Source organism: Schistocerca piceifrons, unplaced genomic scaffold (assembly GCF_021461385.2).
Source record: "Schistocerca piceifrons isolate TAMUIC-IGC-003096 unplaced genomic scaffold, iqSchPice1.1 HiC_scaffold_2521, whole genome shotgun sequence".
Taxonomy (NCBI): domain Eukaryota; kingdom Metazoa; phylum Arthropoda; class Insecta; order Orthoptera; family Acrididae; genus Schistocerca; species Schistocerca piceifrons.
In genome coordinates this window covers 1170239-1242327 of record NW_025728467.1, presented here as the reverse complement: position 1 = coordinate 1242327, position 72089 = coordinate 1170239, and positions in this window count along the sequence as shown.

Below are 72089 nucleotides of genomic sequence, written 5' to 3'. Positions count from 1 at the left end.
CATTTTATATTTAATTCCGAAGCAATTTTTGTGTTTCGTCGTCAAAGTGAAGGTCCAAGGGATACAGTAAACCTGAAGGGAAGCATCGGAATCTAAAATTGGTCCCACAGGGAAGGCTAAAACCATAGACAACAAGAAGACACGGTCTTCTAGAACTGAAATCGGGAATGTGCCTTTTGTTTTTAATTCCGATGCAATTACTGTGTTACATCGTCAAAGAGAAGGTCCAAGGGATACAGCAAACCAGAAGTGAAGCATCGGAATCTAAAACTGGTTCACAGGGAGGCTGCAATCATGGACAATTAGAAGACACAGTCTTCTAGAACTGAAGTCGGCATTGTGCCTTTTGAATTCAATTCCGATGCAATTTATGTGTTTCATCGTCAATGTGATGGACCAAGGGATACAGTAAACCTGAAGTGAAGCATCGGAATCTAAAACTGGTCTCACAGGAAAGGCTCAAGATATAGACATTAAGAAAACTTAGTCTTTTTGTACTTAAGTCGGTAAGTGGCTTTTGTATTTAACTCCGATGCAATTGTTGTGTTTCATTGTCTACGTGAAGGTCCAAGGGATACAGTAAACCTGAAGTGAAGCATCGGAATCTAAAACTGGTTTCACAGGAAAGACTCAAATCATAGACAGTAAGAAGACACAGTGTTCTGGTACTTGAGTCGGGATTGTGCATTTTGTATTTAATTCCGATGCAATTTCTGTGTTACATCGTCAATGTGAAGGCCCAAGGGATACAGTAAACCTGAAGTGAAGAATTCGAATCTAAAACTGGTCTCACAGGAAAGGCTCAAATCATAGACACTAAGAAAAGTCCGTCTTCTTGTACTTAGATCAGCATGGTGCCTTTTGTATATATTTCCGATGCAATTTCTGTGTTTAATCGTGAATGTGAAGTTCCAAGGTATACAGTAAACTTGCAGTTGTGCATCGGAATCTAAAACTGGTGACACAGGAAAGGCTCGAAACATAGACCCTAAGAAAAGTCAGTCTTCTTGTACTTAAGTCGGCATTGTGGCTTTTGTATTTGATTCCGATGCAATTTCTGTGTTTCATCGTCAATATGAAGGTATGAGGGATACAATAACCTGAAGTGAAGCATCGGAATCTACAACTGGTCTCACAGGAAAGGCTCAAATCATAGACGTTAAGAAGACTGAGTCATCTTGTACTTATGTCGGCATTGTTCCTTTTGTATTTAATTCCGATGCAATTTCTGTGTTTCATCATTAATGTGGAGATCCAATGGATTCAGTAAACCTGAAGTGAAGCATCGTAATCTGGAACTGGTGACACAAGGAAGGCTCAAAGCCTAGACAGTAAGAGGACTAAGTCTTCTTGTACTTAAGGCGGCATTGTGCCTTTTGTATTTAGTTCCAATGCAATTTCTGTGTTTCATCGTCAATGTGAAAGTCCAAGTGATACAGTAAACCTAAAGTGAAGCATCGGAATTGAAAACTGGTCTCACAGGAATGGGTCAAAACATGACACTAAGAAACATCAGTCGTCTCTTACTTAAGTCGACATTGTGACTTTTGTATTTAATTCCTATGCAAATTTTGTGTTTCATCGTCAAATGTAAGGTCCAAGGGATACAGTAAACCTGAAGTGAAGCATCGGAATCTAAAACTCGTCTCACAGGAAAGGCTCAATACATTGACACTAGGAGAAGTCAGTCTTCTTGTACTTAAGCTAGCATTGTGCCTTTTGTATTTAATTCCGATGCAATTGTTGTGTTTCATCGTCAAAGTTAAGGTCTAAGGGATACAGTAAATGTGAGGTGAAGCATCGGAATCTAAAACTGGTCTCACAGGAAAGGATCAAAGCATAGACAGGAATAAGACTCAGTATTCTAGCACTTAATTCGACACTGTGCCTTTTGTATTTAATTTCGATGCAATTTCTGTGTTTCATCGTCAATGTGAATGTATAAGGGATACAATAACCTAAAGTGAAGCATCGGAATCTACAACTGGTCTCACAGGAAAGGCTCAAATCATAGACACTAAGAAAAGTCAGTTTTCTTGTACGTAAATCGGCATTGTGCCATTTATTTTTTTTTCATTCCGATGCAATTACTGTTTTTCGTCGGCAATGCGAAAGTCCAAGGGATACAGTAAACCAGCAGTTGTGCATCGGAATATAAATTTAATTGACACAGGAAAGGCTCAAAAAACGGACACTAAGAAAAGTCAGTCTTCTTGCACTTAAGTCGGCATTGTGCCTTTTGCATTTAATTCCGATGCAATTACTGTGTTGCATCAAAAATTTGAAGGTCCAAGGGATACAGGTAACCTGAAGTGAATCATCGGAATCTAAAACTGGTGGCACAGGACAGGATCGAAACATAGAAACGAGGAAAAATCAGTCTTCTTGTACTTGAGTCGGCCATGAGCTATTTATATTTAATTCCTATTGAACTTTTGTTTTTCATCGTCAAAGTGAAGGTAGAAGAGATACAGTAAACCTGAAGTGTAGGATCGGAATCTGAAACCGGTCTCACAGGAAGGGCTCAAAACATAGCCGGTAAGAAGACACAGTCTTCTAGAACATTAGTCGGAACTGTGCCTTTTGTATTTAATTACGGTGCAATTTCTGTGTTTCATTGTCCATGTGAAGCTCCATGGGATACAGTAAACCAGAAGTCAAGCATCGGAATCTAAAACTGGTCTCACAGGAAAGGCTCAAAACATAGACACTAAGAAAAGTTAGTCGTCTTGTACTGAAGTCGGCATTGTGCCTTTTGTATTTAATTCTGATGCAATTACTGTGTTTCATCGTCAATCTGAAGATCCAAGGGATACGGTAAAAATGAAGTGAAGCATCTTAATCTAAAACTAGTCTCACAGTGTAGGCTCAAAACATAGACAGTAAAAAGACTCAGTCCTCTTGTCCTCAAGTCGGTGTTGTGCCTTTTGTATTTAATTCCGTTGCAGTTTCTGTGTTTAATCGAGAATGTGAAGTTCCAAGGGAAACTGTAAACCTGCAGTTGTGCATCGGAATGTAAAACTGGTGACACAGGACAGGCTCGAAGCATAGACTCTAAGAAAAGTCAGTCTTCTTGTACTTAAGTCGGCATTGTGGATTAAGAATTTAATTCCGATGCAATTACTGTGTTTCATCGTCGATGATAAGGTCCAGGGGAAACAATAAACCAGCAGTTGTGCATCGGAATCTAAAACTGGTGACACAGGAATGGCTCGAAAGATAGACACTAAGAAAAGTCAGTCTCCTTGTACTTGAGTCGGCCATGAGCTATTTATATTTAATTCCGATTCAATTTTTGTTTTTCATCGTCAAAGTGAAGGTTGAAGGGACACAGTAAACTTGAAGTGAAGCATCGGAATCTAAAACTGGTTTCACAGGAAAGACTCACATCATAGACAGTAAGAAGACACAGTCTTCTAGAACTTAAGTCGACATAGTGTCTTTTGTATTTATTTCCGATGCAATTTTTGTACTTCATCGTCAAAAAGAAGGTCCAAGGGATACAGGAAACCTGAATTGAAGCATCGGAATCTAAAACTGGTGTCACAGTGTAGGCTCAAAACATAGACAGGAAGAAGACTCAGTCCATTTGTACTCAAGTCGGCCTTGTGCCTTTTGTATTTAATTCCAATGCAATTACCGTGTTTCATCGTGTATGTGAAGGTCCAAGGGATACAGTAAACCTGAAGGAAGCATCGGAATCTACAACTGGTGACACAGGACAGGTTCGAAACATAGACACTAGGAAAAGTCAGTCTTCTTGTACTTAAGATTTCATTGTGCTTTTTGTATTTAATTCCGATGCAATTACAGTGTTGCAACGTCAATGTGATGGTCCATGGGATACAGTAAACCGGAAGTGAAGCATCGGAATCAAATCCGGTGACACAGGACCGGATCGAAACGTAGACACTAAGAAAAGTCACTCTTCTTGTACTTACGACGGCATTGTGCCTTTTGTATATTTTCCGATGCAATTTCTGTGTTTCATCGTCAATGTGAAGTACCGAAGGAATACAGTAAACCTGAAGTGAGGCTTCGGAATGTAAAACTGGTCTCATAGGAAAGGCTCAAAACATAGACACTAAGAAAATTCAGTCGTGTCGTACTTAAGTCGGCATTGTGCTCTATGTATTTAATTCCGATGCAATTACTGAGTTTCATCGTCAATGTCAAGGTCCAAGGGATACAGTAAACCTGAAGTGAAGCATCGGAAACTAAAACTGGTGTCACAGGATAGGCTCAAAGCATAGACACTAAGAAAAGTCAGTCTTCTTGTACTTAAGTCGGCATTGTGCCTTTCGTATTTAATTCTGATGCATTTGATGTGTTTCATTGTCAAAGTGAAGGTCCAAGGGATACAGTAAGCCTGAAGTGAAGCACCGGACCTAAAACTGGTTCCACAGGAAAGGCTCAGAGCATAGACAGTAAGAAGACTCATTCTTCTAGTACTTCAGTCGGCATTGAGACTTTTGTATTTAAGTCTGATGCAATATCTTTGTTTCAACGTCAAAGTGATGGTCCGAGAAATACATTAAAGCTGAAGAGAAGCATTGTAATCTAAAACGGGTCTCACAGGAATGGCTCAAAGCATAGATGGTAAGAAGACTCAGTCATCTTGTTCATAGGTCGGCATTGTGCCCTTTGCATTTAAATCCTATGCAATTACTGCGTTTCATCGACAAAGTGAAGGTCCAAGGGATACAGTAATCCCGCTGTCGTGCATCGAAACCTAAAACTGGTGACACAGGAAAGGCTTAAACATAGACACAAAGAAAAGTTAGTCTTCTTGTACTTATGTCTGCATTGTGCATTTTCTATTTAATTAAGATGCAATTACAGTGTTGCATCGTCATTGGGAAGGTCCAAGGGATACAGTAAACCTGAACAGAATCATCGGGGAAGGCTCAAGTCATCGACAGTAAGAAGACACAGTCTTCTAGTACTTATGTCGGCATTGTGACCTTTGTAATTAGTTACGATGCAATATCTTTGTTTCATCGTCAATGGAATGTCCAAGGGATGCAGTAAACCTGAACTGAAGCTTCGGAATCTAAAACTGGTCTCACAGGAAAGGCTCAAACAAAGATGGGAAGAAGACTCAGTCATCTGATACGTAATTTGGAATTGTGCCTTTTGTATTTAATTCCGATGCAATTTATGTGTTTCATCGTCAATGTGAATGTATAAGGGATACAATAACCTAAAGTGAAGCATCGGAATCTACAACTGGTCTCACAGGAAAGACTCAAATCATAGACACTAAGAAAAGTCAGTTTTCTTGTACGTAAATCGGCATTGTGCCATTTATTTTTTTTTCATTCCGACGCAATTACTGTTTTTCGTCGGCAATGCGAAGGTCCAAGGGATACAGTAAACCAGCAGTTGTGCATCGGAATATAAATTTAAGTGACACAGGAAAGGCTCAAAAAACGGACACTAAGAAAAGTCAGTCTTCTTGCACTTAAGTCGGCATTGTGCCTTTTGCATTTAATTCCGATGCAATTACTGTGTTGCATCAAAAATTTGAAGGTCCAAGGGATACAGGTAACCTGAAGTGAATCATCGGAATCTAAAACTGGTGGCACAGGACAGGATCGAAACATAGAAACGAGGAAAAATCAGTCTTCTTGTATTTGAGTCGGCCATGAGCTATTTATATTTAATTCCGATTGAACTTTTGTTTTTCATCGTCAAAGTGAAGGTAGAAGAGATACAGTAAACCTGAAGTGTAGGATCGGAATCTGAAACCGGTCTCACAGGAAGGGCTCAAAACATAGCCGGTAAGAAGACACAGTCTTCTAGAACATTAGTCGGAACTGTGCCTTTTGTATTTAATTACGGTGCAATTTCTGTTTTTCATTGTCCATGTGAAGCTCCATGGGATACAGTAAACCAGAAGTCAAGCATCGGAATCTAAAACGGGTCTCACAGGAAAGGCTCAAAACATAGACACTAAGAAAAGTTAGTCGTCTTGTACTGAAGTCGGCATTGTGCCTTATGTATTTAATTCTGATGCAATTACTGTGTTTCATCGTCAATCTGAAGGTCCAAGGGATACGGTAAAAATGAAGTGAAGCATCTTAATCTAAAACTAGTCTCACAGTGTAGGCTCAAAACATAGACAGTAAAAAGACTCAGTCCTCTTGTCCTCAAGTCGGTGTTGTGCCTTTTGTATTTAATTCCGTTGCAGTTTCTGTGTTTAATCGAGAATGTGAAATTCCAAGGGATACTGTAAACCTGCAGTTGTGCATCGGAATGTAAAACTGGTGACACAGGACAGGCTCGAAGCATAGACTCTAAGAAAAGTCAGTCTTCTTGTACTTAAGTCGGCATTGTGGATTAAGAATTTAATTCCGATGCAATTACTGTGTTTCATCGTCGATGATAAGGTCCAGGGGAAACAATAAACCAGCAGTTGTGCATCGGAATCTAAAACTGGTGACACAGGAATGGCTCGAAAGATAGACACTAAGAAAAGTCAGTCTCCTTGTACTTGAGTCGGCCATGAGCTATTTATATTTAATTCCGATTCAATTTTTGTTTTTCATCGTCAAAGTGAAGGTTGAAGGGATACAGTAAACTTGAAGTGAAGCATCGGAATCTAAAACTGGTTTCACAGGAAAGACTCAAATCATAGACAGTAAGAAGACACAGTCTTCTAGAACTTAAGCCTTTTGTATTTATTTCCGATGCAATTTTTGTACTTCATCGTCAAAAAGAAGGTCCAAGGGATACAGGAAACCTGAATTGAAGCATCGGAATCTAAAACTGGTCTCACAGTGTAGGCTCAAAACATAGACAGGAAGAAGACTCAGTCCATTTGTACTCAAGTCGTCCTTGTGCCATTTGTATTTAATTCCGATGCAATTACCGTGTTTCATCGTGTATGTGAAGGTCCAAGGGATACAGTAAACCTGAAGTGAAGCATCGGAATCTACAACTGGTGACACAGGACAGGTTCGAAACATAGACACTAGGAAAAGTCAGTCTTCTTGTACTTAAGATTTCATTGTGCTTTTTGTATTTAATTCCGATGCAATTACAGCGTTGCAACGTCAATGTGATGGTCCATGGGATACAGTAAACCGGAAGTGAAGCATCGGAATCAAATCCGGTGACACAGGACCGGATCGAAACATAGACACTAAGAAAAGTCACTCTTCTTGTACTTACGACGGCATTGTGCCTTTTGTATATTTTCCGATGCAATTTCTGTGTTTCATCATCAATGTGAAGTACCAAAGGAATACAGTAAACCTGAAGTGAGGCTTCGGAATGTAAAACTGGTGTCATAGGAAAGGCTCAAAACATAGACACTAAGAAAATTCAGTCGTATCGTACTTAAGTCGGCATTGTGCTCTTTGTATTTAATTCCGATGCAATTACTGAGTTTCATCGTCAATGTCAAGGTCCAAGGGATACAGTAAACCTGAAGTGAAGCTTCGGAAACTACAACTGGTGTCACAGGATAGGCTCAAAGCATAGACACTAAGAAAAGTCAGTCTTCTTGTACTTAAGTCGGCATTGTGCCTTTCGTATTTAGTTCTGATGCATTTGATGTGTTTCATTGTCAAAGTGAAGGTCCAAGGGATAGAGTAAGCCTGAAGTGAAGCACCGGACCTAAAACTGGTTCCACAGGAAAGGCTCAGAGCATAGACAGTAAAAAGACTCAGTCTTCTAGTACTTCAGTCGGCATTGAGACTTTTGTATTTAAGTCTGATGCAATATCTTTGTTTCAACGTCAAAGTGATGGTCCGAGAAATACATTAAAGCTGAAGAGAAGCATCGTAATCTAAAACGGGTCTCACAGGAATGGCTCAAAGCATAGATGGTAAGAAGACTCAGTCATCTTGTTCATAGGTCGGCATTGTGCCCTTTGTATTTAATTCCTATGCAATTACTGCGTTTCATCGACAAAGTGAAGGTCCAAGGGATACAGTAATCCCGCAGTCGTGCATCGAAATCTAAAACTGGTGACACAAGAAAGGCTTAAACATAGACACAAAGAAAAGTTAGTCTTCTTGTACTTATGTCTGCATTGTGCATTTTCTATTTAATTACGATGCAATTACAGTGTTGCATCGTCATTGGGAAGGTCCAAGGGATACAGTAAACCTGAACAGAATCATCGGGGAAGGCTCAAGTCATCGACAGTAAGAAGACACAGTCTTCTAGTACTTATGTCGGCATTGTGACCTTTGTAATTAGTTACGATGCAATATCTTTGTTTCATCGTCAATGGAATGTCCAAGGGATGCAGTAAACCTGAACTGAAGCTTCGGAATCTAAAACTGGTCTCACAGGAAAGGCTCAAACAAAGATGGGAAGAAGACTCAGTCATCTGGTACGTTTTTTGGAATTGTGCCTTTTGTATTTAATTCCGATGCAATTACTGGGTTGCATCGACAATGTGAATGTCCAAGGGATACAGTAAACCGGAAGTGAAGCATCAGAATCTAAATCTGGTGACACAGGACAGGATCGAAACATAGACACTAAGAAGAGTCAGTTTTCTTGTACTTAAGTCGGCATTGTGCTTTTGTATTTAAAACCGATGCAATTATTGTGTTTCTTCGGCAATGTGAGTGTCCAAGAGATACAGTAAATCAGCAGTTTTGCATCGGTATCCAAATCTGCTGACACAGGAAGGGCTCAAAACATAGACACGAAGAAAAGTCTGTCTTCTTGTACATATGTCGGCCATGAGCCTTTTATATTTAATTCCGATGCAATTTCTGTGTTTCATCGTCAGTGTGAAGGTCTATGGCATACAGTAAACGCGCAGTTATGGATCGGAATCTAAAATTGGTCTCACAGGAAAGGCTCTAAACATAGACACTAAGAAACGTCTGTCTTCTTGTACTTAAGTCGGCATTGTGCCTTTTGTATTTAATTCCGATGCAATTTTTGGGATTCATCGTCAAAGTGAAGGGCCACGGAAAACTGTAAGCCTGAAGTGAAGCATCGGAATCTAAAACTGGTCTCAAATTGAAGGCCCAAAACATAGACAGTAAGATGACGCAGTCCTCTTGAACTTAAGTTGGCATTGTGCCTTTAGTATTTAATTCCGATGCAACATCTGTGTTTCATCGTCAATGTGAAGCTCTAAGGGATACAGTAAACCTGAAGTGAAGCATCGGAATCTAGAACTGGTCTAACAGGAAAGGCTCAAATCATAGACACTTAGAAAAGTCAGTATTCTTGTACTTAAGTCGGCATTGAGCTTTTGTATTTATATCCGATGCAATTACTGGGTTTCATCGGCAATGTGAATGTCCAAGGAATATAGTAAACCGGCAGTTTTGCATCGGATTCTAAAACTGGTGACACAGGAAAGGCTCAAAACATAGACACTAAGAAATGTCTGTCTTCTTGTAAATAGTACGGCCGTCAACAGTTTATATTTAATTCCGATGCAATATTTGTGTTTCAACGTCAAAGTGAAGGTCCAAGGGATACTGTAATTCCGCAGTCGTGCATCGGAATCTAAAACTGGTGACACAGGAAGGGCTTAAACATAGACACAAAGAAAAGTTTGTCTTCCTGTACATAAGTCGGCATTGTGCCTTTTGTCTTTAATTCCGGTGCAATTACTGTGTTGCATCGTCATTGTGAAGGTCCAAGGGATACAGTAAACCTGAAGTGAAGCATCGGAATCTAAAACTGGTCTCACAGGGAAGGCTCAAATCATAGACAGTAACAAGACACAGTCTTCTAGTACTTAAGTCGGGTTGTGCCTTTTGTATTTAATTCCGATGCAATTTCTGTGTTTCATCCGCAATGTGAAGGACAAGGGATACAGTAAACCTGAAGTGAAGCATCGGAATCTAAAACTGGTCTCACAGGGAAGGCTCAAATCATAGACAGTAACAAGACACAGTCTTCTAGTACTTAAGTCGGGTTGTGCCTTTTGTATTTAATTCCGATGCAATTTCTGTGTTTCATCCGCAATGGGAAGATCCAAGGGATACAGTAAATATGAAGTGAAGCATCGGAATCTAAAACTGGTTTCGCAGGAAAGGCTCAAAGCATAGACAGTAAGAAGACTCAGTCTTCTAGTATTTAAGTCGGTATTTTGCCTTTTGTATTTAATTCCGTTGCAATTTCTGCGAATCTTCGGCAATGTGAAGGTCCAGGGGATGCAGTAAATTTGAAGTGAAGCATCAGAATCTATAACTGGTCTCACAGAAAGGACCAAAACATATACACTAAGAAAAGTCAGTCTTGTTGTAAATAAGTCGGTCATGAGCATTTTATATTTAATTCCGAAGCAATTTTTGTGTTTCGTCGTCAAAGTGAAGGTCCAAGGGATACAGTAAACCTGAAGGGAAGCATCGGAATCTAAAATTGGTCCCACAGGGAAGGCTCAAACCATAGACAATAAGAAGACACGGTCTTCTAGAACTGAAATCGGGAATGTGCCTTTTGTTTTTAATTCCGATGCAATTACTGTGTTACATCGTCAAAGAGAAGGTCCAAGGGATACAGCAAACCTGAAGTGAAGCATCGGAATCTAAAACTGGTCTCACAGGAAAGGCTCAATTCATAGATACTAAGAAAATTCAGTGTTTTTGTACGTAAGTCGGCATTGTGCCTTTTGTATTTAATTCCGATGCAATTTCTGTGCTTCATCGTCAATGTGAAGGTCCAAGGGATATAATAAACCTAAAGTGAATCGTCGGAAGCTAAAACTTGTCTCAAAGGAAAGGCTCAAATCATCGACACTAAGAAAAGTCAGTCGTCTTGTACTTACGTCGGCATTGTGCTTTTTGAATTTAATTCCGATGCAATTACTGTGTTTTATCGTCAGTTTGAAGATCCAAGGAATGCAGTAAACCAGAAGTGAAGCATCGGAATCCAAAACTGGTCTCACTGGGAAGGCTCAAATCATAGACAGTAACAAGACACTGTCTTCTAGTACTTAAGTCGGAATTGTGCATTTTGTATTTAATTCCGATGCAATTTCTGTGTGTCATCGTCAATGTGAAGCTCCAAGGTATACTGTAAACCTGAAGTGAAGCATAGGAATCTAAAACTGGTCTCATAGGAAAGGCTCAAAGAATAGGCACAAAGAAAACTCAGTCGTCTAGTACTTAAGTCGCTATTGTGCCTTTTGTATCTATTTCCGATGCAATTACTGGGTTACATCGGCAATGTGCAAGGAATACAGTAAACTAGCAGTTTTGCATCGGAAACTAAAACTGGTGACACAGGACAGGTTCCAAATATAGACACTAAGAATAGTCTGTCTTCTTGTACATAAGTCGACCATGAGCCTTTTATATTTTATTCCGATGCAAGTTTTGTGTTTCAACGTCAAAGGGAAGGTCCAAGGAATACAGTAAGCCTGAAGTGAAGCATCGGAATCTAAAACTGGTCTCAAATTGAAGGCCCAAAACATAGACAGTAAGATGACGCAGACCTCTTGAACTTAAGTCGGCATTGTGCCTTTCGTATTTAATTCCGATGCAATTTCTGTGTTTCATCGTCAATGTGATGGCCCAAGGGATACAGTAAACCTGAAGTGAAGCATCGGAATCCAAAACTGGTCTCACAGGAAAGGCTCAAAGAAAGACGGTAAGAAGACTCAGCCGTCTTGTACTTAAGCCGGCATTGTGCCTTTTGGATTTAATTCCAATGCAATTCCCGTGTTTAATCGTCAATGTGATGGTCCAAGGGATACAGTAAACCTGAAATGAAGCATCGGAATCTAAAACTTGTCACACGGCAAAGGGTCAAATCATAGACACTACGAAAAGTCAGTCGTCTTGTACTTAAGCCGGCGCTGTGCGTTTTGAATGTAATTCCAATGCAATTACTGTGTTTCATCGTCAATGTGAAGGTCCAAGGGATGCAGTAAACCAGAAGTGAATTATGGGAATCTGAAACTAGTCTCACTGATAAGGCTTAAATCATAGACAGTAAGAAGACACAGGCTTCTAGTACTTAAGTCGGCATTGTGCATTTCGTATTTAATTCCGATGCAATTTCTGTGTTTCATCGTCAATGTGAATGTCCAAGGGATTCAGTAAGATAGCGGTTTTGCATCGGAATCTAAAACTGGTAACACAGGAAAGGCTCAAATCATAGACACTAAGAAAAGTCTGTGTTCTTGTACATGAGTCGGCCATACGCCTTTTATGTTAAATTCCGATGCAATATTTGTGTTTCAACGTCAAAGAGAAGGTCCAAGGGATACAGTAAACATGAAGTGGTACATCGGAATCTAAAACTGCTCTCACAGTGAAGGCTCAAAACATAGACAGTAAGAAGACTCAGTCCTTTTGTACTTAAGTTGGCGTTGCGCCTTTTGTATTTAGGTCCGATGCAGTTTCTGTGTTTAATCGTGAATGTGAAGGTCCTAGGGATACAGTAAACGTGCAGTTGTGCATCGGAATGTAAAACTGGTGACACAGGACAGGCTCGAAACATAGCACTAAGAAGAGTAAGTCATCATGTACTTAAGTCGGCATTGTGCCTTTTGTATTTAATTCCGTTGCAATTACTGTGTTTCATCGTCAATGTGAAGGTCCAAGGGATACAGTCAACCTGAAGTGAAGCATCGGGATCTTCAACTGGTCTCACTGGGAAGGCTCAAATCATAGACAGTAAGAAGACACAGTCTTCTAGAACTTAAGTCGACATAGTGCCTTTTGTATTTATTTCCGATGCAATTTTTGTACTTCATCGTCAAAAAGAAGGTCCAAGGGATACAGTAAACCTGAATTGAAGAATCGGAATCTAAAACTGGTCTCACAGTGTAGGCTCAAAACATAGACAGGAAGAAGACTCAGTCCATTTTACTCAAGTCGGCCTTGTGCCTTTTGTATTTCATTCCGATACAATTACAGTGTTGCAACGTCAATGTGATGGTCCATGGGATACAGTAAACCGGAAGTGAAGCATCGGAATCAAATCCGGTGACACAGGACCGGATCGAAACATAGACACTAAGAAAAGTCACTCTTCTTGTACTTACGACGGCATTGTGCCTTTTGTATATCTTCCGATGCAATTTCTGTGTTTCATCGTCAATGTGAAGTACCGAAGGAATACAGTAAACCTGAAGTGAGGCTTCGGAATGTAAAACTGGTCTCATAGGAAAGGCTCAAAACATAGACACTAAGAAAATTCAGTCGTGTCGTACTTAAGTCGGCATTGTGCTCTTTGTATTTAATTCCGATGCAATTACTGAGTTTCATCGTCAATGTCAAGGTCCAAGGGATACAGTAAACCTGAAGTGAAGCATCGGAAACTAAAACTGGTGTCACAGGATAGGCTCAAAGCATAGACACTAAGAAAAGTCAGTCTTCTTGTACTTAAGTCGGCATTGTGCCTTTCGTATTTAATTCTGATGCATTTGATGTGTTTCATTGTCAAAGTGAAGGTCCAAGGGATACAGTAAGCCTGAAGTGAAGCACCGGACCTAAAACTGGTTCCACAGGAAAGGCTCAGAGCATAGACAGTAAGAAGACTCAGTCTTCTAGTACTTCAGTCGGAATTGAGACTTTTGTATTTAAGTCTGATGCAATATCTTTGTTTCAACGTCAAAGTGATGGTCCGAGAAATACATTAAAGCTGAAGAGAGGCATCGTAATCTAAAACGGGTCTCACAGGAATGGCTCAAAGCATAGATGGTAAGAAGACTCAGTCATCTTGTTCATAGGTCGGCATTGTGCCCTTTGTATTTAATTCCTATGCAATTACTGCGTTTCATCGACAAAGTGAAGGTCCAAGGGATACAGTAATCCCGCAGTCGTGCATCGAAATCTAAAACTGGTGACACAGGAAAGGCTTAAACATAGACACAAAGAAAAGTTAGTCTTCATGTACTTATGTCTGCATTGTGCATTTTCTATTTAATTAAGATGCAATTACAGTGTTGCATCGTCATTGGGAAGGTCCAAGGGATACAGTAAACCTGAACAGAATCATCGGGGAAGGCTCAAGTCATCGACAGTAAGAAGACACAGTCTTCTAGTACCTATGTCGGCATTGTGACCTTTGTAATTAGTTACGATGCAATATCTTTGTTTCATCGTCAATGGAATGTCCAAGGGATGCAGTAAACCTGAACTGAAGCTTCGGAATCTAAAACTGGTCTCACAGGAAAGGCTCAAACAAAGATGGGAAGAAGACTCAGTCATCTGGTACGTAATTTCGAATTGTGCCTTTTGTATTTAATTCCGATGCAATTACTGGGTTGCATCGACAATGTGAATGTCCAAGGGATACAGTAAACCGGAAGTGAAGCATCAGAATCTAAATCTGGTGACACAGGACAGGATCGAAACGTAGACACTAAGAAGAGTCAGTTTTCTTGTACTTAAGTCGGCATTGTGCTTTTGTATTTAAAACCGATGCAATTATTGTGTTTCTTCGGCAATGTGAGTGTCCAAGAGATACAGTAAATCAGCAATTTTGAATCGGTATCCAAATCTGCTGACACAGGAAGGGCTCAAAACATAGACACTAAGAAAAGTCTGTCTTCTTGCACATATGTCGGCCATGAGCCTTTTATATTTAATTCCGATGCAATTTCTGTGTTTCATCGTCAGTGTGAAGGTCTATGGGATACAGTAAACGCGCAGTTATGGATCGGAATCTAAAATTGGTCTCACAGGAAAGGCTCTAAACATAGACACTAAGAAACGTCTATCTTCTTGTACTTAAGTCGGCATTGTGCCTTTTGTATTTAATTCCGATGCAATTTTTGGGATTCATCGTCAAAGTGAAGGGCCACGGAAAACTGTAAGCCTGAAGTGAAGCATCGGAATCTAAAACTGGTCTCAAATTGAAGGCCCAAAACATAGACAGTAAGATGACGCAGTCCTCTTGAACTTAAGTTGGCATTGTGCCTTTAGTATTTAATTCCGATGCAACATCTGTGTTTCATCGTCAATGTGAAGCTCTAAGGGATACAGTAAACCTGAAGTGAAGCATCGGAATCTAGAACTGGTCTAACAGGAAAGGCTCAAATCATAGACACTTAGAAAAGTCAGTATTCTTGTACTTAAGTCGGCATTGAGCTTTTGTATTTATATCCGATGCAATTACTGGGTTTCATCGGCAATGTGAATGTCCAAGGAATACAGTAAACCAGCAGTTTTGCATCGGATTCTAAAACTGGTGACACAGGAAAGGCTCAAAACATAGACACTAAGAAATGTCTGTCTTCTTGTAAATAGTTCGGCCGTCAACAGTTTATATTTAATTCCGATGCAATATTTGTGTTTAAACGTAAAAGTGAAGGTCCAAGGGATACTGTAATTCCGCAGTCGTGCATCGGAATCTAAAACTGGTGACACAGGAAGGGCTTAAACAGAGACACAAAGAAAAGTTTGTCTTCCTGTACATAAGTCGGCATTGTGCCTTTTGTCTTTAATTCCGGTGCAATTACTGTGTTGCATCGTCATTGTGAAGGTCCAAGGGATACAGTAAACCTGAAGTGAAGCATCGGAATCTAAAACTGGTCTCACAGGGAAGGCTCAAATCATAGACAGTAACAAGACACAGTCTTCTAGTACTTAAGTCGGGTTGTGCCTTTTGTATTTAATTCCGATGCAATTTCTGTGTTTCATCCGCAATGTGAAGGACAAGGGATACAGTAAACCTGAAGTGAAGCATCGGAATCTAAAACTGGTCTCACAGGAAAGGCTCAATTCATAGATACTAAGAAAATTCTGTGTTTTTGTACGTAAGTCGGCATTGTGCCTTTTGTATTTAATTCCGATGCAATTTCTGTGCTTCATCGTCAATGTGAAGGTCCAAGGGATATAATAAACCTAACGTGAATCGTCGGAAACTAAAACTTGTCTCACAGGAAAGGCTCAAATCATCGACACTAAGAAAAGTCAGTCGTCTTGTACTAACGCCGGCATTGTGCCTTTTGAATTTAACTCCGATGCAATTACTGTGTTTCATCGTCAATGTGAAGGTCCAAGGGATACAGAAAACCTGAAGTGAAGCACCGGTATCTAAAACAGGTTGCACAGGAAAGTCTCAAAACATAGAGAGTAAGAAGACTCAGTATTCTTGTACTTAAGTCAGCATTGTGCCTTTTGTATTTAATTCCGATGCAATTTCTATGTTTCATCGTCAAAGTGAAGGTCCAAGACATACAGTAAACCTAACGTGAAGCATCGGAATGCAACACCGGTCTCACTGAGTAGTCTGTAACCATAGACAGTAAGAAGACACAGTCTTCTTGTACTTAAGTCGGCATTGTGCCTTTTGTATTTAATTCCGATGCAATTTTTTTGTTTCATCGACAAAGAGTACGTCCAAGGAATACAGTAGGCCAGAAGTGAAGCATCGGAATCTAAAACTGGTCTCAAAGTGAAGGCTCAAAACATTGACAGTATTAAGACGCAGTCCTATTGTACTTAAGTCGTATTGTGCCTTTAGTATTTAATTCCGATGCAATTTCTGCCATTCATCCTCAATGTGAAGGTCCAAGAGATACAGTAAACCTGCAGTTGTGCTTCGGAATCTAAAACTTTTGTCCCAGGACAGGTTCGTAACATAGGCACTACGAAAAGTCAGTCTTTTTAATCATTAGTCGGCATTGTGCCTTTTGTATTTAATTCCGATGCAATTACTGTGTTGCATCGTCAATGTGATGGACCAAGGGATACGGCAAACCTGAAGTGAAGCATCGGAATCTAAAACTGGTCTCACAGGAAAGGCTCAAATCATAGACAGTAAGAAGACACAGTCTTCTGCTACTTAAGTCGGCATAGTGCCTTTTGTAGTTAATTCCGATGCAAATTCTGTGTTTCATCGTCGATGTGAAGCTCCAAGGGATACAGTAAACCTGAAGCGAAGCATCGGAATGTAAAACTGGTCTCATAGGACAGGCTTATATCATAGACACTAAGAGAAGTCAGTCGTCTTGCACTTAAATCGGCATTGTGCATTTTGTACTTAATTCCGAAGCAATAACTGTGTTTCATCGTCAATTTGAAGGTCCAACTGATACAGTAAACCTGAAGTGAAGCATCGGAATCTAAAACAGGTGCCACAGGAAATGCTGAAACATAGACACTAAGAAAAGTCAGTCCTCTTTTACTTAAGTCGGCATTGTGCCTTATTTATTTAATTCCGATGCATTTGTTGTGTTTCATCGGCAATGTGAATGTCCAAGAGGTACAGTAAACCTGTAGTTGTGCATCGGAATCTAAAACTGGTGACACAGTAAAGGCACAAAACATAGACACTAAGAAGATTCAGTCAGTCTTCTTGTACATGAGTCTGCCATTAGCGTTTTTCATTTAATTCCGATGCAATTTTTGTGTTTCAACGTCAAAGTGAAGATATAAGGGATACACTAAACCTGAAGTTAAGCATCGGAATGTAAAGCTGGTCTCACAAGAAAGGCTCAAAGCATAGACGGTAACATGCTCAGTCCTCTTGCTCATAAGTCGGCATTGTGCCTTTTGTATTTAATTCCGATGCAATTACTGTGTTTCATCGTGAAAGTGAAGGTCTAGGGGTACAGTAATCCCGCAGTCGTGCTTCGGAATCTAAAACTGGTGACACAGGAAAGGCATAAACATAGACACAAAGAAAAGTTAGCCTTCTTGTACTTAAGTCGGCTTTGTGCTTTTTGTATTTTACTCCGATGCAGTTGTTGTGTTTCATCGTCTAAGTGAAGGTCCAAGGGATACAGTAAACCTGAAGTGAAGCATCGGAATCTAAGACTGGTCTCACAGGAAAGGCTCAAACAAAGACGGAAAGAAGACTCAGTCTTCTTGTACTTAAGTCAGCATTGTGCCTTTTGTATTTAATTTCGATGCAATTTCCGTGTTTCATCGTTAATGTGAAGGTCCAAGGTATACAGTAAACCTGTAGTTTTGCATCGGAAACTAAAACTGGTGACACAGGAAAGGCTCGAAACATACTCACTAAGAAAAATCAGTCGTCTTGTGCTTAAGTCGGCATTGTGCCTTTTGTATTTAGCTCCGATGCAGTTGTTGTGTTTCATCGTCTAAGTGAAAGTCCAAGGGATACAGTAAGCCTGTAGTGAAGCATCGGAATCTAATACTGGTTTCACAGGAAAGGCTCAAAACATAGACAGTAAGAAGACTCAGTCTTCTTTTACTTAAGTCGGCATTGTGCCTTTGTATTTAGTTCCTATGCAATGTTTGTGTTTCATCGTCAAAGTGAAGGTCAAAGGGATACAGTAAACATGAAGTGAAGCATCGGAATCTAAAACGGGATTCACAGGAAACTCTCAAAACATAGACGGTAAGAAGACTCAGTCTTCTTGTACTTAAGTCGGCACAGTTCCATTTGTATTTAATTCCGAAGCAATTACTGTGTTGCATCGTCAATGTAAAGGTCCAAGGGATACAGCAAACCCCAAGTGAAGCATCGGAATCTAAAACAGGTCTCACAGGGTAGGCTCAAATCCTAGTCAATAAGAAGACTCAGTCTTCTAGTACTTAAGTCGGCATTGTGCCTATTGTATTTAATTCCGATACAATTTCTGTGTTTGAACGTCAATGTCAGGCTCCATGGGATACAGTAAACCTGAAGTGAAACATCGGAATCTAAAACTGGCCTCACAGGGAAGGCTTAAATCCTAGGCAGTAAGAAGACACAGACTACTAGTACTTAAGTCGGCAATGTGCCTTTTGTATTTAATTCCGATGCAATTCCTGTGTTTCATCGTCAAAGTGAAGGGTCAAGGGATACAGTAGACCTGAAGTGAAGCATCAGAATCTAAAACTGATCTCAAAGTGAGGGCCCAAAGCATAGACTGTAAGAAGACTCAGTCCTCTTGTTCTTAAGTCGGCATTGTGCCTTTAGTATTTAATTCCAATGGAATTTCTGTGTTTCATCGTCAAAGTGAAGGGCCAAGGGATACAGCGAACCTGAAGTGAAGCATCGGAATCTAAAAATGCTCTCACAGGAAAGGCTCAAAACATAGACGGTAAGAAGTCTCAGTCTTCTTGTACTTAAGTCGGCATTGTGGCTTTTGTATTTAATTCCAATGCAATTACTGTGTTTTATCGTCAAGGTAAAGGTCCAAGCGAGACTATAAACATCAAGTGAAGCATCGGAATGTAAAATTGGTCTCACAGGATAAGCTCAGAGCACAGAAACTAAGAAAAGTCAGTTTTCTTGTACATAAGTCGGCATTGTGCCTTTTGTATTTAGTTCCGATGCAATTACTGTGTATCATCGGCAATGTGAAGGTCCAAGTGATACAGTAACCCAGCAGTTGTGCATCGGAATCTAAAACTGATGACACACTAAAGGCTCTAAACATAGACACTAAGGAAAGTCAGTCTTCTTGTACTTACGTCGACATTGTGCATTTTGTAACTAATTCCGAAGCAATTACTGTGTTGCTCCGTCAATGTTAAGGTCCAAGTGATACGGTAAACCTGAAGTGAAGCATCGGAATCTAAAACTGGTGATACAGGACAGGTTCGAAGCATAGACACTAAGAAAAGTCAGTCTTATTGTACTTAAGTCGCTATTGTGCCTTATGTATTTAATTCCGATGCAATTACTGTGTATCATCGTCAATGTGAAGGTCCAAGGGATACAGCAATCCTGAAGTGAAGCATCGGAATCTAAAACTGGTCACACAGGGAAGGCTCATATCATAGACAGTAAGACGACACAGTCTTCTAGTATTTAAGTCGCCATTGTGCCTTTTGAATTTAATTCCGATTCAATTTTTGTGTTTCATCGTCAAAGGGAAGGTCCAAAAGATACAATAAGCCTGAAGTGAAGCATCGGAATCTAAAACTGGTCTCAAAGTGAGGGCTCAAAACATAGACTGTAAGAAGACTCAGTCCTCTTGTACTCAAGTCGGCATTGTGCCTTTAGTATTTAATTCCAATGCAATTTCTGTGTTTCATCGTCAAAGTGAAGGGCCAAGGGATACAGTAGACCTGAAGTGAAGCATCGGAATCTAAAACTGGTCTCATAGGGAAGGTTCAAAACATAGGCACTAAGAAAAGTCAGTGTTATTGTACTTATGTCGGCACTGTGCCTTTTGTATTTAATTCCGATGCAATTTCTGTGTTTCATGGTCAATGTGATGGTCCAAGGGATACAGTAAACCTGAAGTGTAGCTTCGGAATCTAAAACTGGTCTCACAGAGAAGGCTCAAAACGTAGACAGTAACAAGACTCAGTCTACGTGTACTTAAGTCGGCATTGTGCGTTTAGTATTTAATTCCAATGCAATATCTGCGTTTAATCGAGAATGTGACGTTCCAAGGGATACAGTAAATCTGCAGTTGTGCATTGGAATCGAAAACTGGTGACACAGGAAAGGCTCGAAACATACACACTAAGAAAAGTCAGTCTTCTTGTACTTAAGTCGGCATTGAGGCTTAATTCCGATGCCATATCTGTGTTTCATCGTCAATGTGAAGGTCCAAGGGATACAGTACACCTGAAGTGAAGCATCGGATTCTAAAACTGGTGACACAGGTAAGGCTTTAAACATAGACAGATAAAGACACGGTCTTCATGTTTTTACGTCGGCATTGTGCCTTTTGTATTTAATTCCGATTCAATTTCTGTGTTTAATCGTGACTGTGAAGTTCCAAGGGATAATGTAAACCTCCAATTGTACATGTAATCTGAATCTGGTGACACAGGAAAGGCTCGAAACATAGACACTAAGAGAAGTCAGTCTTCTTGTAATTAAGTCGGCATTGTGCCTTTCGTTTTTAATTCCGATGCAATTTCTGTGTTTCATCGTCAATGTGATGGTCCAAGGGATACAGTTAACCTGAAGTGAAGCATCGGAATCTAAAGCAGCTGACACAGGAACGGCTCAAAATATAGACACCAATAAGTCTCAGTCTTATTGTACTTAATTCGGCATTGTGGCTCTTGTATTTAATTGCGATGCAATTTCAGTGTTTCATAGTCAATGTGAAGGTCCAAGGGATACAGTAAACCTTAAGTATGGCTTCGGAATCTAAAACTGGTCTCACAGGAAAGGCTCAAATCATAGACGCTAAGAAAAGTCAGTCTTCTTGCATTTAAGTCGGTATTGTGCAATTTCTATTTAATTCCGATGCAATTTCTCTGTTTAATCGTGAATGTGAAGTTCAAAGGGATACAGTAAACCAGCAGTTGTCCATCGGAATCTATAACTGGTGACACAGGAAAGGCTCGAAACATAGACACTAAAAAGTCTGTCTTCTAGTACTTAAGTCGGAATTGTGGCTGTGGCATTTAATTCCGCTGCAATTTCTGTGTTTAATCGTGAATGTGAAGGTCCAAGGGAAACAGTAAAAAAGAAGTGATACATCGGAATTTAGAACTGGTCTCACTGGAAAGGCTCAAAAAACAGACGGTAAGAATACTCAATCTTCTTGTACTTAAGTCGGCATTGTGCCTTTTGTATATAATTCCGATGCAATTTCTGTGTTTCATCGTCAATGTGAAGGTCCAGGGGATACAGTAAACCTGCCGTGAGGCATCGGAATCTAAAACTGGACTCACAGGGTGTAACGTCTAGAGAAACAAAAACAATATATGATGTAGTAATTAGAGAATTAGATGTATCATATTGTGTCATTGTATAAAATTATATATTTTTTTTATTATTTATTTCTGAAAACGTCTGCGTCGGCGAGTAATAAAACCGACACAGAAGATAAATGTTAAACAGAGATTAAAAAAGGAACTAGTATATAATACGTGTTGAATATTACTGTCTTTGTCTTCTTAATTTGGAAGTTGTGCGAGTAAGATCTCCTGTTGTTGTCGTAGAGAACGCCAATGTAGCATTCTTTTGTCGAGACTAAGCAATGTACGCCATTACGTGTGAATTCACAAAGGTCTGTAATCACTGAGATATTTAAAGGTTTTAATAGAGTTGTTTAAATGAAAACTTGTATTATTTATTGTTAAGCTTGCTTGCATATTATCCCATCCTGTTGAGACATTTTTTCAGTTATATAAATATTATCTGTGGTGCTGAGCTGCGTGGAAAACGAAGAGCCGCTGACGCGGCGTATTTAAACGACTTACAATATAGTCGAGCATACCGCAAGGAAGCGGTAAAATAATAGTAAAATAACATTATTTCTTTTAGCTCCCAGACTGGCAGTGAAGATCAGCAGATTTTATGATGTGTTGCAGATTGACGCGGGCTGCTGATAGGATATAATTTACAGTGCAAATAATTTAATGTACCTTCAGAATCTGATAGGAATCTTGCTGTGCTCCGTTCTGATCTGGCAAACTTTATAGTGACAACGTATTTTTTTTTGAGAGTCTCATGTTCTTGGGCTAGTCGTGGTATGAAATAGCATTTTAACGAGAAATAAAATCCACTGCGAACTTGTGTTTTTGAACGATCACACGAACTGTAACATCAGTGTTCATAACAAAGTAATTTCAACTTTTAATCACTATGAAGTAGGGAAGATATTTTGATTCTTAGCATGAGTTGCAGTTACGAAAAATCGTTCCTTAAATTGTAGGCCAGATACAGAACAATAAGACTTCCATATATACATTGTATTCCGCTAAAAGGTAATGATGATAAAGAAAAGCAAAGCACAGCACTGCTAAAAGTATTTCATGTAACTCTTTTCGTAAATGTGTTGTTACAAAGAGAATAAATAAGCCAAAGAGCAACAATTTTACAATCCGCGAGAGAGATGTACGTGAAACTGTCGCCCAAAAACGCGGGGCCCGAATTTACAGTGGCCACAAATATAAAATTTTATGTATTTTTCTTTCAGTGTTGATTGTTATGTATGTGTAGATATATATGTATTTAGTAATAAATGTATGTATGTATATCATGATCAATGCTATGTATTAATGAATGTGTAAACACTCTTTCATGACAAAACGTACTACTGCAAACGAGTCTGAGAAGACGATCCTGATAGTACTGAGAAGCTGTAACGACTACGTAATCCGGGGGCAGCCGAACCCCGAGATAAGTTAAACTAAAGGTAAGACTACAGTGTAGTTGTCCTGTTTGTAGAAGTCGAGCTCCAGTGAAGTGACTACGCAACTTAACCATATTCATAAATTGCTTACTAAACCACAAAGTCTGACAGTTTTGCCCCTTGCACACAAAATACGTTAATTTATCTACACTAACTGCACACTAAAAATTACTATCTACCATCAACTTTGTCCTGTCACAAACACTAACATCAAACTACGCACAATATGCACACCACTAGCGAAATGAGATCACTTCACTGGAGCTCGACTTCTACAAACAGGACAACTACACTGTAGTCTTACCTTTAGTTTATCTTATCTCGGGGTTCGGCTGCCCCCGGATTACGTAGTCGTTACAGCTTCTCAGTACTATCAGGATCGTCTTCTCAGACTCGTTTGCAGTAGTAAGTTTTGTCATGAAAGAGTGTTTACACATTCATTAAAACATAGCATTGATCATGATATAAGGGATGGCTCAAAACATAGACAGTAAGAAGACTCAGTCTCCTTGTAATTAAGTCGGCATTGTGCTTTAGGATTTAATTACGATGCAGTTCTTGAGTTTCATCGTCAATGTGCAGGTCCAAGAGATACGGTAAACCTGAAGAGAAGCAATGGAATCTAAAACAGGTCTCAAAGGAGAGGCTCAAATGATGGACACTAAGAAAAGTCAGTCTTCTTGTACTTCAGTCGGCATTGTGCCTTTTCTATTTCATTCCGATGCAATTTCTGTGTTTAATCGCGAATGTGAAGTTCCAAGGGATACAGTAAACCTGCAGTTGTGCATCGGAATCGAAAACTGATGACACAGGAAAGGCTCAAATCAAAGACATTAAGTATAGTCAGTCTTCTTGTACTTAAGTCTGCATTGAGCCTTTTGTATTTAATTCCAATGCAATTTCTGTGTTCCATCGTCAATGTGAAGCTCCAAGGGATACAGTAAAACTGAAGTGAAGCATCGGAATCGAAAGCTGGTGACACTGGGATGGCTCAAAATATAGACAGTAAGAAGACTCAGTCTTCTTGTACTTCAGTCGGCATTGTGGCTTTTGTATTTCATTCCGATGCAATTTCAGTGTTTCATCGTCAATGGGAAGGTCCAAGGGATACAGTAAACCTGCAGTTGTCCATCGGAATCTAAAACTGGTGACACAGGACAGGTTCACTAAGAAAAGGCTGTCTTCTTGTACTTAAGACGGCATTGTGAATTTTGTATTTACTTCCGATGCAATTTCAGTGTTTCATCGTCAATGTGAAGGTTCAAGGATACAGTAAACCTGACGTGTAGCTTCGGAATCTAAAGCTGGTCTCGCAGGGAGGGCTCAAAACATAGATAGTAACAACACTCAGTCCTCTTGTACTTAGGTCGGCATTGTGCCTTTTGTATTAAATCAGATGCAGTTTGTGTGTTTCATCGTCAAGGTGAAGGTCCAAGGGATACAGTAAAACTGAAGTGAAGCATCGGAATCTAATAGTGGTTTCACAAGAAAGGCTCAAAACATAGACGGTAAGAATACTCAGTCTTCTTGTTTTTACGTCAGCATTGTGCTTTTTGTTTTTAATTCCGATGCAATATCTGTGTTTCATCGTCAATGTGAAGGTCCAAGGGATACTGGAAACCTGAAGTGAATCATCGGAATCTAGAACTGGTCTCACAAGAGAGGCTCAAAACATAGATGGTAAGAAGACTCAGTCTTCTTGTACTTACGTCGACATTGTGCATTTTGGATTTAATTACGATGCACTTGATGTGTTTCAACGTCAAAGTAAAGGTCCAAGGGAGACTGTAAACCTCAAGTGAAGCATCAGAATCTACAACTGGTCTCTCAGGAAGACAGAAAACGTAGACACTAAGAAAAGTCAGTTTTCTTGTACTTTTGTCGGCATTGTGCGTTTTGTATTTCATTCCGATACCATTTATGTGTTTCATCGCCAAAGTGAAGGTCGAAGGGATACAGTAAATCTGCAGTTGTGCATCGGAATCGAAAACTGCTGACACAGGAAAGGCTCGAAACATACACACTAAGAAAAGTCAGTCTTCGTGTACTTAAATCAGCATTGTGCTTTTTGTAATTAATTCCGAAGCAATTTCTGTGTTTCATCGTCATAGTGAAGTTCCACGGGATAGAATAAACCTGAAGTGAAGCATCCGAATCTAAAACTGGTCTCACAGGAAAGGCTCAAAACATAGACAGTAACGAGACTCAGTCTTCTTGTATTTAAGTCGGCATTGTGCCTTCGGTATTTAATTCCGATGCAAATTCTGTGTTTCATTGTCAAACGGAAGGTCCAAGGAATACAGTAAACCTGAAGTGAAGCATTGGAATCTAAAACTGGTATCACAGGAAACGCCCAAATCATAGACACTAAGAAAAGTCAGTCGTCTGGTACTTAAGTCGGCATTGTGCCTTTTGTATTTAATTATGATGCAATATCTGTGTTTCATCGTCAATGTGAGGGTCCAAGTTATACAATAAACCTGCAGTTGTGCATCGCAACCTAAAACTGGTAACAAAGGACTGGTTCACAAAGATAAGTCAGTCTTCTTGTACTTAAGTCGGCATTGTGGATTTTGTATTTAATTCCCATACAATTTTTGTGTTTCATCATCATAGTGAAGGTCCCAGGGATACACTAAAACTGACTTGAAGCATCGGAATCTAAAACTGGTCTCACAGGAAAGGCTCAAAACATAGACAGTAACAAGACTCAGTCTACTTGTAGTTAAGTCGGCATTGTGCCTTTGGTATTTCATTCCGGTGCAATTTCTGTGTTTCATTGTCAAAGGGAAGGTCCAAGGTATACAGTAAACCTGAAGTGAAGCATTGGAATCCAAAACTGGTCTCACAGGAGATACTCAAATCATAGACTCTAAGGAGAGTCAGTCTTCTTGTACTTAAGTCGACATTGTGCATTTTCTATTTAATACCGGTGCAATAAATGTGTTTTATCGTAAAAGTGAAGTTCCAAGGGATACAGTAAACCTGCAGTTGTGCATCGGCATCTAAAACAGGTGACACAGGAAAGGCTCGATACATAGACACTAAGTAAAGTCAGTCCTCTTGTACTTAAGTCGGCATTGTGCATTTTGTTTTTAATTCCGATGTAATTTCTGTGTTTCATCGTCAATGTGAAGGTCCAAGGGATACAGTAAACCTGAAGTGAGGCATCAGATTTTAAAGCTGGTGACACAGGAAAGGCTCAAAATAAAGACACTAAGAAGACTCAGTCCTCTTGTACTTAAGTCGGCATTGTGGCTTTTGTATTTAATTCAGATGCAATTTCTGTGCTTCATCGACAATGTGAAGGTCCAAGGGATACAGTAAACCTGCAGTTGTGCATCGGAACCTAAAACTGGTGACACAGGACAGGTTCGAAGCATAGACACTAAGAAAAGTCAATCCTCTTGTACTTAAGTCAGTATTGTGCCTTTAGTATTTAATTCCGATGCAATTTTTGTGTTTCATCTTCATAGAGATGGTCCAAGGGATACAGTAAAACTGAAGTGAAGAATCGGAATCTAAAACTGGTGTCACAGGGAAGGCTCAAAACATAGACAGTAACAAGCTACTCTTCAGGTTTACTGTATCCCTTGGACCATCACATTGACCATGAAACACAGAAATTGCATCGGAATTAAATACAAAAGGCACAATGCTGACATAATTACAAGAAGACTGACATCTCTTAGTGTCTCCGATGCCCAACTGCGGTTTTAATGGATGCCTTCGAACTTCACGTTCACGACAAACCACAGAAATTGCATCGGAGATAAGTAGAAAAGACACAATGCCGACTTAGGTACAAGATGACTGAGTCTTCTGACTGTCTATGCTTTGAGCTTTTCCAGTGTCCTCAGTTTTAGATTCCAATGCACATCTGGAGATTTACTGTATCCCTCCGACCTTCACATTGGCGATGAAACGAAGAAATTGCATCGGAATTAAATACAAAAGGCACAGTGCCGACTTAAGTACGAAAAGACTAACTTTTCTTAGTGCCTACGTTTCCAGCCTTTCCTGTGTCACCAGTTTTAGAGTCCGATGCACAACTGCAGGTTTACTGTATCCCTTGGACCTTCAGATTGAAGGTCCAAGGGATACAGTAATCCTGAAGTGGACCATTCGAATGTAAATCTGGTCTCACGGGAAAGACTCAGATCATAGACACCATGAAAAGTCTGTCTTCTTGTACTTAAGTCGGCATTGTGCCTTTTCTATTTAATTCCGATGCAATTTCTGTGTTTAGTCGAGACTGTGAAGCTCCAAAGGATAATGTAAACCTGCAGTTGTGCATCGTAATCTAAAACTGGTGACACAGGAAAAGCTCAAACATAGGCACTAAGAGAAGTCAGTCTTCTTGTACCTATGTCGGCATTGTGCCTTTTGTATTTAATTCCGTTGCAATTACTGTGTTTCATCGTCAATGTAATTGTCCAAGGGATACAGTAAACCAGCAGTTGTGCTTCGGAATTTAAAACTGGTGTCACATGAAAGGCTCAAATCATAGTCACTAAGAAAAGTGAGTCTTCTTGTACTTATATCGTCATTATGCCATTTGTATTTAATTCCGATGCAATCTTTGTGTTTCGTCGTCAAAGGGAATCTCCAAGGCATACAGTAAACCTGAAGTGAAGCATCGGATTGTAAAACTGGTTTCACAAGTAAGGCTCTATGCATAGACACTACGAAAAGTCAGTCGACTGGTACTTAAGTCAGCACTGTACCTTTTGCATATGATTCTGATGCAATTACTGTGTTTCACCGTCAAAGTGAAGGTCCAAGTAATACAGTAAACCTGAAGTGAAGCATCGAAATATAAAACTGGTCACACAGGCGAGGCTCAAAACATAGACAGTAAAAAGATTCTGTCTTCTTTTACTTATGTCGGCATTGTGGCATTTGTATTTAATTCCGATGCAATTTCTGTATTTCATCGTCAATGTGAAGGTGCAAGAGATACAGTAAACCTGACGAGTCGCTTCGGAATCAAAAACTGGTCTCACAGGGAAGGCTCAAAACTTAGACTGCAAGCAAACTCAGTCTTCATCTACTTAAGTCGGCATTGTGCCCCATTGTATTTAATTGCGATGAAATTTCAGTGTCTCATCGTCAATGCGAAGGTCCCAGGGATACCGTAAACCAGAAAAGAAACATCGGAATCCAAAACTGGTCTCACAGTTAAGGCTCAAAACATAGACACTAAGAAAAGTCACCCTTCTTGTACTTAAGTCGGCATTGGGCCTATTGTATTTTATTCCGTCACAGTCACAAAGAGAAGTCAGTGTTCTTGTAATTATGACGGCATTGTGCGTTTTGTAATTAATTCCAATGCAATTTTTGTGTTACATCGTCAAAGAGAAGGTCAAAGGGATACCGTAAACCAGAAGTGAAGCATCGGAATCTAAAACTGGTCTCACAGGAAAGGCTCAAAGCATAGACAGTAAGAAGACTCCGTCTTTTGTACTAAAGTCGGCATTGTGACTTTTGTCTTTAATTCCGATGCAAATTTTGTGCTACATCGTCAAATTGAAGGTCCAAGGGATACAGTAAACCTGAAGTGAAGCATCGGATTCTAAAACTGGTGACACAGGATAGGCTCAAAACATAGACACTAAGAAAAGTTAGTCTTCTTCTACTGAAGTAGGCATTGTGCCTATTGTATTTAATTCCGATGCAATTTTTGTGTTTCATTGTCAATGAGAAGGTCCAAGGGACCCAGTAAACATGAAGTGAAACATCGGAATCTAAAACTGATCCCACAGGTAAGGCTCAAAACATTGACAATAAGAAAAGTCAGTCTTCTTGTACTTACGTCGGCATTGTGCCTTTTGTATTTCATTCCGATGCAATGTTTGTGTTTCATCGTCAAAGTGAAGGTCCGTGGTATACAGTAAACCTGAAGTGAAGCATCGGAATCAAAAACTGGTCTCACAGGAATGACACAAAACAAATCATTAAGAAAAGTCAATCGTCTTGTACTTCAGTCTTCATTGTGCCTTTTGTATTTAATTCCTGTGCAATAACTGTGTTTCATCGTTAATTGAAGTTCCGAGGGATACAGTAAACATGCAGAATCTAAAACTCGTGACATTGGACAGCCCCAAATATAGACACTAAGAGAAGTCAGTCCTTTTAAACTTAAGTCAGCATTGTGCACTTTGTATTTAATTCCGATGCAATTTCTGTGTTTCAATGTCAATGTTAAGGTCGAAGGGATACAGTAAATCTCCAGTAGTGCATCGGAATCTAAAATTGGTGACACAGATAAAGCTCAAAAGATAGACACTAAGAAAAGTCAGTCTTCTTGTACTTAAGTCGGCATTGTGCCTTTTGTATTTAATTCCGATGAAATTTCTGTGTTTCATCGTCAAAGTGAAGGTCCAAGGGATACAGTAAACCTGAAGTGAAGCATCGGAATCTAGAACTGGTCTAACAGGAAAGGCTCAAATCATAGACACTTAGAAAAGTCAGGGTTCTTGTACTTAAGTCGGCATTGAGCTTTTGCATTTATATCCGATGCAATTACTGGGTTTCATCGGCAATGTGAATGTCCAAGGGATACAGTAAACCAGCAGTTTTGCATCGGATTCTAAAACGGGTCACACAGGAAAGGCTCAAAACATAGACACTAAAAAATGTCTGTCTTCTTGTAAATAGTTCGGCCGAGAACAGTTTATATTTAATTCCGATGCAATATTTGTGTTTCAACGTCAAAGTGAAGGTCCAAGGGATACTGTAATTCCGCAGTCGTGCATCGGAATCTAAAACTGGTGACACAGGAAGGGCTTAAACATAGACACAAAGAAAAGTTTGTCTTCTTGTACATAAGTCGGCATTGTGCCTTTTGTCTTTAATTCCGGTGCAATTACTGTGTTGCAACGTCATTGTGAAGGTCCAAGGGATACAGTAAACCTGAAGTGAAGCATCGGAAGCTAAAACTGGTCTCACAGGGAAGGCTCAAATCATAGACAGTAACAAGACACAGTCTTCTAGTACTTAAGTCGGGTTGTGCCTTTTGTATTTTATTCCGATGCAATTTCTGTGTTTCATCAGCAATGTGAAGGACAAGGGATACAGTAAACCTGAAGTGAAGCATCGGAATCTAAAACTGGTCTCACAGGAAAGGCTCAATTCATAGATACTAAGAAAATTCAGTGTTTTTGTACTTAAGTCGGCATTGTGCATTTTGTATTTAATTCCGATTCAATTTCTGTGTTTCATTGTCAATGTGAAGGTCCAAGGGATATAATAAACCTAAAGTGAATCGTCGGAAATTAAAACTTGTCTCACAGGAAAGGCTCAAATCATAGACACTAAGAAAAGTCAGTCGTCTTGTACATACGCCGGCATTGTGCCTTTTGAATTTAATTCCGATGCAATTACTGTGTTTTATCGTCAGTTTGAAGATCCAAGGAATGCAGTAAACCAGAAGTGAAGCATCGGAATCCAAAACTGGGCTCACTGGGAAGGCTCAAATCATAGACAGTAACAAGACACTGTCTTCTAGTACTTAAGTCGGAATTGTGCATTTTGTATTTAATTCCGATGCAATTTCTGTGTGTCATCATCAATGTGAAGCTCCAAGGTAAACTGTAAACCTGAAGTGAAGCATAGGAATCTAAAACTGGTCTCATAGGAAAGGCTCAAAGAATAGGCACAAAGAAAACTCAGTCGTCTAGTACTTAAGTCGGTATTGTGCCTTTTCTATCTATTTCCGATGCAATTACTGGGTTACATCGGCAATGTGCAAGGGATACAGTAAACTAGCAGTTTTGCATCGGAAAATAAAACTGGTGACACAGGATAGATTCCAAATACAGACACTAAGAATAGTCTGTCTTCTTGTACATAAGTCGACCATGAGCCTTTTATATTTAATTCCGATGCAAGTATTGTGTTTCAACGTCAAAGTGAAGGTCCAAGGAATACAGTAAGCCTGAAGTGAAGCATCGGAATCTAAAACTGGTCTCAAATTGAAGGCCCAAAACATAGACAGTAAGATGACGCAGACCTCTTGAACTTAAGCCGGCATTGTGCCTTTCGTATTTAATTGCGATGCAATTTCTGTGTTTCACCGACAATGTGATGGCCCAAGGGATACAGTAAACCTGAAGTGAAGCATCGGAATCCAAAACTGGTCTCACAGGAAAGGCTCAAACAAAGACGGTAAGAAGACTCAGCCGTCTTGTACTTAAGCCGGCATTGTGCCTTTTGGATTTTATCCCAATGCAATTTCCGTGTTTCATCGTCAATGTGATGGTCCAAGGGATACAGTAAACCTGAAATGAAGCATCGGAATCCAAAACTTGTCACACGGCAAAGGGTCAAATCATAGACACTACGAAAAGTCAGTCGTCTTGTACTTAAGCCGGCGTTGTGCGTTTTGAATGTAATTCCGATGCAATTACTGTGTTTCATCGTCAATGTGAAGGTCCAAGGGATGCAGTAAACCAGAAGTGAATTATGGGAATCTGAAACTAGTCTCACTGATAAGGCTCAAATCATAGACAGTAAGAAGACTCAGGCTTCTAGTACTTAAGTCGGCATTGTGCATTTTGTATTTAATTCCGATGCAATTTCTGTGTTTCATCGTCAATGTGAATGTCCAAGGGATACAGTAAGCCAGCGGTTTTGCATCGGAGTCTAAAACTGGTGACACAGGAAAGGCTCAAATCATAGACACTAAGATAAGTCTGTGTTCTTGTACATGAGTCGGCCGTACGCCTTTTATGTTAAATTCTGATGCAATATTTGTGTTTCAACGTCAAAGTGATGGTCCAAGCGAAACAGTAAACCTGAAGTAAAGCATTGGAATCTAAAACTGGTCTCATGGATTGGCTCAAACAAAGACGGTAAGAAGCCTCAGTCTTCTTGTACTTAAGTCGGCATTGTGCATTTTGTATTTAATTCCGATGCAATTTCTGTGTTTCATCGTCTATGTGATGGCCCAAGGGATACAGTAAACCTGAAGTGAAGCATCGGAATCCAAAACTTGTCTCACAGAAAAGGCTCAAATCATAGACACTAAGAAAAGTCAGTCGTCTTGTACTTATGTCGGCATTGTGCATTTTGAATTTATTTCCGATGCAATTACAGTGTTTCATCGTCAATGGGAAGGTCCAAGGGATATAGTTCACCGGAAGTGATGCATCGGAATCTAATACTGGTCTCACAGGGAAGGCTCAAATCATAGACAGTAAGTAGACACAGTCTTCTAGTACTTATGTCGGCATTGTGCCTTTTGTATTTAACTCCGGTGCGATTTTTGTGTGTCATCGACAAAGAGAGGTTCCAAGGGATACAGTAAACCTGAAGTTGAGCATCGGAATTTATAACTGGTCTCTAAGTGAAGGCTCAAATCATAGACAGTAAGAAGACTCAGTCCTCTTGTACTTATGTCGGCATTGTGCCCTTTGTATTTCATTCCGATGCAATTTCTGTGTTTCATCGTCAATGTGAAGTTCCAAGGGATACAACAAACCTGCAGTTGTGCATCGGAATCTAAAAATGGCGATACAGGACAGGTTCCAAACATAGACACTAAGAGAAGTCAGTATTCCTGTACTTACGTCGGCATTGAGCCTTTTGTATTTAATTCCGACGCAATTAATGTGTTGCATCGTCAATGTGAAGGTCCAAGGATACAGTAAACCTAAAGTGAAGCATCGGTATCTAAAACTGGTAACACAGGACAGGTTCGGAACAAAGACACTAGGAAAAGTCAGACTTCTTGTACTTAAGTCGGCATTGTGCTCTTTGTATTTAATTCCGATGCAGCTACTGTGATTCAAAGTCAAAGTGAAGGTCCAGGGGATACAGTAATCCCGTAGTCGTGCATCGGAATCTAAAACTGGTGACACAGGAAAGTCATAAACATAGACACAAAGAAAAGTTAGTCTTCTTGTACTTAAGTCGGCATTGTGCCTTTTGTATTTAAATCCGATGCAATTACTGTGTTGCATCGACATTGAGAATGTCTTAGGGATCCAGTAAACCTGAAGTGAAGCAACGGAATCTAAAACTGGTCTCACAATAAGGCTCAAAACATTGACAGTAAGAAGACACAGTCATCTAGTACTTAAGTCAGCATTGTTCCTTTTGTATTTAATTCCGAAGCAATTCCTGTGTTTCATCGTCATTGTGAAGGTCCAAGGGATACAGAAAACCTGAATTGATGCACCGGTATCTAAAACAGGTGGCACAGGAAAGTCTCAAAACATAGACAGTAAGAAGACCGAGTATTCTTGTACTTAAGTCAGCATTGTGCCTTTTGTATTTAATTCCGATGCAATTTCTGTGTTTCATCGTCAAAGTGAAGGTCCAAGATATACAGTAACCTACCGTGAAGCATCGGAATGCAAAACCGGTCTCACTGAGAAGTCTGTAATCATAGACAGTAAGGAGACACAGTCTTCTTGTACTTAAGTCGGCATTGTGCCTTTTGTATTTAATTCCGATGCAATTACTGTGTTGCATTGTCAATGTGATGGACCAAAGGATACGGCAAACCTGAAGTGAAGCATCGGAATCTAAAACTGGTCTCACAGGAAAGGCTCAAATCATAGACAGTAAGAAGACACAGTCTTCTGCTACTTAAGTCGGCATCGTGCCTTTTGTATTTAATTCCGATGCAAATTCTGTGTTTCATCGTCGATGTGAAGCTCCAACGGATACAGTAAACCTGAAGCGAAGCATTGGAGTGTAAAACTGGTCTCATAGGACAGGCTCATATCATAGACACTAAGAGAAGTCAGTCGTCTTGTACTTAAATCAGCATTGTGCATTTTGTACTTAATTCCGAAGCAATAACTGTGTTTCATCGTCAATTTGAAGGTCCAACTGATACAGTAAACCTGAAGTGAAGCATCGGAATCTAAAACAGGTGCCACAGGAAATGCTGAAACATAGACACTAAGAAATGTCAGTCCTCTTTTACTTAAGTCGGCATTGTGCCTTATTTATTTAATTCCGATGGATTTGTTGTGTTTCATCGTCAGTGTGAATGTCCAAGAGGTACAGTAAATCTGTAGTTGTGCATCGGAATCTAAAACTGGTGACACAGTAAAGGCACAAAACATAGACACTAAGAAGATTCAGTCAGTCTTCTTGTACATGTGTCTGCCATGAGCGTTTTATATTTAATTCCGATGCAATTTTTGTGTTTCAACGTCAAAGTGAAGATATAAGGGATACACTAAACCTGAAGTTAAGCATCGGAATCTAAAACTGGTCTCACAGGAAAGGCTCAAAGCATAGACGGTAACATGACTCAGTCCTCTTGCTCATAAGTCGGCATTGTGCCTTTTGAATTTAATTCCGATGCAATTACTGTGTTTTATCGTCAGTTTGAAGATCCAAGGAATGCAGTAAACCAGAAGTGAAGCATCGGAATCCAAAACTGGGCTCACTGGGAAGGCTCAAATCATAGACAGTAACAAGACACTGTCTTCTAGTACTTAAGTCGGAATTGTGCATTTTGTATTTAATTCCGATGCAATTTCTGTGTGTCATCATCAATGTGAAGCTCCAAGGTAAACTGTAAACCTGAAGTGAAGCATAGGAATCTAAAACTGGTCTCATAGGAAAGGCTCAAAGAATAGGCACAAAGAAAACTCAGTCGTCTAGTACTTAAGTCGGTATTGTGCCTTTTCTATCTATTTCCGATGCAATTACTGGGTTACATCGGCAATGTGCAAGGGATACAGTAAACTAGCAGTTTTGCATCGGAATATAAAACTGGTGACACAGGATAGATTCCAAATACAGACACTAAGAATAGTCTGTCTTCTTGTACATAAGTCGACCATGAGCCTTTTATATTTAATTCCGATGCAAGTATTGTGTTTCAACGTCAAAGTGAAGGTCCAAGGAATACAGTAAGCCTGAAGTGAAGCATCGGAATCTAAAACTGGTCTCTAATTGAAGGCCCAAAACATAGACAGTAAGATGACGCAGACCTCTTGAACTTAAGTCGGCATTGTGCCTTTCGTATTTAATTGCGATGCAATTTCTGTGTTTCACCGACAATGTGATGGCCCAAGGGATACAGTAAACCTGAAGTGAAGCATCGGAATCCAAAACTGGTCTCACAGGAAAGGCTCAAACAAAGACGGTAAGAAGACTCAGCCGTCTTGTACTTAAGCCGGCGTTGTGCGTTTTGAATGTAATTCCGATGCAATTACTGTGTTTCATCGTCAATGTGAAGGTCCAAGCGATGCAGTAAACCAGAAGTGAATTATGGGAATCTGAAACTAGTCTCACTGATAAGGCTCAAATCATAGACAGTAAGAAGACTCAGGCTTCTAGTACTTAAGTCGGCATTGTGCATTTTGTATTTAATTCCGATGCAATTTCTGTGTTTCATCGTCAATGTGAATGTCCAAGGGATACAGTAAGCCAGCGGTTTTGCATCGGAGTCTAAAACTGGTGACACAGGAAAGGCTCAAATCATAGACACTAAGATAAGTCTGTGTTCTTGTACATGAGTCGGCCGTACGCCTTTTATGTTAAATTCTGATGCAATATTTGTGTTTCAACGTCAAAGTGATGGTGCAAGCGAAACAGTAAACCTGAAGTAAAGCATTGGAATCTAAAACTGGTCTCATGGATTGGCTCAAACAAAGACGGTAAGAAGCCTCAGTCTTCTTGTACTTAAGTCGGCATTGTGCATTTTGTATTTAATTCCGATGCAATTTCTGTGTTTCATCGTCTATGTGATGGCCCAAGGGATACAGTAAACCTGAAGTGAAGCATCGGAATCCAAAACTTGTCTCACAGAAAAGGCTCAAATCATAGACACTAAGAAAAGTCAGTCGTCTTGTACTTATGTCGGCATTGTGCATTTTGAATTTATTTCCGATGCAATTACAGTGTTTCATCGTCAATGGGAAGGTCCAAGGGATATAGTTCACCGGAAGTGATGCATCGGAATCTAATACTGGTCTCACAGGGAAGGCTCAAATCATAGACAGTAAGTAGACACAGTCTTCTAGTACTTATGTCGGCATTGTGCCTTTTGTATTTAACTCCGGTGCGATTTTTGTGTGTCATCGACAAAGAGAGGTTCCAAGGGATACAGTAAACCTGAAGTTGAGCATCGGAATTTATAACTGGTCTCTAAGTGAAGGCTCAAATCATAGACAGTAAGAAGACTCAGTCCTCTTGTACTTATGTCGGCATTGTGCCCTTTGTATTTCATTCCGATGCAATTTCTGTGTTTCATCGTCAATGTGAAGTTCCAAGGGATACAACAAACCTGCAGTTGTGCATCGGAATCTAAAAATGGCGATACAGGACAGGTTCCAAACATAGACACTAAGAGAAGTCAGTATTCCTGTACTTACGTCGGCATTGAGCCTTTTGTATTTAATTCCGACGCAATTAATGTGTTGCATCGTCAATGTGAAGGTCCAAGGATACAGTAAACCTAAAGTGAAGCATCGGTATCTAAAACTGGTAACACAGGACAGGTTCGGAACAAAGACACTAAGAAAAGTCAGACTTCTTGTACTTAAGTCGGCATTGTGCTCTTTGTATTTAATTCCGATGCAGCTACTGTGATTCAAAGTCAAAGTGAAGGTCCAGGGGATACAGTAATCCCGTAGTCGTGCATCGGAATCTAAAACTGGTGACACAGGAAAGTCATAAACATAGACGCAAAGAAAAGTTAGTCTTCTTGTACTTAAGTCGGCATTGTGCCTTTTGTATTTAAATCCGATGCAATTACTGTGTTGCATCGACATTGAGAAGGTCTTAGGGATCCAGTAAACCTGAAGTGAAGCAACGGAATCTAAAACTGGTCTCACAATAAGGCTCAAAACATTGACAGTAAGAAGACACAGTCATCTAGTACTTAAGTCAGCATTGTTCCTTTTGTATTTAATTCCGAAGCAATTCCTGTGTTTCATCGTCATTGTGAAGGTCCAAGGGATACAGAAAACCTGAATTGATGCACCGGTATCTAAAACAGGTGGCACAGGAAAGTCTTAAAACATAGACAGTAAGAAGACCGAGTATTCTTGTACTTAAGTCAGCATTGTGCCTTTTGTATTTAATTCCGATGCAATTTCTGTGTTTCATCGTCAAAGTGAAGGTCCAAGATATACAGTAACCTACCGTGAAGCATCGGAATGCAAAACCGGTCTCACTGAGAAGTCTGTAATCATAGACAGTAAGGAGACACAGTCTTCTTGTACTTAAGTCGGCATTGTGCCTTTTGTATTTAATTCCGATGCAATTACTGTGTTGCATTGTCAATGTGATGGACCAAGGGATACGGCAAACCTGAAGTGAAGCATCGGAATCTAAAACTGGTCTCACAGGAAAGGCTCAAATCATAGACAGTAAGAAGACACAGTCTTCTGCTACTTAAGTCGGCATCGTGCCTTTTGTATTTAATTCCGATGCAAATTCTGTGTTTCATCGTCGATGTGAAGCTCCAACGGATACAGTAAACCTGAAGCGAAGCATTGGAGTGTAAAACTGGTCTCATAGGACAGGCTCATATCATAGACACTAAGAGAAGTCAGTCGTCTTGTACTTAAATCAGCATTGTGCATTTTGTACTTAATTCCGAAGCAATAACTGTGTTTCATCGTCAATTTGAAGGTCCAACTGATACAGTAAACCTGAAGTGAAGCATCGGAATCTAAAACAGGTGCCACAGGAAATGCTGAAACATAGACACTAAGAAAAGTCAGTCCTCTTTTACTTAAGTCGGCATTGTGCCTTATTTATTTAATTCCGATGGATTTGTTGTGTTTCATCGTCAATGTGAATGTCCAAGAGGTACAGTAAATCTGTAGTTGTGCATCGGAATCTAAAACTGGTGACACAGTAAAGGCACAAAACATAGACACTAAGAAGATTCAGTCAGTCTTCTTGTACATGTGTCTGCCATGAGAGTTTTATATTTAATTCCGATGCAATTTTTGTGTTTCAACGTCAAAGTGAAGATATAAGGGATACACTAAACCTGAAGTTAAGCATCGGAATCTAAAACTGGTCTCACAGGAAAGGCTCAAAGCATAGACGGTAACATGACTCAGTCCTCTTGCTCATAAGTCGGCATTGTGCCTTTTGTATTTAATTCCGATGCAATTACTGTGTTTCATCGTGAAAGTGAAGGTCTAGGGGATACAGTAAACCTGTAGTTTTGCATCGGAAACTAAAACTGGTGACACAGGAAAGGCTCGAAACATACTCACTAAGAAAAATCAGTCGTCTTGTGCTTAAGTCGGCATTGTGCCTTTTGTATTTAGCTCCGATGGAGTTGTTGTGTTTCATCGTCTAAGTGAAGGTCCATGGAATACAGTGAGCCTGTAGTGTAGCATCGGAATCTAAAACTGGTTTCACAGGAAAGGCTCAAAACATAGACAGAAAGAAGACTCAGTCTTCTTTTACTTAAGTCGGCATTGTGCCTTTGTATTTAGTTCCTATGCAATGTTTGTGTTTCATCGTCAAAGTGAAGGTCCAAGGGATACAGTAAACATGAAGTGAAGCATCGGAATCTAAAACTGGATTCACAGGAAACGCTCAAAACATAGACGGTAAGAAGACTCAGTCTTCTTGTACTTAAGTCGGCATTGTTCCATTTGTATTTAATTCCGAAGCAATTACTGTGTTGCATCGTCAATGTAAAGGTCCAAGGGATACAGTAAACCCAAAGTGAAGCATCGGAATCTAAAACTGGTCTCACAGGGTAGGCTCAAATCCTAGTCAATAAGAAGACTCAGTCTTCTAGTACTTAAGTCGGCATTGTGCCTATTGTATTTAATTCCGATACAATTTCTGTGTTTGAACGTCAATGTCAGGCTCCATGGGATACAGTAAACCTGAAGTGAAACATCGGAATCTAAAACTGGCCTCACAGGGAAGGCTAAATCATAGGCAGTAAGAAGACACAGACTACTAGTACTTAAGTCGGCAATGTGCCTTTTGTATTTATGTCCGATGCAATTTTTCTGTTTCATCGTCAAAGCGAAGGTCCAAGGAATACAGTAAGCCTAAAGTGAAGCATCGGAATCTAAAACTGGTCCCAAAGTGAAGACTCAAAACATAGACAGAGAGAAAACTCCCTCATCTGGTTCTTAAATCGGCATCGTGCCTTTAGTATTTAATTCCGATGCAATTTCTGTCTTTCATCGTCAATGTGAAGGTGCAAGGGAAACAGTATACCTGCAGTTGTGCATCGGAATCCAAAACTGGTGACCCAGGACAGATTCGTGACATAGACACTAAGAGAAGTTAGTCTTCTTGTAATTAAGTCGGCATTGTGCCTTTTGTATTTAATTCCGATGCAATACCTGTGTTGCATCGTCAGTGTGAAGGTCCAAGGGATACAGCAAACCTGAAGTGAAGCATCGGAATCTAAAACTTGTCTCACAGAGAAGGCTCAAATATAGACAGTTATAAGACACAGTCTTCTAGTACTTAAGTCGGCATTTGGCTTTTGAATTTAATTCCGAAGCTATTTCTGTTTCATCGCCCATGTGAAGGTCGAAGGGATACAGTAAATCTAAAGTGAAGCATCGGAATGTAAAACTGGTCTCACAGGAAAGGCTCAAATCATAGACACTAAGAAAAGTCAGTGTTCTTGAACTGAAGTCGGCATTGTGCGTTTGTTTTTAAATCCGATGCAATTACTGTGTTTCATCGTCAATGTGACGGTCCCAGGGATACAGTAATCTAGAAGTGAAGCATCGGAATCTAAAAATGGTCTCACAGGAATGGCTCAAACGAGGACGGTAAGAAGACTCAGACTTCTTTTACTTAAGTCGGCATTGTGCTTTTTGTATTTAATTCCGACGCAATTTCAGAGTTTCATGGTCAAAGTGAAGGTCTGAGGGATACAGTAAACCCAAAGTGATGCATCGGAATCTAAAACAGGTGACACAGGAAAGGCTCAAATCATAGACAGTAAGAAGACTCAGTCCTCTTGTACTTAAGTCGCCATAATGCGTCTTGTATTTAATTCCAATGCAATTTCTGTGTATCATCGTCAATGTGAAGGTCCAAGGGATACAGTATACCTGAAGTGAAGCATCGGAATCTAAAGCTGGTGACACAGGATCGGTTCCAAATATAGACAGTAAGAACACTCAGTCATCATGATATTACGTCGGCATTGTGCCTTTGGATTTAATTCCGATGCAATTTCTGTGTTTCATCGTCATAGTGAAGGTCCGAGGGATACAGAAAACCTGAAGTGAAGAATTGGAATCTAAAACTGGTCTCACAGGATAGGCTCAGAACATAGAAACTAAGAAAAGTCAGTTTTCTTGTACATAAGTCGGCATTGTGCCTTTTGTATTTAATTCCGATGCAATTGTTGTGTTTCATCGGCAAAGTTAAGGTCCAAGGGATACAGTAAACCTGAAGTGAAGCATCGGTTTCTAAAACTGGTCTCACAGAAAAGGCTCACAGCATAGACGGTAAGAAGACTCAGTCTTCTAATACTAAATTCGGCATTATGCATTTTGTAATTAATTTCGATGCAATTTCTGTGTTTCATCATCAAAGTGGAGGTCCCAGGGATACAGATAACCTAAAGTGAAGCATCGGAATCTAAAACTGGTCTCACAGGGAAGGCTCATATCATAGACAGTAAGACGAAAGAGTCTTCTAGTATTTAAGTCGGCATTGTGCCTTTTGAATTTAATTCCGATTCAATTTTTGTGTTTCATCGTCAAAGGGAAGGTCCAAAAGATACAATAAGCCTGAAGTGAAGCATCGGAATCTAAAACTGGTCTCATAGGGCAGGTTCAAAACATAGACACTAAGAAAAGTCAGTGTTATTGTACTTATGTCGGCATTGTGCCTTTTGTATTTAATTCCGATGCAATTTCTGTGTTTCATGGTCAATGTGATGGTCCAAGGGATACAGTAAACCTGAAGTGTAGCTTCGGAATCTAAAACTGGTCTCACAGAGAAGGCTCAAAACGTAGACAGTAACAAGACTCAGTCTACGTGTACTGAAGTCGGCATTGTGCCTTTAGTATTTAATTCCAATGCAATATCTGCGTTTAATCGAGAATGTGACGTTCCAAGGGATACAGTAAATCTGCAGTTGTGCATCGGAATCGAAAACTGGTGACACAGGAAAGGCTCGAAACATACACACTAAGAAAAGTCAGTCTTCTTGTACTTCAGTCGGCATTGTGCCTTTTCTATTTCATTCCGATGCAATTTCTGTGTTTAATCGCGAATGTGAGGTTCCAAGGGATACAGTAAACCTGCAGTTGTGCATCGGACTCGAAAACTGATGACACAGGAAAGGCTCAAATCAAAGACATTAAGAATAGTCAGTCTTCTTGTACTTAAGTCTGCATTGAGCCTTTTGTATTTAATTCCAATGCAATTTCTGTGTTCCATCGTCAATGTGAAGCTCCAAGTGATACAGTAACACTGAAGTGAAGCATCGGAATCGAAAGCTGGTGACACTGGGATGGCTCAAAATATAGACAGTAAGAAGACTCAGTCTTCTTGTACTTCAGTCGGCATTGTGGCTTTTGTCTTTCATTCCGATGCAATTTCAGAATTTCATCGTCAATGGGAAGGTCCAAGGGATACAGTAAACCTGCAGTTGTCCATCGGAATCTAAAACTGGTGACACAGGACAGGTTCACTAAGAAAAGGCTGTCTTCTTGTACTTAAGTCGGCATTGTGAATTTTGCATTTACTTCCGATGCAATTTCAGTGTTTCATCGTCAATGTGAAGGTCCAAGGATACAGTAAACCTAACGTGTAGCTTCGGAATCTAAAGCTGGTCTCGCAGGGAGGGCTCAAAACATAGATAGTAACAACACTCAGTCCTCTTGTACTTAGGTCGGCATTGTGCCTTTTGTATTAAATCAAATGCAATTTGTGTGTTTCATCGTCAAGGTGAAGGTCCAAGGGATACAGTAAAACTGAAGTGAAGCATCGGAATCTAATACTGGTTTCACAAGAAAGGCTCAAAACATAGACGGTAAGAAGACTCAGTCTTCTTGTTTTTACGTCAGCATTGTGCTTTTTGTTTTTAATTCCGATGCAATATCTGTGTTTCATCGTCAATGTGAAGGTCCAAGGGATACTGGAAACCTGAAGTGAATCATCGGAATCTTGAACTGGTCTCACAAGAGAGGCTCAAAACATAGATGGTAAGAAGACTCAGTCTTCTTGTACTTACGTCGACATTGTGCATTTTGGATATAATTACGATGCACTTCATGTGTTTCATCGTCAAAGTAAAGGTCCAAGGGAGACTGTAAACCTCAAGTGAAGCATCATAATCTACAAATGGTCTTTCAGGAAGACAGAAAACATAGACACTAAGAAAAGTCAGTTTTCTTGTACTTTAGTCGGCATTGTGCGTTTTGTATTTCATTCCGATACCATTTATGTGTTTCATCGTCAATGTCAAGATCCAAGTGATGCAGTAAATCTGCAGTTGTGCATCGGAATCTAAAACTGGTGACACAGGAAAATCTCAAAACATAGACACTAAGATAAGTAAGTCTTTATGTACGTAAGTCGGCATTATGCATTTTGTATTTCAAACCGATGCAATTTCTGTGTATCATTGTCAATGGGAAAGTCCAAGGGATACAGTGCACCTGAAGTGAAGCATTGGATTCTAAAAGTGGTCTCACACGAAAGTCTCAAAACATAGACACTAAGAAAAGTCAGTCTTCTCGCACTTAAGTCGCCATTGTGCCTTTTAAATTTAATTCCGATACATTTACTGTGTTTCATCGTCAATGTGAAGGTCCAAATGATACCGTAAATCAACAGTTGTGCTTCGGAATCTAAAACTGGTGACACAGGAAAGGCTCAAATTATAGACACTAAGAGAAGTCAGTCTTCATTTACTTAAGACGGCATTGTGCCATTCATATTTGATTCCGGTGCAATTTTTGTGTTTCATCGTCAAAGTGAAGGTTCAAGGGATACAGTAAACCTAAAGTGAAGCATCGGAATCTAAAACTGGTCTGACGGGGTGGGCTCAAAACATAGACAGTAAGAACACTTAGTCTTCTTGTACTTAAGTCTTAATTGTACCTTTCGTATTTAATTCCTATGCAATATCTGTGTTTCATCGTCAATGTGTAGGTCCAAGGGATACAGTAAACCTGAAGTGAAGCATCGGAATTTAAAAGTGGTCTCACAGTAAAGGCTCGAAACATAGACACTAAGAAAAGTCAGTCGTCTTATACATAAGTCGGCATTGTGCACCTTGTAGTTAATTACGATGGAATTACTGTGTTTCATCGTCAAAGTGAAGGTCCAAGGGATACAGTAAACCTGAAGTGAAGTATCGAAATCTAAAACTGGTCTCACAGGAAAGGCTCAAAAAATAGATGGGAAGAAGATTCAGACTACTTGTACTTAAGTCGGAATTGTGGCTTATGTATTTCATTCCAATGCAATTTCCGTGTTCCATCGTCAATGTGAAGGTCCAAAGGAATACAGTAAACCTGAAGTCATGCATCGGAATCTAAAGCTTATGAAACACAAAAGGCACAAAGCATAGACAGTAAGAAGACTCAGTCCTCTTGTCCTTAGGTCGGCATTGTGCATTTTGCATTTAATTCCGGTGCAATTTTTGTGTATCATCGTCAAAGTGATGGTCCAAGGGATACAGTAAACCTGAAGGAATGCATCGGAATCCAAAACTGGTCTCACAGGAAAGGCTCAAAACATAGACACTAAAATAAGTCAGTCTTCTTGTACATAAGCCGGCATTGTGCCCTTTGTATTTAATTACGATGCAATTACTGTGTTTCATCGTCAAAATAAAGGACCAAGGATACAGTAAACTTGCAGTTGGGCATCTTAATCTAACACTAATGACACAGGAAAGGCTGAAAACATAGATACTAAGAGAAATCAGTCTCCTTGTGCTTAAGTCGACATTGTTACTTATGTATTTAATTCCGATGCAATGTTTGTGTTTCATCGTCATAGTGAAGGTCCATGGGCTACAGTAAACCTGAAGTGAAGTATCGAAATCTAAAACTGGTCTCACAAGAAAGGTCATAACATAGACGGTAAGAAGACTCAAACTTCTTGTACTTAAGTCGGCATTGTGCCTTATGTATTTAATTTCCGATGCAATTTCTGTGTTTCATCGTCAATGTGAAGCTCCTAGTAATACAGTAAACCTGAAGCGAAGCATCGGAATCTGAAGCTGGTGACACATGAAAGGCTCAAATCCTAGACAGTAAGAAGACTAGGTATTCTTGTTCTTAAGTCGGCATTGTGCCTTTTGTATTTAATTCGAATTCAATTTCTCCGTTTCATCGTCAATGTGAAGGTCCAAGGGATACAGTAAAAATGATGTGAAGCATCGGAATCTAATACTGGTTTCACAGGGAAGGCTCAAAACATAGACAGCAAGAAAACTCAGTCCTCGTCCACTTAAGTCGGCATTGTGCCCTTTGTATTTAATTCCGATGCAATTTCTGTGTTTCATCGTCATTTTAAAGGTCCAATCGATGCAGTAAATCTGCAGTTGAGCATCGGAATCTATATCAGGTGACACAGGAAAGGCTCAAAACATAGACACTAAGAAAAGTCAGTCGTCTTATACATAAGTCGGCATTGTGCCCTTTGTAGTTAATTACGATGCAATTACTGTGTTTCATCGTCAGAATGAAGGTCCAAGGGATACAGTAAACCTGAAATGAAGTATCGAAATCTTAAACTGTTCACACAGGAAAGGCTCAAACATAGACGGTAAGAAGAATCAGACTTCGTGTACTTAAGTCGGAATTGTGGCTTATGTATTTAATTCCAATGCAATTCCTGTGTTTCATCGTCAATGTGAGGGTCCAAAGGAATACCGAAAACCTGAAGTCAAGCATCAGAAACTAAAGCTGGTGACACACGAAAGGCACTAAGCATAGACAGTAAGAAGACTCAGTCCTCTTGTTCTTAGGTCGGCAATGTGCCTTTTGTATTTAATTCCGATACAATTTTTGTGTTTCATCGTATACTGGAGGTCCAAGGGATACAGTAAACCTGAAGGAAAGCATCGGAATTCAAAACAGGTCTCACATGAATGGCTGAAAACATAGAAACTAAGAGTAGTCAGTCTACTTGTATTTAAGTCGCCATTGTGACTTTTGTATCTTATTCCGATGCAATTATGGTGTTTCATCGTCAAAGTGAAGGTCCAAGGGAAACAGTGAACGAGTAAGTGAAGCATTGGAACCTAAAACTGGTGACACAGTAAAGGCTAAAAACACAAACACTAAGAAAATTCAGTCTTCATTACTTAAGTCTGCATTGTGCCTTTTGTATTTCATTCCGATGCAATTACTATGATTCATCGTCAATGTGAATGTGCACGGGATACTGTAAACCAGCAGTTGTGCAACAGAATGTAAAACTGGTGACACAGGAAAGGCTCAAAACATAGACACTAAGAAAAGTCAGTCTTCTTGTACATGAGTCAGCATTGTGGCTTTTGTATTTAATTCCGATGCAATTTCTTTGTTTCATCGTCAATGTGATTGTCCAAGGGAAACAGTAAACCTGAAGTGAAGCATCGGAATGTAAAACCGGTGACACAGGAAAAGCTATAAAGATAGACATTAAGAAAAGGCAGGCTTCTTGTACTTAAGTCCCCATTGTGCTTTTTGTATTTAATTCCGACGCAATTTTTGTGTTTCATTGTCAAAGCGCAGGTCCAAGGGATACAGTAAACCAGAAGTGAAGCATCAGAATCTAAAAGTGGTCTCACTGGGAAGGCTCAAAGCATAGAGAGTAAGGAGACTCACTCATGCTGTACTTAAATCACCATTTTGCCTTTTCTATTTAATTCCGATGCAATTTCAGTGTTTCATCGTCAATGTGAAGGTCCAATAGATACGGTAGACCTGCAGTTGTGCTTCGGAATCTAACACTGGTGACACAGGAAAGGCTCAAACCATAGACACTAAGAAAAGTCAGTCTCTTTGAACTTAAGTCGGCATTGTGCCTTTTGTATTTATTTCCGTTGTAATATCTATGATTCATCGTCAGTATGTAGGTACAAGTGATACAGATAACCTGAGGTGAAGCATCGGAATCTAAAAGTAGTCTCACAGGAAAAGCTCAAAACATAGACAGTAGGAAGAGTCCGACTTCTTGTCCTTAAGTCGGCATTGTGCCTTTTGTATTTAATTAGATTGCAATTTCTTCGTTTCATCGTCAATGTGATATTCCAAGGGATACAGTAAACCAGAAGTGAAGCATCGGAATGTAAAACTGGTCCCACAGGAAAGGCTCAAAACATAGACGGTAAAAGCACAGTCTTCTTGTACTTAAGTCGGCATTGTGACTTTTGCATTTAATTCCGATGCAATTTTTGTGTTTCATCGTCAATGTGGAGATCCAAGGGATACAGTTAACCTGAAGTGAAGCATCGGAATTTAAAACCGGTCTCACAGGAGAGGCTCAAATCATATATACTAAGAAAAGTCAGCCTACTTTTACCTAAGTCGGCGTTGTACCTTTTGTATTAGATTCCGATGCAATTTCTGTGTTTCATCGTCGAAGTTATGTTCCAACAGAAACAGTTCAGCTGACGTGAAGCATCAGAATCTGAAACTGGTATCACAGGAAAGGCCCTAAGTATAGACACTAAGAAAAGTCAGTCTTCTTGTACTTATGTCGGCATTGTGCATTTTGTATTTAATTCCGATGCAATTACTGTTCTTCTTCGTCAATGTGAGGGCCCAAGGGATACAGTACACCTAAAGTGAAGCATCGGAATCAAAAACTGGTCACAAAGGAAAGGCTCAAAACATAGGTGATAAGAAGTCTCAGTCGTCTTGTACTTAAGTCGGCATTGTGCCTTTTGTATTTAATTCCGATGCAATTTCTGTGTTTCATCGTCATTATGAAGGTCCAAGGGATATAGTATACCTGCAGTTGTGCATCGGAATGTATACCTGGAGACACAGGAAAGGCTCAGAACATAGACGGTATGAAGAATAAGTCTTCTTGTACTTATGTAGACATTGTGCCTTTTGTATTTAATTCCGATTCCATTTCTGTGTTTCATCGTCAAAGTGAAGATCCAAGGGATTCAGTAAACCTGAAGTGAAGCATCGGAATCTAAAACTGGTCGCACAGGAAAGGCTCAAAACATAGAAACTTAGAAACGTCTGTCTTCTTCTATTTAATTTGGCTTTGTGTCTTTTGTATTTAATTCCGATGCAATTTCTGTGTTTCGTCGTCAATGAGAAATGGAAAGGCTCAGTTTTCTTGGACTTAAGTCGGCATTGTACCTTTTGTATTTAAATCCAATGCAATTTCTGTGTTTTATCGTCAAAGTGAAGGTCCAAGCGATACAGTAAACCTGCAGTTGTGGATCGGAATCTAAAACTGATGTCACAGGAAAGGTTCAAATCATAGACCCTCTGAAATGTCAGTCATCTTGTACTTACGTCGGCATTGTGCCTTTTGTATTTAAATCCGATGCAATTTCTGTGTTTCATCGTCAATGTGAAAGTCCATGGGATACAGGAAACCTGCTGTTCTGCATCGGAATCTAAAACTGGTCTCACAGAAATTGCTCAAAACATAGACGGGAAGAAGTTTCAGTCTTCTTGTACTTAAGTCGGCATTGTGCCATTTGTATTTCATTCCGATGCAATTTTTGTGTTTCATCGTCAAAGTGAAGGTACAAGGGATACAGGAAACCTGAAATGATGTATCGGAACTTAAAACTGGTCTCACAGGAAAGGCTCAGAACATAGATACTAAGAAAAGTCAGCCTTCTTCTACCTAAGTCTCCATTGTACCTTTTGTATTTAATCCCGATGCAATTTCTGTGTTTCAACGTCGAAGTTATGGTATAACAGATACAGTAAAGCTGTAGTGAAGCATCAGAATCTGAAACAGGTATCACAGGAAAGGCTCAAAGTAAAGACACTAAGTTTTCTTGTACTTATGTTGGCATTATGCATTTTGTATTTAATTCCGATGCAATTACTGTGTTTCTTCGTCAATGTGAAGGTCCAAGGGATACAGTACACCTAAGGTGAATCATCGGAATCAAAAACTGGTCTCACAGGAAAGGCGCAAAGCATAGACGGTAAGAAGTCTCAGTCTTCTTGTACTTAAGTCGGCATTGAGAATTGTGTATTTAATTCCGATGCAAGTTTAGTGTTTCTTCGTCAATGTGAAGGTATAAGAGATTCAGTAAACCCCAAGAGTAGCATCTGAATCTGAAACTGGTCTCACAGGAAAGGCTCAAATCATAGTGGGGAAGAGAACTCATTCTTCTTGTACTTAAGTAGTCATTGTACCTTTTGTATTCAATTCCGATGCCATTTCTGTGTTTCATCGCAAAGTGAAGGACCAAGGGATACAGAAAATCTGAAGTGAAGCATCGGAATCTGAAACTAGTTTCACAGGGAAGGCTCAAAACATAGACAGCAAGAAAACTCAGTCTTCTTCAACTTAAGTCGGCATTGTGACCTTTGTATTTAATTCCGATGCAATTTCTGTGTTTCATCGTCAATTTGAAGGTCAAAGAGATACAGTAAACCAGAAGTGATGCATCGGAAACTAATACTGGTCTCACAGGTAAGGCTCAAAACATTGACACTAAGAAATGTCAGTCTTATTGTACTTAAGTCGGCATTGTGCATTTTGTGTTTAATTCCGTTGCAATTACTGTCTTTCATCGACAATTTGAATGTCCTAGGGATGCAGTAAACCAGCAGTTGTGCATCGGAATTTAAACTTGTGTCACATGTAAGGCTCAAAACATAGACACTAAGAAAAGTCTGTCTTCTTGTACTTAAGTCGGCGTTGTGCTTTTTGTATTTAATTCCGATACAATTTTTGTGCTTTATCGTCAAAATGAAGGTCCGAGGGATACAGTAAACCTGAAGGGAAGCATCGGAATTCAAAACAGGTCTCACATGAATGGCTCAAAACATAGAAACTAAGAATAGTCAGTCTCCTTGTACCTAAGTCGGCATTGTATATTTTGTATTAAAAACCAATGCAATTTCTGTGTTTCATCGTCAAGGTCCAACGGATACAGTAAACCTGAAGTGAAGCATCAGAATCTGGAACTGGTATCACAGGAAAGGCTCATAACATAGACACTGAGAAAAGTCAGTCTTCTTGTACTTAAGTCGGCATTGTGCCTTTTCTATTAAATTCCGATGCAATTACTGTGTTTTATTTTCAATGTGAAGGTCCAAGGGATACAGTATACCTGCAGTTGTGCATCGGAATGTATAACTGGTGACACAGGAAAGGCTGAAAACATAGACTGTATGAAGAATAAGTCTTCTTGTACTTAAGTAGTCATAGTGCCTTTTGTATTTAATTCCGATGCCACTTCTGTTTTTCATCGTCAATGTGAAGGGCAAAGGGATATAGTAAATCTGCAGGTGTGCATCAGAATCTAAAACAGGTGTCATAGGATAGGCTCGAACATAGACACTCCGAAAAACTTGTCTTCTTGTACATAAGTCAGCATTGTGCCTATTGTATTTAATTCCGAAGCAATTTCTTCGTTTCATCGTCAATGCGATGGTCCAAGGGAAACAGTAAACCTGAAGTGAAGCATCGGAATGTAAAACTGGTACTACTGGGAAGGCTCAAAGCATAGAGAGTATGAAAACTCACTCATGCTGTACTTAAATCGCCATTTTGCCTTTTCTACTTAATTCCGATACAATTTCAGTGTTTCATCGTCAATGTGGAGGTCCAAGAGATACAGTAAACCTGCAGTTGTGCTTTGGAATCTAACACTGGTGACACAGGAAAGGTTCATACCATAGACACTAAGAAAAGTCAGTCTTTTTGAACTTAAGTCGGCATTGTGCCTTTTGTATTTATTTCCGTTGTAATATCTATGATTCATCGTCAGTATGTAGGTCCAAGTGATACACATAACCTGAGGTGAAGCATCAGAATCTAAAACTGGTCTCACAGGAAAAGCTCAAAACATAGACAGTAGGAAGAGTCAGACTTCTTGTACTTAAGTCGGCATTGTGCCTTTTGTATTTAATGAGATTGCAATTTCTTCGTTTCATCGTCAATGTGATAATCCAGGGGTACAGTAAACCTGAAGTGAAGCATTGGAATGTAAAACTGGTCCCACAGGAAAGGCTCAAAACAAAGATGGTAAGAAGACAGAGTCTTCTTGTACTTAAGTCGGCATTGTGACTTTTGCATTTAATTCCGATGCAATTTCTGTGTTTCATCGTCGAAGTTATGGTCCAACAGATACAGTAAAGCTGACGTGAAGCATCAGAATCTGAAACAGGCATCACAGGAAAGGCTCTAAGTATAGACACTAAGAAAAGTCAGTCTTCTTGAACTTAAGTCGGCATTGTGCATTTTGTATTTAATTCCGATGCAATTACTGTTCTTCTTCGTCAATGTGAGGGTCCAAGGGATACTGTACACCTAAAGTGAAGCATCGGAATCAAAAACTGGTCTCACAGGAAAGGCTCAAAACATAGTCGGTAAGAAGTCTCAGTCTTCTTGTACTTAAGTAGTCATTGTGCCTTTTGTATTCAATTCCGATGCAATTTCTGTGTTTCATCGTCATTGTGAAGGGCCAAGGGATATAGTAAACCTGCAGTTGTGCATCGGAATGTAAAACAGGTGACAGAGAATAGGCTCGAAACATAGACACTCAGAAAAGTTTGTCTTCTTGTACTTAAGTCGGCATTCTGCCTATTGTATTTAATTCCGATGCAATTTTCGTGCTTCATCGTCAAAGTGAAGGTCCAGGGGATTGAGTAAACCTGAAGTGAAGCATCGGAATCTAAAACTGGTGACACAGGAAAGGCTCTAAACATGGACAGTAAGAAGACTCAGCCTTCTTGTACTTACGTCAGCATTGTGCCTTTTGTATTTAATTCCGATGGAATATTTGTGTTTAATCGTCAAAGTGAAGGTCCAAGGGATACAGTAAAACAGAAGTGAAGCATCGGAATCTTAAACTGGTGGCACAGGAAAGGCTCAAAGCATTGACAGTAAGAAGACTCAGTCTTCTTGTACTTAAGTCGGCATTGTGCCTTCTGTATTTAATTCCGATGCAATTTCGCTGTTTCATCGTCAATGTGTAGGGCCAACGGATACGGTAAACCTGAAGTTAAGCTTCGGAATCTAAAACTATCCTCAAATCATAGACGTTAGAAAGAATCAGTCTTCTTGTACTGAAGTCGGCATTGTGCCTTTTGTATTTAATTCCGATGCAATTTTTGTGTTTCATCGTCAAAGTGAAGGTACAAGGGATACAGTAAACCTGAAGTGATATATCGGAACTTCAAACTGGTCGCACAGGAAAGGCTCAAAACATAGATACTAAGAAAAGTCAGCCTTCCTGTACCTAAGTCTGCAATGTACCTTTTGTATTTAATCGCGATGCAATTTCTGTGTTTTATCGTCGAAGTTAAGGCATAACAGATACAGTAAAGCTGAAGTGAAGCATCAGAATCTGAAACAGGTATCACAGGAAAGGCTCAAAGTAAAAGACACCTAGAAAAGTCAGTTTTCTTGTACTTATGTCGGCATTGTGCATTTTGTATTTAATTCCGATGCAATTACTGTGTTTCTACGTCAATGTGAAGGTCCAAGGGATACAGTACACCTAAAATGAAGCAATTTGAATCAATAACTGGTCTCACAAGAAAGGCTCAAAGCATAGACGGTAAGAAGTCTCAGTCTTCTTGTACATAAGCCGGCATTGTGTCTTTTGTATTTAATTCCGATGCAATTTCTGTGTTTAATCGTCAATGTGAAGGGCCAAGGGATACAGTAAACCTGCAGGTGTGCGACGGAATCTAAAACTGGTGACAGAGGATGTTCTCGATATACAGGTGTCAGAGGATAGGTTCGAAACATAGACACTCAGAAAAGTTTGTCTTCTAGTACTTAAGTCGGCAATCTGCCTATTGTATTTAACTCCGATGCATTTACCGTGCTTCCTCGCCATTGTGAAGGACCAAGGGATACAGAAAATCTGAAGTGAAGCATCGGAATCAAAAACTTGTCTCACTGGAAAGGCTCAAACATAGACAGTAACAGGACTAAGTCTTCCTGTACATAAGTCGGCATTGTGCCTTTTGGCCCAATTCCGATGCTATTTCTATGTTTCTTCCTCAATGTGAAGGACCAAGTGATACAGTAAACCTGCAGTTGTTCATCGGAATCTAAAACTGGTGAGACAGGAAATCTCAAGACATAGACACTGAGAAAAGTGAGTCTTCTTGTACTTAAGTCGGTATTGTGCCTTTTGTATTTAATCACGGTGCAATAACTTTCTTTCATCGTCACTGTGATAATTCAAGGTATACAGTAAACCTGAAGTGAAGCATAGGAATCCAGAACTGGTCTCACAGCAAAGGCTCAAATCATAGACGGTAGAAAGACTCTGTCTTCTTGTACTGAAGTCGGCATTGTGCCTTTTGTGTTTAATTCCGATGCAATTTCTGTGCTTCATTTTCAATGTGAATGTCCAAGGATACAGTATACCTGCAGTTGCTCATCGGAATCTAAACCTGGAGACACAGGAAACGCTCAAAACAAAGACGGTCTGAAGAATAAGTCTTCTTGTACTTATGTAGACATTATGCTCTTTGTATTTAATTCCGGTGCGTTATCTGTGTTTCATTGTCAAAGCGAAGGTCCAAGGGATTAAGTAAACCTGAAGTGAAGCATCGGAATCTAAAACTGGTCGCACAGGAATGGCTCAAAACATAGACACTTAGAAACGTCGCACTTCTTGAACTTATGTCGGCATTGTGTCTTCTGTATTTAATTCCGATGCAATTTCTGTGTTTCAACGTCAATGTGACGGTACAAGGGATACAGTATACCTGTGGTTGAACATCGGAAACCAAAACCGGTGACGCAGAAAAGGCACAAATCATAGACATTAAGAAAAGTCAGTCTTGTTGTACTTAAGTCGCCATTGTGCCTTTTGTATTTCATTCCGACGCAATTTTTGTGTTTCATCGTCAAAGCGCAGGTCCAAGGTATACAGTAAAACTGATGTGAAGCATCGGAATTTAAAAATGGTCTCACTCGGAATGCTCAAAGCATATACAGTTAGAAGACTCAGTCTTGTTGTACTTAAGTCCGCATTGTGGCTTTTGTATTTAATTCCTATGCAATTTCAGTGTTTCATCGTCAATGTGAAGGTCCAAGAGATACAGTATACCTCCAGTTTTGCTTCGGAATCTAACACTGGTGACACAAGAAACGCTCAAAACATAGACACTAAGAAAAGTCAGTCATTATTTACTTAAGTCGGCAATGTGCCCTTTGTAGTTAATTCCAGTGCGATTTTTGTGTTTCATCGTCCAAATGAAGGTCCAAGCGATACGGTAAACCTGAAGTGAAGCATCGGAAAAGTAAAACTGGTGACAAAGGAAAGGTTCAAATCATAGACAGTAAGAAAAGTCAGTCCTCTTGTACTTAAGTCGGCATTGTGCTCTTTGTATTTAATTCCGATGATATTTCGCTGTTTTATCGTCAATGTGAAGGTACAAGAGATACAGTAAACCTGAAGTGAAGCATCGGAATCTAAATCTGGTCTCACAGGAAAGGCTCAAAATATAAACGGTAAGAAGACTCAGTCTTCTTGTACTCAAGTCGGCATTGTGCGTTTTGTATTTAATTCCGAAGCATTTTTTTTGTTTCAACGTCAAAGTGAAATTCCAAGGGATACCGTAAACCTGAAGAGAAACATCGGAATCTAAAACTGGTCTCACAGGAAAGGCTCAAATCATAGATGGTTAGAAGACTCAGTCCTCCTGTACTTAAGTCGGCATTGTGCATTATGTATTTAATTCCAATGCAATTTCTGTGTTTCATCGTCAAAGTAAAGGTCCAAGCGATACAGTAAACCTGTAGTTGTGCATCGGAATCTAAAACTGGTCTCACAGGAAAGGTTCAACACATAGACGCTCTGAACATTCAGTCTTCTTGTACTTAAGTCGGCATTGTGCCTTTTGTAATTATTTCCGATGCAATTTTTGTGTTTCATCGTCAAAGAGAGGATCCAGGTGATACAGTAACCTGAAGTGAAACATCGGAAACTAAAACTTGTCTCACAGGAAAGGCTTAACACATAGACACTATGAACATTCAGTCTTCTTGTACTTAAGTCGGCATTGTGCATTTGTATTTAATTACGGTGCAATTTCTTTGTTTCATCGTCAATGTGATGGTCCCAGGGATACAGTAAACCTGAAGCTTCGGAATGTTAAACATAGACGGTAGGTGGACACAGTCTTCTTGTACGTAAGTCAGCATTGTGCCTTTGTACTTAATTCCGATGCAATGTCTGTAGTTCAGCGTCAATGTGACGGTACAAGGGCTACAGCAAAACCTGCAGTTGTGCATCGGATTCTATAATAGGTGGCACAGGAAAGGCTCAAAGCATAGATATTATGAAAAGTCAGTCTTTCTGTACTTAAGACGTCATTGTGCCTTTTGTATTTACTTCCGATGCAAAATTTGTGTTTCTTCGTCAAAGTGAAGGTCAGGGGATACAGTAAACCTGAAGTGAAACATCGGAATCTAAAACTGGTGACACAGGAGAGGCTCAAACAATTGACAGTAAGAAGACTCAGTCTTCTTGTACATGAGTAGGCATTGTGCCTTTTGTATTTAATTCCGATGCAATTTCTTTGTTTCATCGTCAATGTGAAGGTCCAAGGCATACAGTAAACCTGAAGTGAAGCATCGGAAACTAAAACTGGTGACACAGGAAAGGCCCAAAACATAGACAGTATGAAGACTCAGTCTTCTTGTACTTAACTCTACATTGTGCCAGTTTGTATAGAAATCCGATGCTGTTTCGGTGTCATATAGCCAATGTGAATGTCCAAGTGTTACAGTAAATCTAAAGTGAAGCATTGGAATCTAAAACTGGTCTCACAGGAAAGGCTCAAAACATAGACGGTAAGAAGACTCAGTCATCTTGTACTGAAGTCGGCATTGTGCCTTCTGTAATTAATTCCGATGCAATTTTTTTGTTTCATCGTCAAAGTGAAGGTCCAAAGGACACAGTAAACCTGAAAAGATACAACGGAATCTAAAACTGGTCTCACAGGAGAGGCTCAAAACATAGACGGTTAGAAGACTCATTCTTCCTGTACTTAAGTCGGCATTCTGCCTTTTGTATTTAATTCCAATGCAACTTCCGTGTTTCATTGTCAAAGTGAAGGTCCAAGCGATACAGTAAACCTGCAGTTGTGCGTCGGAATCTAAAACTGGTCCCACAGTTAAGGTTCAAATCATAGACACTAAGAAGGTCAGTCTTCTTGTACTTAAGTCGGCATTGTGCCTTTTGTATTTAATTCCAATGCAATTTTTGTGTTTCATCGTCAAAGGGAAGCTCCTAGCGATACCGTAAACCTGAAGTTAAGCGTCGGAAACTAAAACTGGTGACAGAGGAAAGGGCCAAAACATAGACAGTAAGGAGACTCAGTCTTCTTGTACTTTACTCGGCATTGTGCCAGTTTGTATTTAATTCTGATGCAATTTCGGTGTTTTTTAGTCAATGTGAAGGTCCAAGGGATACAGTAAACCTGAAGTGAAGCATCGGATTCTAAAACTGGTCTCACTGGGACGGCTCAAAATATAGTCAGTTAGCAGACCCAGTCCTGTTGTTCTTAAGTCGGCGTTGTGGCTTTTGTATTTAATTCCAATGCAATTTTTGTGTTTCATCGTCAAAGTGAATTTCCAAGCGATACAGAAAACCTGAAGTGAAGCATCGGAAACTAAAACCGGTGACACAGGAAAGGCTCAAAACGTAGACAGTAAGAAGACTCAGTCTTCTTGTACTTAATTCGGCATTGTGCCCGTTTGTATTTAATTCCGATGCTATTTCGGTGTTTCATCGTCAATGTGTAGGTCCAAGGGTTACAGTACATCTGAAGTGAAGCATTGGAATTCAAACCTGGTCTCACAGGAAAGGCTCAAAAAATAGACTGTAAGAAGACGGTGTTTTCTTGTACTAAAGTCGACATTGTGGCTTTTGTATGTAATTCCGATGCAATTTCAGTGTGTCATCGTCAAAGTGAAGTTCTAAGAGATACAGCAAACCTGCAGTTGTGCTTCAGAATCTACCACCTGTGACACAGGGAAGGCTCAAAACTTAGACACTAAGAAAAGTCAGTCATTTTTTACTTAAGTCGTAAATGTGCCTTTTGTATTTAATTCCGATGCAATTATTGTGTTTCATTGTCAAAGTGAAGGGCCAAGGGATACATTAAACCTTAAGTGAAGGATCGGAATGTAAAACTGGTCTCACAGGAAAGGCTCAAAACATAGACGGTAAGAAGACTCAGTCTTCTTGTACTTAACTTGGCATTGTGCATTTTGTATTTAATTCCGATGCAAATTCTGTTTTTCGTCGTCAATGTGAATGTTCAAGGGATACAGTAAACCTATAGTTTAGCATCGGAATCTAAAAATGGTCTCACAGGAATGGCTCAATTCATAGACGGTAAGAAGACACAGTCCTCTTGTACTTAAGAAGGAATTATGCCTTTTGTATTTAATTTGGATGCAATTTTTGTGATCATCGTCTAGGTGAAGGTCCATGGGATACTGCAAACCTGAAGTGAAACATCGGAAACTAAAACTGGTGACACAGGAAAGGCTCAAAACATAGACTGTAAGAATACTCATTCTTCCTGTACTTAAGTCGGCATTGTGCCTATTGTATTTACTTCATATGCAATTCCTGTGTTTCATCGTCAATCTGAGGGTCCAAGGGATCCAGTAAACCAGCAGTTGTGAACCGATTTCTAAAACTGTGGACACAGGAAAGGCACAAAAAATAGATAGTTAGAAAAGTCAGTCTATTTTTACTTAAGTTGGCAATGTGCCATTTGTAGTTAATTCCGATGCAATTTTTGTGTTTCATCCGCAAAGAGAACGTCCACGGGATACAGTAAACCTGGAGGGTAGCATCGGAATCTAAAAGTGGTCTCACAGGAAAGGCTGAAAACATAGACGGTAAGAAGACACAGTCTTCTTGTACCTAAGTCGGCACTGTGCTTTTTGTATTAAATTCCGATGCAATTTCTGTGTTTCATCGTCAATGTGAAGTTACAAGGAATCCAGTAAACCTGCAGTTGTGCATCGGAATTTATAACATGTGACTCACGAAAGGCTTAAAACATGGACATAAGATATGTCAGTCTCCTTGTACTTAAGTCGGCATTGTGCTTTTGCATTTAATGCCGATGCAATTTTTGGGTTTCATCGTCAAAGAGAAGGTCCAGGGGATACAGTAAACCTGAAGTGAAGCAACGGATTCTAAAACTGGTGACACAGGAAAGGCTCAAAACATAGACAGTAAGAAGACTCAGTCATGTTGTACTTAAATCGGCATTGAGTCCCTTGTATTAAATTCCGACTCAATTATTGTGTTTCATCGTCAAAGTGAAGGTCAAAGGGATCCAGTAAACCTGAAGTGAAGCATCGGAATCTAAAACTGGTATCACAGGAAAGGCTCAAAGCATAGAAGGTAAGAGGACTCTGTCCTCGTGTACTTAAGTCGGCATTGTGAATTTTGTATTTAATTCAGATGTAAGTTTTTAGTTTCATCGTCAAAGTGAAGGTCCAAGGGATACAGTAAAAATAAAGTGAAGCATCGGAATCTAAAACTGGTCTCACAGGAAAGGCTCAAAACATAGACATCAAGAGAAGTCAGTCTAATTGTACTTAAGTCGGCAATGTGCCTTTAGAAGTTAAATCCGATGCGATTTTTGTGTTTCATCGCCAAAGTGATGGTCCAAGGGATACAGTAAACCTGAAGTGACGCATCGGAATCTAAAACTGGTCTCACAGGAAAGGCTCAAAACATAGTCACTAAGAAAATCAGTCTAATTGGTCTTAAGTCGGCATTGTGCCTTTTCCATTCAATTCCGAAGTAGTTTTTGTGTTTCATCGTCAAAGTGAAAGTCCAGGGGTTACAATAAACCTGAGGTGAAGCATCGGTATCTAAAACTGGTGACACAGGTAAGGCCCAAAACATAGACAGTAGGAAGACTCAGTCTTGTAGTACTTCTGTCGGCATTGTGCCTTTTGTATTTCATGCCGAAGCAATATTTGTGTTTCATCGTCAAAGTTAAGGTCCAAGGGATACAGTAAACCTGAGGTGAAGCATCGGAATCCGAACCTGGTGTCACATTAGAGGCTCAAAGCATAGACAGTAAGAAGAGTCGGTCTTCTTGTACTTAAGTCGGCATTGTGCCCTTTGTATTTAATTCATATGCAATTTCTGTGTTTTATCGTCAATGTGAAGGTGCAAGGGATACAGTAAACCAGCAGATGTGCATCATAATCTAAAACTGGGGGCACAGGAAAGGCTCAAAACATAGACACTATGAAAAGTCAGTCTTCTTGTACTTAAGTCGGCATTGTGCTTTTTGGATTTAACTCCGAAGCAATTTTTCTGTTTCATCGTCACTGTGAAGTTCCAAGGGATACAGTAAACATGAAGTGAAGCATTGGAATCTAACACCGGTCTCACAGGAAAGGCTCAAATCATAGACGGTAAGATGACTCAGTCTTCTTGTACTTAGGTCGGCATCGTGCCTTTTGTATTTGATTCCGATGCAATATCTGTGCTTGATGGTCAAAGTGAATTTCCAAGGGTACAGTAAACCTGAAGTGAGGCATCGGAATCTAAATCTGGTGATACAGGAAAGGCTCAAAACATAGAAAGTAGGCAGACTCACTCTTGTTGTAATGAAGCCGGCATTGTGCCTTTTGTACTTAATTCCGATGCACTTTTTGTGTTTCATCGGCAAAGTTAAGTTCCAAGGGATACAGTAAACCTGATGTGAAGCATCGGAATTTAAAACTGGACCAACAGGAGAGATTCACAACATAGACAGTAAGAAGAGTCATGGTTTCTGTACTAATGTCGGCATTGTGCCTTTTGTATTTAATTCCGAAGAAATTTCTGTGTTTCATCGTCAAAGTGGATGTCCAAGGGATCCAGTAAACCTGTAGTGAAGCATCGGAATCCAAAACTGGTCTCACTAAAAAGGCTGAAAACATAGACGGTAAGAAGACTCAGTCTTCTTGTTCTTAAGTCGACATTGTGCCTTTAGTATTTATTTGCGTTGCTATATCTGTGTTTCATCGTCAAAAGGAAGATCCAAGGGAATAAGTAAACCTGAAGTGAAGCATCGGCATCTTAAACTGGTCTCACAGGAAAGGCACAAAGCATATACACTTGGAAGAGTCAGGCTTCTTCTTCTTATGTCTGCATTGTGCCTTTTGTATTTAATTCATATGCAATTTCTGTGTTTCCTCGTCAATGTGAAGGTCCAAGGTATACACTAAAGCAGCAGTTGTGCACTATAATCTAAAACTGGGGACACGGGAAAGGCTCAAAACATAGACAGTATGAAAAGTCAGTCTTCTTGTACTTGAGTCGGCATTGTGCCTTTTGGATTTAATTCCGAAGCAATTTTTCTGTTTCATCGCCAATGTGAAGTTTCAAGGGACACAGTAAACTTGATGGTAAGCATCGGAATCTAAAACTGGTCTCACAGGAAAGGCTCAAAACATAGATGGTAAAATGACTCAGTTTTCTTGTACTTAAGTCAACATTGTGCCTTTTGTATTTGATTCCGATGCAATTTTTGTGTTTCATCGTCAAAGTTAAGGTCCAAGGGATATAGTAAACCTGAAGTGAAGCATCAGAATCTAAAACTGATCTTACAGGAAAGGCTCTAAGCATAGAAGGTAAGAAGACTCAGTCTTCTTCTCTGCAAGACGGCATTGTGCATTTTGGATTTAATTTCGATGCAATTCCTGTGTTCCATCGTCAATGTGAAGGTCCAAGTGATACAGGAAACCTGCAGTTGTGCATCGGAAAGTAAACCTGGTGACACAGGAAAGGCACAAATCGTAGACAGTAAGAAGACTCTGTCTTCTTTTACTTATGTCGGCATTGTGCCTTTTGTATTTAATTCATATGCACTTTCTGTGTTTCATCTTCAATGTGAAGGTCCAAGAGATACTGAAAAACTGCAGTTGTGCATCGTAGATTAAAACTGGTCTCACTGGAAAGGCTGAAAGCATAGACGGTAAGAAGACTCAGTCTTCTTGATCTTAAGTCGACATTGTGCCTTTAGTATTTCATTCCGTTGCAGTTTCTGTGTTTCATCGTCAAAGTGAAGTTCCAAGGGATACTGTAAACCTGAATTGAAGCATCGGCATCTAAAACTGGTCTCACAGGAGAGGCTCACAGCATAGAGGGTATAAGGACTCATTCTCCTTCTACTTAAGACGGCATTGTGAATTTTGTATTTAATTCCGATGCAATTTCTCTGTTTCATCGTCAGTGTGAAGTTCCAAGTGGTACAGTAAAATAGCAGTTGTGCATCGGAAAACAAACCTGGTAACACAGGAAAGGCACAAATCATAGACAGTAAGAAGACCCTGTCTTCTTGTACTTAAGTCGGCATTGTGCCTTTTGCATTCAATTCTGATACAATTTCTGTGTTACATCGTCAAAGTGAAGTTCCAAGGGATACAGTAAACCTGAGGTGAAGCATCGGAATCTGAACCTGGTCTCACAGGAGAGGCTCAAAGCATTGACACTAAGAAGAGTCAGTCTTCTTCTTCTTCAGTCGGCATTGCGCCTTCTGTATTTAATTCATATGCAATTTCTGTGTTTCATCGTCAATGTGAAGGTCCAAGGGGTACAGTAAACATGCAGTTGTGCATCGTAATTTAAGACTGTGGACACAGGAAAGGCTCATAACATAGACACTAAGGAAAGTAAGTCCTCTTGACTTAAGTCGGCATTGTGCCTTTTGTATTAAATTCCGATGCAATTTCTTTGTTTCATCGTCAATGTGATGGTCCAAGGGATACAGTAAACCTGAAGTGAAGCATCGGAAACTAAAACTGGTGACACAGGAAAGGCCCAAAACATAGACAGTATGAAGACTCAGTCTTCTTGTACTTAACTCTACATTGTGCCAGTTTGTATAGAAATCCGATGCTGTTTCGGTGTCATATAGTCAATGTGAATGTCCAAGTGTTACAGTAAATCTAAAGTGAAGCATCGGAATCTAAAACTGGTCTCACAGGAAAAGCTCAAAACATAGACGGTAAGAAGACTCAGTCATCTTGTACTGAAGTCGGCATTGTGCCTTCTGTAATTAATTCCGATGCAATTTTTTTGTTTCATCGTCAAAGTGAAGGTCCAAGGGACACAGTAAACTTGCAGTTGTGCTTCGGAATCTAACACTGGTGACACAGGAAAGGCTCAAAACATAGACACCAAGAAAAGTCAGTCTTTTTTTACTTAAGTCGGCAATGTGCCTTTTGTAGTTAATTCCGATGCAATGTTTGTGTTTCATCGTCAAACGGAAGGTCTAAGGGATAGAGTAAACCTGAAGTGAAGCATCGGAATCTATAACAGGTCTGTCAGGAAGGTCTCAAAACATAGACGATAAGATGACTCAGTCTTCTTGTACCTAGGTCGGCATTGTGCCTTTTTTATTTATTTCCGATGCAATTTTAGTGTTTCATCGTCAATGTGAAGGTCCAAGGGATACAGTAAACCTGCAGCTGCGCATCGGAATCTAAAACTGGCGACACAAGAAAGGCTCAAACATAGGCACTATGAAAAGTCACAATTCTTGTACTTATGTCGGCATTGTGCCTTTTGTATTTAATTCCAATGCAATTTTTGTGTTTCATCGACAAAGTGAAGCTCCTAGCGATACCGTAAACCTGAAGTTAAGCGTCGGAAACTAAATCTGGTGACAGAGGAAAGGGCCAAAACATAGACAGTAAGGAGACTCAGTCTTCTTGTACTTTACTCGGCATTGTGCCAGTTTGTATTTAATTCCGATGCAATTTCGGTGTTTTTTAGTCAATGTGAAGGTCCAAGGGATACAGTAAACCTGAAGTGAAGCATCGGATTCTAAAACTGGTCTCACTGGGACGGCTCAAAATTTAGTCAGTTAGCAGACCCAGTCCTGTTGTTCTTCAGTCGGCGTTGTGGCTTTTGTATTTAATTCCAATGCAATTTTTGTGTTTCATCGTCAAAGTGAATTTCCAAGCGATACAGAAAACCTGAAGTGAAGCATCGGAAACTAAAACCGGTGACACAGGAAAGGCTCAAAACGTAGACAGTAAGAAGACTCAGTCTTCTTGTACTTAATTCGGCATTGTGCCCGTTTGTGTTTAATTCCGATGCTATTTCGGTGTTTCATCGTCAATGTGTAGGTCCAAGGGTTACAGTACATCTGAAGTGAAGCATTGGAATCCAAAACTGGTCTCACAGGAAAGGCTCAAAAAATAGACTGTAAGAAGACTGTGTTTTCTTGTACTAAAGTCGACATTGTGGCTTTTGTATGTAATTCCGATGCAATTTCAGTGTGTCATCGTCAAAGTGAAGTTCCAAGAGATACAGCAAACCTGCAGTTGTGCTTCAGAATCTACCACCTGTGACACAGGAAAGGCTCAAACTTAGACACTAAGAAAAGTCAGTCATTTTTTACTTAAGTCGTAAATGTGCCTTTTGTAGTTAATTCCGATGCAATTTTTGTGTTTCATCGGCAAAGTGAAGGTCTGAGGAATACAGTAAAACTGAAGTGAAGCATCGGAATCTAAAACAGATCTGACAGGAAAGGCTCAAAACAATGACAGTTAGATGACTCAGTCTTCTTGTACTTAAGTCGACGTTGTGCCTTTTGTATTTAATTCCGATGCTAATTCTGTGTTTCATCGGCAATGTGAAGGTCCATGGGATACAGTAAACCTACAGCTCTGCATCAGAATCTAAAACTGGTCTCACAGGAAAGGTTTAAAACATAGACACTAAGAAACTACTGTCCTCTTCTACTTAAGTCGGCTTTGTGTCTTTTGTATTTAATTCCGTTGCAATTTCTGTGTTTCTTCGTGAAAGTGAGGGTCCTAGGGATACAATAATCTGAAGTGAAGCATTGGAAACTTCAACTGCTGACACAGGAAAGGCTCACAACATAGTCACTATGAAAAATCAGTCTTCTTGTACTTAAATCGGCATTGTGCTTTATGTACTTAATTCCGGTGCAATATCTGTGTTTCATCGACAGTATGTAGGTCCAAGAGATACAGTTAACCTAAGGTGAAGCATCGGAATCTAAAACTGGTCTCACAGGAAAAGCTCAAAACATAGACAGTAAGAAGAGTCAGACATCTTGTACTTAAGTCGGCATTGTACCTTATTTATTTAATTACGATGCAATTTCATTGTTCCTTCGTCAATGTGAAGGTCCAAGGATACGCTAAACCTGAGGTGAAGCATCGGAATGTAAAACCGGTCCCACAGGAATGGCTCAAATCATTGACGGTAAGGAGACACAGTCTTCTTGTACTTATGTCGGCATTGTGCCTTTTGTATTTAATTCCGATTGCAATTTCTGTGTTTCATCGTCAATGTGACGGTACAAGGGATGCAGTAAACCTACAGTTGTGCTTCGGAATCTAACACCAGTGACACAGGAAAGGCGCAAACCATAGACACCAAGAAAAGTAAGTCTTTTTGTACTTAAGTCTGCCTTTTGTAGTTAATTCCGATGCAATTTTTGTGTTTCATCGGCAAAGTGAAGGTCTGAGGAATACAGTAAAACTGAAGCGAAGCATAGGAATCTAAAACAGATCTGACAGGAAAGGCTCAAAACAATGACAGTTAGATGACTCAGTCTTCTTGTATTTAAGTCGACGTTGTACTGTTTGTATTTAATTCCGATGCAATTATTGTGTTTCATTGTCAAAGTGAAGGGCCAAGGGATACATTAAACCTTAAGTGAAGGATCGGAATGTAAAACTGGTCTCACAGGAAAGGCTCAAAACATAGACGGTAAGAAGACTCAGTCTTCTTGTACTTAACTTGGCATTGTGCATTTTGTATTTAATTCCGATGCAAATTCTGTTTTTCGTCGTCAATGTGAATGTTCAAGGGATACAGTAAACCTATAGTTTCGCATCGGAATCTAAAACTGGTGACACAGGAAAGGCTGAAATCATGGACATTAGGAAATGTCGGTCTTCTAGTACTAATGTCGGCATTGTGCCTTTTGTATTTAATTCCGAAGCTATTTGTGAGTTTCATCGTCAATGTGAAGGGCCAAGGGATACAGTAAAACCGAAGTAAAGCATCGGAATCATAACTGGTGACACAGGAGAGGCTCAAAGCATTGACAGTAAGAAGACTCAGTCTTCTTGTCCTTAAGTCGGCATTGTGCCTTTTGTAATTAATTACGATGCAATTTTTGTGTTTCATCGTCAATGTGAAGGTAAAAGTGGTAGAGTAATCCTGAAGTGAAGGATCGGAATCTATAACTGGTCTCAAAAGGAAGGCTCAAAACATAGACACTAAGAAAAGTCAGTGTTCTTGTACTTAATTCAGCATTGTGCCTTTTGTATTTAATTCCGATGCAATTATTGTGTTTCATTGTCAAAGTGAAGGGCCAAGGGATACATTAAACCTTAAGTGAAGGATCGGGATGTAAAACTGGTCTCACAGGAAAGGCTCAAAACATAGACGGTAAGAAGACTCAGTCTTCTTGTACTTAACTTGGCATTGTGCATTTTGTATTTAATTCCGATGCAAATTCTGTTTTTCGTCGTCAATGTGAATGTTCAAGGGATACAGTAAACCTATAGTTTAGCATCGGAATCTAAAAATGGTCTCACAGGAATGGCTCAAATCATAGACGGTAAGAAGACACAGTCCTCTTGTACTTAAGAAGGAATTATGCCTTTTGTATTTAATTTGGATGCAATTTTTGTGATCATCGTCTAGGTGAAGGTCCATGGGATACTGCAAACCTGAAGTGAAACATCGGAAACTAAAACTGGTGACACAGGAAAGGCTCAAAACATAGACTGTAAGAATACTCATTCTTCCTGTACTTAAGTCGGCATTGTGCCTATTGTATTTACTTGATATGCAATTCCTGTGTTTCATCGTCAATCTGAGGGTCCATGTGATCCAGTAAACCAGCAGTTGTGAACCGATTTCTAAAACTGTGGACACAGGAAAGGCACAAAAAATAGATAGTTAGAAAAGTCAGTCTATTTTTACTTAAGTTGGCAATGTGCCATTTGTAGTTAATTCCGATGCAATTTTTGTGTTTCATCCGCAAAGAGAACGTCCACGGGATACAGTAAACCTGGAGGGTAGCATCGGAATCTAAAAGTGGTCTCACAGGAAAGGCTGAAAACATAGACGGTAAGAAGACACAGTCTTCTTGTACCTAAGTCGGCACTGTGCTTTTTGTATTAAATTCCGATGCAATTTCTGTGTTTCATCGTCAATGTGAAGTTACAAGGAATCCAGTAAACCTGCAGTTGTGCATCGGAATTTATAACATGTGACTCACGAAAGGCTTAAAACATGGACATAAGAAAAGTCAGTCTCCTTGTACTTAAGTCGGCATTGTGCTTTTGCATTTAATGCCGATGCAATTTTTGGGTTTCATCGTCAAGGAGAAGGTCCAGGGGATAGAGTAAACCTGAAGTGAAGCAACGGATTCTAAAACTGGTGACACAGGAAAGGCTCAAAACATAGACAGTAAGAAGACTCAGTCATGTTGTACGTAAATCGGCATTGAGTCCCTTGTATTAAATTCCGATGCAAATATTGTGTTTCATCGTCAAAGTGAAGGTGAAAGGGATCCAGTAAACCTGAAGTGAAGCATCGGAATCTAAAACTGGTCTCACAGGAGAGGCTCAAAGCATTGACACTAAGAAGAGTCAGTCTTCTTCTTCTTCAGTCGGCATTGCGCCTTCTTTATTTAATTCATATGCAATTTCTGTGTTTCATCGTCAATGTGAAGGTCCAAGGGGTACAGTAAACATGCAGTTGTGCATCGTAATTTAAGACTGTGGACACAGGAAAGGCTCATAACATAGACACTAAGGAAAGTAAGTCCTCTTGACTTAAGTCGGCATTGTGCCTTTTGTATTAAATTCCGATGCAATTTCTTTGTTTCATCGTCAATGTGATGGTCCAAGGGATACAGTAAACCTGAAGTGAAGCATCGGAAACTAAAACTGGTGACACAGGAAAGGCCCAAAACATAGACAGTATGAAGACTCAGTCTTCTTGTACTTAACTCTACATTGTGCCAGTTTGTATAGAAATCCGATGCTGTTTCGGTGTCATATAGTCAATGTGAATGTCCAAGTGTTACAGTAAATCTAAAGTGAAGCATCGGAATCTAAAACTGGTCTCACAGGAAAAGCTCAAAACATAGACGGTAAGAAGACTCAGTCATCTTGTACTGAAGTCGGCATTGTGCCTTCTGTAATTAATTCCGATGCAATTTTTTTGTTTCATCGTCAAAGTGAAGGTCCAAGGGACACAGTAAACTTGCAGTTGTGCTTCGGAATCTAACACTGGTGACACAGGAAAGGCTCAAAACATAGACACCAAGAAAAGTCAGTCTTTTTTTACTTAAGTCGGCAATGTGCCTTTTGTAGTTAATTCCGATGCAATGTTTGTGTTTCATCGTCAAACGGAAGGTCTAAGGGATAGAGTAAACCTGAAGTGAAGCATCGGAATCTATAACAGGTCTGTCAGGAAGGTCTCAAAACATAGACGATAAGATGACTCAGTCTTCTTGTACCTAGGTCGGCATTGTGCCTTTTTTATTTATTTCCGATGCAATTTAATGTTTCATCGTCAATGTGAAGGTCCAAGGGATACAGTAAACCTGCAGCTGTGCATCGGAATCTAAAACTGGCGACACAAGAAAAGCTCAAACATAGGCACTATGAAAAGTCACAATTCTTGTACTTATGTCGGCATTGTGCCTTTTGTATTTAATTCCAATGCAATTTTTGTGTTTCATCGACAAAGTGAAGCTCCTAGCGATACCGTAAACCTGAAGTTAAGCGTCGGAAACTAAAACTGGTGACAGAGGAAAGGGCCAAAACATAGACAGTAAGGAGACTCAGTCTTCTTGTACTTTACTCGGCATTGTGCCAGTTTGTATTTAATTCCGATGCAATTTCGGTGTTTTTTAGTCAATGTGAAGGTCCAAGGGATACAGTAAACCTGAAGTGAAGCATCGGATTCTAAAACTGGTCTCACTGGGACGGCTCAAAATTTAGTCAGTTAGCAGACCCAGTCCTGTTGTTCTTCAGTCGGCGTTGTGGCTTTTGTATTTAATTCCAATGCAATTTTTGTGTTTCATCGTCAAAGTGAATTTCCAAGCGATACAGAAAACCTGAAGTGAAGTATCGGAAACTAAAACCGGTGACACAGGAAAGGCTCAAAACGTAGACAGTAAGAAGACTCAGTCTTCTTGTACTTAATTCGGCATTGTGCCCGTTTGTGTTTAATTCCGATGCTATTTCGGTGTTTCATCGTCAATGTGTAGGTCCAAGGGTTACAGTACATCTGAAGTGAAGCATTGGAATCCAAAACTGGTCTCACAGGAAAGGCTCAAAAAATAGACTGTAAGAAGACTGTGTTTTCTTGTACTAAAGTCGACATTGTGGCTTTTGTATGTAATTCCGATGCAATTTCAGTGTGTCATCGTCAAAGTGAAGTTCCAAGAGATACAGCAAACCTGCAGTTGTGCTTCAGAATCTACCACCTGTGACACAGGAAAGGCTAAAAACTTAGACACTAAGAAAAGTCAGTCATTTTTTACTTAAGTCGTAAATGTGCCTTTTGTAGTTAATTCCGATGCAATTTTTGTGTTTCATCGGCAAAGTGAAGGTCTGAGGAATACAGTAAAACTGAAGTGAAGCATCGGAATCTAAAACAGATCTGACAGGAAAGGCTCAAAACAATGACAGTTAGATGACTCAGTCTTCTTGTACTTAAGTCGACGTTGTGCCTTTTGTATTTAATTCCGATGCTAATTCTGTGTTTCATCGGCAATGTGAAGGTCCATGGGATACAGTAAACCTACAGCTCTGCATCAGAATCTAAAACTGGTCTCACAGGAAAGGTTTAATACATAGACACTAAGAAACTACTGTCCTCTTCTACTTAAGTCGGCTTTGTGTCTTTTGTATTTAATTCCGTTGCAATTTCTGTGTTTCTTCGTGAAAGTGAGGGTCCTAGGGATACAATAATCTGAAGTGAAGCATTGGAAACTTCATCTGCTGACACAGGAAAGGCTCACAACATAGTCACTATGAAAAATCAGTCTTCTTGTACTTAAATCGGCATTGTGCTTTATGTACTTAATTCCGGTGCAATATCTGTGTTTCATCGACAGTATGTAGGTCCAAGAGATACAGTTAACCTAAGGTGAAGCATCGGAATCTAAAACTGGACTCACAGGAAAAGCTCAAAACATAGACAGTAAGAAGAGTCAGACATCTTGTACTTAAGTCGGCATTGTACCTTATTTATTTAATTACGATGCAATTTCATTGTTCCTTCGTCAATGTGAAGGTCCAAGGATACGCTAAACCTGAGGTGAAGCATCGGAATGTAAAACTGGTCCCACAGGAATGGCTCAAATCATTGACGGTAAGGAGACACAGTCTTCTTGTACTTATGTCGGCATTGTGCCTTTTGTATTTAATTCCGATTGCAATTTCTGTGTTTCATCGTCAATGTGACGGTACAAGGGATGCAGTAAACCTACAGTTGTGCTTCGGAATCTAACACCAGTGACACAGGAAAGGCGCAAACCATAGACACCAAGAAAAGTAAGTCTTTCTGTACTTAAGTCTGCCTTTTGTAGTTAATTCCGATGCAATTTTTGTGTTTCATCGGCAAAGTGAAGGCCTGAGGAATACAGTAAAACTGAAGCGAAGCATAGGAATCTAAAACAGATCTGACAGGAAAGGCTCAAAACAATGACAGTTAGATGACTCAGTCTTCTTGTATTTAAGTCGACGTTGTACTGTTTGTATTTAATTCCGATGCAATTATTGTGTTTCATTGTCAAAGTGAAGGGCCAAGGGATACATTAAACCTTAAGTGAAGGATCGGAATGTAAAACTGGTCTCACAGGAAAGGCTCAAAACATAGACGGTAAGAAGACTCAGTCTTCTTGTACTTAACTTGGCATTGTGCATTTTGTATTTAATTCCGATGCAAATTCTGTTTTTCGTCGTCAATGTGAATGTTCAAGGGATACAGTAAACCTATAGTTTCGCATCGGAATCTAAAACTGGTGACACAGGAAAGGCTGAAATCATGGACATTAGGAAATGTCGGTCTTCTAGTACTAATGTCGGCATTGTGCCTTTTGTATTTAATTCCGAAGCTATTTGTGAGTTTCATCGTCAATGTGAAGGGCCAAGGGATACAGTAAAACCGAAGTAAAGCATCGGAATCATAACTGGTGACACAGGAGAGGCTCAAAGCATTGACAGTAAGAAGACTCAGTCTTCTTGTACTTAAGTCGGCATTGTGCCTTTTGTAATTAATTACGATGCAATTTTTGTGTTTCATCGTCAATGTGAAGGTAAAAGTGGTAGAGTAATCCTGAAGTGAAGGATCGGAATCTATAACTGGTCTCAAAAGGAAGGCTCAAAACATAGACACTAAGAAAAGTCAGTGTTCTTGTACTTAATTCACCATTGTGCCTTTTGTATTTTATTCATATGCAATTTTTGTGTTTCATTGTCAAAGTGAAGGTCCAAAGGATACAGTAAATCTGAAGTGAAGCATCGGAATCTAAAACTGGTCTCACAGGAATGGCTCAAATCATAGACGGTAAGAAGACACAGTCCTCTTGTACTTAAGAAGGAATTATGCCTTTTTTATTTAATTTGGATGCAATTTTTGTGATCATCGTCTAGGTGAAGGTCCATGGGATACTGCAAACCTGAAGTGAAACATCGTGCCTATTGTATTTACTTCATATGCAATTCCTGTGTTTCATCGTCAATCTGAGGGTCCAAGGGATCCAGTAAACCAGCAGTTGTGAACCGATTTCTAAAACTGTGGACACAGGAAAGGCACAAAAAATAGATAGTTAGAAAAGTCAGTCTATTTTTACTTAAGTTGGCAATGTGCCATTTGTAGTTAATTCCGATGCAATTTTTGTGTTTCATCCGCAAAGAGAACGTCCACGGGATACAGTAAACCTGGAGGGTAGCATCGGAATCTAAATGTGGTCTCACAGGAAAGGCTGAAAACATAGACGGTAAGAAGACACAGTCTTCTTGTACCTAAGTCGGCACTGTGCTTTTTGTATTAAATTCCGATGCAATTTCTGTGTTTCATCGTCAATGTGAAGTTACAAGGAATCCAGTAAACCTGCAGTTGTGCATCGGAATTTATAACATGTGACTCACGAAAGGCTTAAAACATGGACATAAGAAAAGTCAGTCTCCTTGTACTTAAGTCGGCATTGTGCTTTTGCATTTAATGCCGATGCAATTTTTGGGTTTCATCGTCAAGGAGAAGGTCCAGGGGATACAGTAAACCTGAAGTGAAGCAACGGATTCTAAAACTGGTGACACAGGAAAGGCTCAAAACATAGACAGTAAGAAGACTCAGTCATGTTGTACGTAAATCGGCATTGAGTCCCTTGTATTAAATTCCGATGCAATTATTGTGTTTCATCGTCAAAGTGAAGGTCAAAGGGATCCAGTAAACCTGAAGTGAAGCATCGGAATCTAAAACTGGTCTCACAGGAAAGGCTCAAAGCATAGTAGGTAAGAGGACTCTGTCCTCATGTACTTAAGTCGGCATTGTGCCTTTTGTATTTAATTCAGATGTAAGTTTTTAGTTTCATCGTCAAAGTGAAGGTCCAAGGGATACAGTAAACCTAAAGTGTAGCATCGGAATCTAAAACTGGTCTCACAGGAAAGGCTCTAAACATAGACATCAAGAGAAGTCAGACTAATTGTACTTAAGTCGGCAATGTGCCTTTAGAAGTTAAATCCGATGCAATTTTTGTGTTTCATCGTCAAAGTGATGGTCCAAGGGATACAGTAAACCTGAAGTGACGCATCGGAATCTAAAACTGGTCTCACAGGAAAGGCTCAAAACATAGTCACTAAGAAAATCAGTCTAATTGGTCTTAAGTCGGCATTGTGCCTTTTCCATTTAATTCCGAAGTAGTTTTTGTGTTTCATCGTCAAAGTGAAAGTCCAGGGGTTACAATAAACCTGAGGTGAAGCATCGGTATCTAAAACTGGTGACACAGGTAAGGCCCAAAACATAGACAGTAGGAAGACTCAGTCTTGTAGTACTTCTGTCGGCATTGTGCCTTTTGTATTTCATGCCGAAGCAATATTTGTGTTTCATCGTCAAAGTTAAGGTCCAAGGGATACAGTAAACCTGAGGTGAAGCATCGGAATCCGAACCTGGTGTCACATTAGAGGCTCAAAGCATAGACAGTAAGAAGAGTCGGTCTTCTTGTACTTAAGTCGGCATTGTGCCCTTTGTATTTAATTCATATGCAATTTCTGTGTTTCATCGTCAATGTGAAGGTGCAAGGGATACAGTAAACCAGCAGATGTGCATCATAATCTAAAACTGGGGGCACAGGAAAGGCTCAAAACATAGACACTATGAAAAGTCAGTCTTCTTGTACTTAAGTCGGCATTGTGCTTTTTGGATTTAACTCCGAAGAAATTTTTCTGATTCATCGTCACTGTGAAGTTCCAAGGGATACAGTAAACATGAAGTGAAGCATTGGAATCTAACACCGGTCTCACAGGAAAGGCTCAAATCATAGACGGTAAGATGACTCAGTCTTCTTGTACTTAGGTCGGCATCGTGCCTTTTGTATTTGATTCCGATGCAATATCTGTGCTTCATGGTCAAAGTGAATTTCCAAGGGTACAGTAAACCTGAAGTGAGGCATCGGAATCTAAATCTGGTGACACAGGAAAGGCTCAAAACATAGAAAGTAGGCAGACTCACTCTTGTTGTAATGAAGCCGGCATTGTGCCTTTTGTACTTAATTCCGATGCACTTTTTGTGTTTCATCGGCAAAGTTAAGTTCCAAGGGATACAGTAAACCTGATGTGAAGCATCGGAATTTAAAACTGGACCAACAGGAGAGATTCACAACATAGACAGTAAGAAGAGTCATGCTTTCTGTACTAAAGTCGGCATTGTGCCTTTTGTATTTAATTCCGATGAAATTTCTGTGTTTCATCGTCAAAGTGGATGTGCAAGGGATCCAGTAAACCTGTAGTGAAGCATCGG